We start from the raw sequence: 72,089 nt of genomic DNA, 5'->3' as shown, positions 1-72,089 counted from the left end.
TGTACTCACAGGCCCCAGGTGTGGCCAAGGGGTAGTTCTTTGTTGTTGGATTAGGATGAACAAAATTGAGTGTATGGACTGAGGATACATAAAGCCAATGAAAAGGGTTTATAGGGACCCACAAGCTAGAGTCCTCTCAATCATCAACATTCCCCAGTATAGAACTCTGAGGAGCCAAGAGTCTGAAATCTGAACCTGGCCTTCCAGATTCCTATAGAGTCATATCTGTCAAGATAGAATGCTAAAGGGGCACCTGGGTGGCTCAGTTGTTTAAGTGTCCAACTCTTGATTTTGGTTCAGATCATGATCTCAGGATTGTAAGATTGAGCCCCATAGCAGGCTCCGCACTGGGCATTGAACCTGCTTAAGATTCTCTTTCTCTTTCTCCCTCTGTCCCTTCCTTCTACTTTCTCTCTCTCTCTCTCTCAAAAAAAAAAAAAAAAAAAAAAGGAAAAAGAAAGAAAGTGCTAGAACACATTTAGTGTTTGTTAGCTTGATACATAACTTTTAATATTTAGACATATAAATATATAGTTCACCATTTGTACCTTTGCCCTGGGCCTTATAACTGTTAGGGTCAGGCATGGCTAAATGGAAGGTCTAAGGTGTAGGGGATGGTACTGCTACTTCCAGAAGCTAGAGTATCTCAGACTCAACTCCTATCCACATAAACCCTTTCTGCAATTGCAATTAAAATTTGCTAAAATTAGATTATGTTGCCACCAGGGGAACTGTAAGAATGCCCTAATTAAATCATGATCTAAACTTCCAGGCTTCTCCCAGATATGATTAACAAAGATCAAGAATTTAGAATGCCTTTCCCATTTAATTAGGAATCTTATGAAGTAGGAGTCTTCATTTAAGCAACTAAGCATAACTGTCAATCCCTGCATTTAAAAAGATGCATAATTTAAGTTCTAAAATTCAGACGTCCAGCATTTGTGAAAACTTAAGTCTATGTTTATACGCATCCAGAGGTGGGTCAATCACAGAGAACCCTTTGTCCACATGTATGTCTAAAACACAGTTTACTTTCAAGCAGGCTTTCAGCTCTAAGTTATTGGAATGGGTCCCACTAGAATTGCAAATTTAAATATAGGGGGAAAAGCTTTTGCCTAGGACCTGCCTGACATGTATGAGCTCATTAATTCAATTCCTACCAAAATTAAAATAATTCTGGATTGTGGGACTTTTCAAACATACACAAACATAGACTGTGCAACAAAAGCCATGTATTCCTCACCCAGTTCAATGATTATCAACATTCTCTTCAATTTTTTGTTTGGTGGTAATCTACAATAGCTTCAAATCGGATCCTTTTCTTGACTGAAGGCAATGGGTTTCTTGTTGGTTTGGACTCGTTTTTATTTTACTTCTTTATTTTTCTTTACTTATCTTACTACCTGCATGAGATTCATCCTTCTTTGTGTCATCCAGAACAATGGGATGCGCAGATAAATAAATGCATTCATCCCATTTAGGGGTTTTCACGGCATACATGTTTGGCCACTTTTCTCCCTTGATTATTGCACAAATGTTTCCATTGTTAACCAGAAAGGAAAATGGATCTGAGAAGAAATTGGAAAGATGACATCAATTTAACACTGCCTTTTGGGGTTAGCACAAAATGACAGGACAGCAGGAAGCAGTTAAAAAGCTTCCCCTGACAAGAGAAACAAAATGATTCTGAGAGCTGCTCCCAATCAGGCATGGTATTGACAAGAGACCCGCTCTGATAATGACCTATGAAAGACTGCATTCTGGATGCATGCTGTAATTTGTTTTTCTAACCAGGACATCTTAGTGGGAGTTTGGGAAGACCACACAGCCCATGTGTAAATGGCAGTCACATGGCAAAGCCCGACCACTGGCATATTTTATTTATTTAGACTGTGAGAAGCCACTTGTCTTTTCTTGTCCACGGTCGGGGATCAGGTGTCTGGTGACATTCACCTCTTTGTTCCCACCCGTCTTCATTACCGTGACAACATGGCCCCTCTGGGCTCTTCCACCTGCTTTGTCCCTACCTATTCTCCCACATCTTAAGAAGTGGTCCTTTAGCTGTGAGAGGTGAATGCAGTTCTGGAAAAGAAAAGCTCCCTTGTCTCTTAAAATCTTCACTGATGAATATACAGATGGTGGGCAGGAAATGGGATGGATTGTTCAAATTTCAAAGCTACAGCTGGAGTCAGTGAGCAGCAGAGGAATGAGACCATTGAGGCGAGAAAGGTTGGAAAGGAAGGAGGAATGCATGCAGGCCAAGAGGACCTCTGCCTCCCTGTGTGGGGCATACTTCACCCAGCCTGAGAACTGGGCATAGAAGAGCAGTAAGGAAACTTCAACACCATCCTCTGGACTCCAGATATGTCTGAAGCTGCCATGAGCCAGACTTAGACTTGGTTCTTCCTGGTTAAGGACAGAGCTTGTGTATCTCTTCATCTGTGGCAAGGCCCAAGGGCAATATTTGATGGAAAGGAGTCAGGGATGGCCTGGTTTCTGGTCTCCTCAACTCTGAATGGCTGGTGGGTGTGGCCTGCACTCTGGGCTCTATCTGGAGGTCCAGAAGCTGAGAAGCCTCTAAGAAAGTCATTCATGGGGTTCTCACAGAAGGCTTGGCAAACCTACAAAGGCCTCTTACAGACTATGGTTGGCAAACTAGGGAGATCTAACAGAGCCACATCCCCTTCCTCTGGCCACCAGTCACTCCTGGACATCACTCCCTCACTCCACCCAAAGGACTCCTTTCACTCTTCATCCAAAGACTTTGCATCTCAGAGGAAATGGGGAGGCACCAGTTGTACCTTCTCATACCTTCACCCCCCACTCTGGGTCCTGCACTATCCTGTTTCTAGTCACATTTACGCTCATTTCTGAAGCTTTCTTGGAGGCCAAGATGACTTGCATATATGGAGGATCTGGTGTTACCAATCCAATAACTGTTCACCTAAAAAGGTAGGTAAGTATTTCTTTGCAGTTAACAGGGAAGAGCTTAATTCATTGCCCACTTGCCTTCTGAACTCTGAATAAATAAAACATGAAATAAGTGCAATAATACCCATGGTTAACATCCACAAAACACCCCCAAACAGAGTGTTCTTATACATCAAGTCAGTCTGTGCACTGCAATCTCCCTAGAAATGGATTTAGTGGGCAGCCTTGGTGGCTTAGCGGTTTAGCGCCGCCTTCAGCCCAGGGTGTGATCCTGGAGTCCCAGGATCGAGTCCGGCATCGGGCTCCCAGCGTGGAGCCTGCTTCTCTCTCTGCCTGTGTCTCTGCCTCTCTCTCTCTTTACGTCTCTCATAAATAAACAAAATTTTAAAAAACAAAGAAACAAATGGATGTAGTTCACTCTGCTTGATTGTACTCTCTTGGGCAATACTTGCCCTAAATGCAGTCGAGGAGGGAGGAAAGGGAGATGAGAAGACTTTACATGAAGGGGTTTGTCCCAAGAGGTGTTCAAATTCAGCCACAGTTCTGTGATTGGGGTGGATGACAGAGTCAATCTCTGGGAAGCCACCAGGTGACATGACTCCCATTCACACTGAATATTGCCTCTAGCCCCATTTATGCCTATAGGCATGGAATTTTTATAGGGGGTAACAACACTCTTAATGGGTGAATATGAAAATATTTAAAGTCTATTACAGTTGTTCTATTTTGGCAATTCTTCATTTAAGGTAAAAATATTGGGAGTCTAAACAAACGGAATAGCATGAGCTGCTTCTCTCTTGCTTTCTGATAAACCTTTTTGGCAAGTAAATGTGAAATTTGGGGAAGGAGTGGACCAATTTAGTAAATCTTTCAGCAATCAAGATTCTGACTGGTTACTAGTGGTAACCAAGTATGCTGTCTCAGTATGGAATGCGGGATCTGGGACACTCCAATCATTAAAGTTTTCTGTACTATGAAACAAAAATAGACAAAAGTGGCCAAGGCTTTCCTTCAGGAGCCCTAGTGAGGTAACCGTTCTTTAGAGAAGAAAGGAATGGAAGCAAGTTCAGGGGCATTGGTCATATTACCCCAAAGATCAGTAACAGTAAACAGCTGACTTATAAATGTGCATGCGAGGTGACAAAGCATTGTTGGAAAGGTCATGTGAACCACCTGTTCCATTGATGATATGGTCACAATGTGCAGAACAAATTAAGCAAGCCCTCGGTAAACAGACCTTAGTACATAAGTGATATGCCCAACCGTCCAGCTGGTGGACTTGCCCTAAACTGTGCTACTTGCTGAACTTCCACAGATCAAGCACTGTGGTTAAGTCTCAGGTCAGGAATTCTCAAAGAGATGAGAAATGGGATAGATGCTCCAGGTAGAAAAGCTGTTTGAGTCTTCCTGCTTACCTGAGACCTCATCCTTCACCCTGCTCCAGCCAAACATCTCTCTCCAGTCCCTCCTGGCCACAAGGGATGGCTGAGCTGTTATATCAACCTACAACTTCTTCTTTCCCTTCTGACCCTCTGAGGGCTAACACAGACTCACCGCATTTTTCCTTACCTGGAAGAAGCCCATGGACCATCTAAAATTTCCTGTTGCTGTTAATGATAATGAAGAAACACAAAAGGGAAATACTCCTTCCTATCCACCTCCACCATCTTTTCTTGCTTTGCTAGGGCCTGGCTTTCTGAGTTAAACTGTATTGCAACGCTAGCGGGGAAGTATATGAGAATACAAGTGATTTAAGTGACAGTATTACAACGAATGGAGTGTTTACTACTCCAAATGAAGGCTCCAATTTGAGGAGTTAAACTTAGGGGGTGAGATATGATCTGATGGGAAGATGTAGTTGTGTTTGGAGGATTGGGGCCAAGAAGCAACTGGTTAGTAGAACCAACCAACTACGACATGGTGAGGACATTTGCCAAGTGGATATTTGGGAAGTTTATGCTATGAGTATGAGAAAGTGTCCTCTTCATCTCCCCTATAAAACCTTCATGTACACTAATGCTTTTGAGGCTTATAGATTCTCTGTGGGTAACTTCAAGTGGCATTGACTCTGGGTCCAGGTTAGAAAGGGGCACAAGGTCTACATGTGGGCACTTCCTACACTGATGGCATAAATGGCCTAATACGATACTCTTCTTTTTATCCATAGCCTTTGCTATGTGACTTTGCAGCTCTTCTCAGTAAAGATGTTGAATCTAATTCACCACCCCTTGCTTCTGGGTGGCCTTAGGACTGCTTCTGGCCAATAGAATACAGAAGTGATGGTGCAGAAATTCTGAGCCCAAGCCTCAAGAGACCAGGCATGGTTCTTCCTGTTGCAGTGATTTTTTTGTGCTTGGCCACTGCCATGAAATCATGGCCAGACTAGCATGCTGGTGGATGAGAGACAATCAGAGTAAAGTCAAAGGCAGCCAACACCCATATGTGAGAGAACCCAATCAAGTATGCAGAGCTGCCAAGACAACCCACAGCTGTTCTTACGCACCAGAGTATAAATGTATTGCTGTGTGTTCCTGAGGTTTTGTGTTTGTTATGGATTACTTGAGCAAATGGAAAGCTGCCACAAATGTATGTTACGTATGCCGTTGTGGGGGTTGGGTCAAAGGTAAGAAGAACAGAACAGAGAGTGGGGGCTATAGAAGAGGCTGGGCAGGGGGCTCAGTCAGGACCAGTGGCCAAGCGTATTAGCCGGGGAGAGGAGACCCTGCTGGCTGAATGCACAGGCCAGCACATATCTGGAGGTGGAATGGTCACAGAGATGGGGCTCAGAAGTGGGATCCCAAACATGGGCAGGCACCAAGATCAGTTAATAATGATGTTCAGAACTTTGGCAGGTGACATGATCAACTGGATTAGAGTTGAGACCAGGACACTGCTGAAAAAAACTGAATCTCTGGGCTCTTGAGGTACAGATGGAGGGTTGGGGGGTATAGGAAGACTGACCAGAGCAAGGATAACAAGCAGAGGTCAAGGTCAAGAAATTAGGGAGTCAGAAGGCATGCCTTCCGTCCGATTCCCCTGGTTTATTTCATCCACTAATGCTGACCTGTGGTTTTGCTTGGGGCCATTCCAAGCTTCATGGGTTCAGGGCATAAGCACAAGGCTGATTTTTGAGAGTTTAGATTCCAGGATCCCTGGCAATGAGCAAGGTGCTGAAACAAGATGTCCATGTGGGTGGTGGAAAGGTTCCAGGAGGCTTGTCTATACCAGGAATTCCCCACCTTTCATGTGCATCAGGGTCCCCACACTCCTGTCCTGAGCTTCAGACAAAAGTGACTGGCCTCTGAATAAGAAACTCTGTGGATAGTGAGGCTCCTAAAGGCTTATTTTGCAAAACAGAGCATCCAGCCCTAAGCAAGGGATCGGGGAATTAGCTGAGGTCAGGGCCCTGGCCAAATGAGGCCCTAGCACTGGCTCAGGAGGTGAGTCTGCGGATGGGAGGACATCTGCAAGGAAGGCAATGGAAGGGGGATAAAATGCTAGCTAAGAGCAGAGCTCATAAACTCATAGTTGTCAGCACTTCTGGCACACCTGTGTTACCTGAATAAAGACAATTAGCCATTCGATTGCCCCCCTGTGATGTTCACATCGCTCATAATAAAGGTCAAACCTGCTTTCGACATACAACAGATAATTTCAATGCTAAAACTGATTTTAATCCCCCCCCCAAATCTGGAGAAGGGGTGATATCCAAAATTGTCTAAGATTCTAGGCCAAGAATAAAGAGTTTATTTTTGACTCTAGAAGAACCAGCAATTAGACTCCTCTTGGAAAGTGTCTTCAAAGGGTCTCACACGTTTGTTGCTCACAGTCAAGAGTAGTTTTATGAGGAATCCTACCAGAGGTGGCTAGAATCCATCCACATCATTTGTCTCTCACAAGACAAAATTGAAATACTTCTAAGAAAAATTGGTTAAAATAGAAGTCCTCAATACAGCTCTTCATGGCTCTATAAACTCCTTAGCTATTGACCAGTGCCTGAGAACAGCCACAAAATGATGCTTTTTAATTGTCTGCATGCCATCGAAAGATGAATGGATAAAGAAGATGTGGTTTATGTATACAATGGAATATTACTCAGCCATTAGAAACAACAAATACCCACCATTTGCTTCAACGTGGATGGAACTGGAGGGTATTATGCTGAGTGAAGTAAGTCAATCGGAGAAGGACAAACAGTGTATGTTCTCACTCATTTGGGGAATATGAATAATAGTGAAGGGGAATATAAGGGAAGGGAGAAGAAATGTGTGGGAGATATCAGAAAGGGACACAGAAAATAAAGACTTCTAACTCTGGGAAATGAACTAGGGGTGGTGGAAGGGGAGGAGGGCGGGGGGTGGGGGTGAATGGGTGACGGGCACGGAGGGGGACACTTGACGGGATGAGCATTGGGTGTTATTCTGTATGTTGGTAAATTGAACACCAATAAAAATTAATTTATAAAAAAAAATAATTGTCTGCATGGACAACTGGTTAAGCATGTGTAAACTATAAGCAAGCTCGTTCTCATAAGGGCATAGAGAAGGAAAACGTGTATGTCTAGTTTGTGGCCTTTTCCATGTTGTCTTCCTTAACTTACATGGCATTTCCTGTTTGCCAGGTACTGTTGTATTTTAGAAATCTTCAGTTCTTTCATCATCATCATAACCCTCTGAAAAAGACACTGTTATTATTGCCATCTTTCTTGAGCAAACTGAGGTTCAGAGAGGTTAAGTGACTTACCTGGAGTCACATGTAGCTAGAGCCCTGTTATTAACCAGTACACCATGTTGACTGTTTATTCCCTTCTTCCTAAAAGAATTCTAGAATCAAGGATGGGTATCTATAAACCAATTATCTACAGAGGGTGGTAGAGTGAAAAAAAACAAAACAAAGCAAATTTTTCTTACCTTTAGGATAAGTGTAATAAAGCAAGGCATTCATTCCTTCTCCACCAAGTCCTCTTTTAACTGGATGTTACAACCACTGCATGCTGGGGAATCACCCTTCCATGTTTCTAGAATCTTCATCATTCTTTCCCTTCCATAGCCCCCCTTTGGTCTTCATTTGCCTTACTCACAGCCCCGCCCTAAGTACTTCTGTTTTCTGTCTGACCCAGTTTATAACTTCTCAGAGCTCAAGAAAGAGGTTTCTAAAACACAAAACTGTTCTCTGGTCTATTTCAAATCTCTTTAATGTCACTGCTTTGTTCTGTGATAAAAGCCAGATAATTTAGCCTAGCAGATGATGGATGTGCTTCATGTTCAGGTCCAGTTCATTAGCTGGCTCCATACTTGGCACACAGTAGGTGGCCTCATTCCTCCACATGTCCCGTTGCTTGAGCCACGTTCAGCTGTTTGCCTGTCTGCTGTTTCTCATCTAGAATTCCCTTCACTCTTCCCTGCTCCCTCCAACCTTCACTAGATAATTCTAATGCATCCTTCAAAACCCAGCTCAATCATCACTTCCTCCCCTGATCTGGTTGCCCTTTGCAGTGCTCCTGGAGTAGTCACACATTTCTCTCCTGTTCTGTACAGGCCCCTGAAAATGTGAACTGTAGACAGCAGCAGCAGCATATAGAAGCCCGTGGGATGTGCAGTTTCTCCTGCCCCACTTAAGACCTACTAAGTCAGAATTTCTGGGCATGGACCCTGGCAATTCATTATTCTTCTGCATGCTGAGGGCAGAGCAGCACTGCCCTGGACATTTTGAGAGCACATACCATGTCTTATTGGATCCCTGACTTCCCTCGGTTTCTCATACTGACTGGGATAAAGCAAAGGATCAATGAATGATCAGTGAGTGAATGAACACTGGGTTAATCCTTTAATTCATTAAACCTTTTTTTTTTAAGATTTTATTTATTTATTCATGAGAATACACAGAGGGGTGGGGGAGAGAGAGAGAGAGAGAGAGAGAGAGAGAGAGAGAGAGGCAGAGACACAGGCAGAGGGAGAAGCAGGCTCCATGCAGGGAGCCCCACATGGGACTCAATCCCTGGTCTCCAGGATCACGCCCCGGGCTGTAGGCGGCGCTAAACCGCTGAGCCACCGGGGCTGCTCCATTAAACCTTTTTTATCTAGGAAACAGGGAGTAGTCCAATGCCTCCAAATATTCTTAGAATTGGAATACGTCTTTAATTTTGAATTGGTTAAGGCTCAGGTGCACTGTTTGTTCTGGCACTATTATAAGGGGCACTGAAATAATTTCAAGTTTAGAGCTGATTAAGCACAGAAATCGAGTATCCCTCAAAAGTACATTTTTATGCTTCTACTGTACAGCAGAAGGTGCTACCCTCTGCTTCAAGCCCTGAAAGACTATTTGCAGCTTTCCTTAAATTGTCTTCTTTGACTATTTTTTGAATATAGTAGTTTAGGAAGGAAAATGCAAATTGTACAGCTATGGTAAAGACTGCTACATATCAAAATATCTCATGGCTTCTTTGGTTTCTCACAAGTCTCTGTGCTAGCTATCTGCTGCTTGTAAAGCTTTCTTGCAGCACTTCATGCTAAAATAGGAAGGTACTAGTAGGACTTTTTTGACTTTTTTCAGGTATAATTCCACTCCTCTAAAACAAACTGATGTAAGACATAGTCTGTTAAATACAAACTGCTCACCAAAGCCATAAACAAAAATGTGCCTTAATTTGTTTGTGTGTGCCTTAATTTTTAAATGATTTTCTGTACTGTTGTTCCATGAAGGGAAAAAGGACACCATTCTTGAGGTCTAACACACAGCTTTCATAGCAGTTAGACTGGTTACTACCAAAACACTAAGAGAAATCAGTTGTGGTAAACTTGTATTAAGTGCTGGTAGTTGAATAGTTAACTTTAATCACATCCAGTACACAGAACTGTTTAAAGTACAGATTTGACAAAGTAGAGAGCAGGTGTTTTAACTCTTTATCTTGAGGTTAAGGACTTTATAGATGGTAGAGTACAAAATAGCATCTGCTAGTAAAACTGCTCTCCAATGGACATTTAAGTGAACAGGCAAACAGAAATCAAGGGTCATAAGGGTAGTTAGGGTCGGCACAGTCAACTGCCCTGCCACTCTTTTTCAAAAAAGGCTTAAAAGAGGCAGCAGAGGGGAGATGCCCAAGCTAGAAATGTACCCAAAGGTTCTTCAGCGACTCATCTATGCTGCAGTGTCTTATGCTTGGTGTGTGACAGGGTCAACCACCACCTTCAACTCTTCCTCACAAATACTTCCATCCCGCCAACAGGACAGTACCTTAACTGAGAAGCTCTTTTCACCAGCACTTACAGTGGTTATAGAAACTAGTGAGGAAATTCTATTTTTGAAAAATTTCCTATTTTAGTTTTGTTAGACGATATATTTTAAGAAGTGGAGAATAACATGAGTTAACATGAGTTGAGCAAAGGGAGCAGTTGGTCACTAAACATAAAAAGCTCATTAAAAAAGATGCTGAAATGTATTAATTAGAAATCAAAAGTGTATTCAACTTCCACTGACACATCTCAAAGGCACCCAGAGTCCGACTCTAACGAACACTTAGGAGAACCAAACTTCTTTTGGCCTCTACGTTTTATGACTTAGTTCCTCAGGAATACTTTCCTCCTTTCAATTTTTTGCCAAGTTTAAGTTCATTGCTTTTGTAGACAAGCCACAGAGTCTACAAGGAAGAAAGTATAATTTCAGTGACATGTTGCTCCTGGATGCCAACAAAGGGGGAGGATCATTTCCAATTGTTTTGGCATACTGAAAACAACCATATGTGGATTAAGTTTAAACAGCAACAGAGAAAACAGCTGACCTTCCTGGATTAAAGACCTTTGCAATTCAGGTTGTATCTGTAATTAAGCTGAGTAGAATGAGTATTTTCAGTTTCTTTATTCTCTGGAATAATTCCAAAAATCCTTTGAGCAGGTATGCTGCTGTAGAAGCTGAACCCTGAGTAGATGAAGGATTAAACAAATATAAAGGGTTTCACGATAAACTCTAGTATAAAAGCAACAGAAAGCTGCAGAGAAAAAAATATATGTATGTGTATTATATAATTATGTATGAGTGTGTACACGTGTGTATATATATTACTTATATGGGCAAATAAAATGGAAAACTAGTTGAGCACATAAAAATTATATTCAAAATTCTCATATGACATTTATTTTTTTTCATTCAGACACTCCAGCTATTATAACACAGCAGGAACAAGCAGCACTGGTTACATCTAAAGCTAGATGTGATTCAGTATCCAACCCCTTTATACAGTCAGATCCACAGACATGTGAGCAACTATAGCATCAGACTGCCAGCAAAGCACGAGTTTCATATAGGGAATATAAATGCATCCATTCACTTCCTCTCATTAACTTCACAGTCAGGCTTTGAACAATGCGATTGATTAACATACTCATTGTTCTCTTATGCTTTTACCTCAAATTTTTACATCTTTAGGGATCAAAGATATCTGAATACTTAGCAAACAAATGTTCCTGCAAAACCATCTCTGTAAAACGTAGTGGCACCAAAAGTGCCAGAATGGTTTTTTTACTGTTTCAAGGGACCTACAAAAATGCTAAGGAAAACAAATCTATGAACCAATTTTATTTTTATTTGCATTTAACATGATTATACACATTCATGTGTCTAACAAGATCTGCACTGTTACATTAAAAATACAGTACAATAACATTCAACATGAGGTACTTCATATTTATATATTTTTCCTTCATAAATAATGCTGTAAGCTACTAAATTCAAGCACTCTGCACAAATGGCTAGTGTCTTGAATTAGCCGAGCTTATTTAAACACCTTAAAAACAAAAAAGACAGTTCAGTGCAATAATTATGTAGAAATTAGACCATTTACTTAAATACTATATTAAGATATGCTTAAAGAATGTTACATTAGAACTGCTAGCCTAGTTCCCCTTTATCCCCAGTATGAACAACGACAAAGACTGCCAGATACATTGGGAAAAGCATCTACAGAGTATTCTGTTTAATAAAGATGTGTTTTTACACTAGAGTTGCCTGTCTTGTCAGAACAATGGTTTTCTAGTTTTAAAAGCTACAAAATTCGAGATTACCAAAGAAAATGAAGCAAGCACATTAGCTTTCATTCCATGTTGTTGAAAATGCAACAGGGAGAATAGGATTCAAAATACAAAATTTCTTATTCTAAATACAATTTTCAAATTTAACTCATGGCTCTCAACACCAGCCAATTAGGTGATGAATCTGTCTTTTGTTTTTTAGGTAATAATAATTAACATAAAATCAGGCTCTTATACCCCCAGTGTACAAGATCTCCCTCGGCTTTTCCCCAGCAGTTCCCTAGCCACCTGGAGGGCATCTTGCTAACAGGAGTGCTGACAGTGAACGTTACTAAATGAACAGTCTTTAATCTAAGGTTATCACACCCACCTCAACAATCTGATCTGATGACATTAGTGTTAAATCAGGTTTCTTCTTCTCTGGCTTAAAAATGAGTGCCTTCTAATCAGGTATATAGTCTACCAATTTGCATGGTAGCTATGAGTTACCGAAATGTTTAATCATAATTTAAAAGCAAAATCCTTTACAGAACTATTTTTAAATTGAAAACACACCTTTATTTCATAAATACTTTGCCAAAACTACTATCTGTCATCTTCCTAATAAAAAATAGTTGTTAGATAATTTTGGAAAGTTGTCCTGGGAGTACTCATCTAAAATCACCAGTAACAGCTTTTGATCATCTATACTAACAGGCATAGGTAATGGCAAACATGATTAAAACATTTCCCATAATCCAGTGTTCTCCTCCACCAGGGAAGCTGGCCAGAAGCAACAAGCCCACGAGTGGGGGGGGGGGGCCGGGAAGTGGCCCAGAAGCACACTGAATAAGATAAGGGTAGTCACTTACTGGGGCCTTGCTAGGGCCAGCATGGGGACCATTTCTGTCTGACCTCTTACTGGCCAGGCAGGGAGGAGACAATGCCTGAGTCGGCAAACACACTTGCATGCACATGGACATGCATGGACGCCCACAGCGTGCACACACCCACCCACCCACCCCAGGACTAACCCCTGGCTCCAGACAAGCCAGCTTGGGACTCGCAGAGCAGGAGAAGGAGGCGGCCAGGGACCACACTCTGGGTGGTGGGGGAAGCCATCTCAGGATCACACTGAGCAGAAAAGCTGCCCAGAAAGACATGGATACTTCAACTGGCAGTGAACACATTGGACACTACCAGGGTCACAGGCACTAAACCATCACAAGCCATCACTGAAGGAGAATTTTTGGATGAGCTTTTCCCTCCTTTGTTTACATTAGCCATGTAAAAATAAGAGGGCCGGATGTGATGCTGATGCAGTGAGTATCAGGTACAATCAAATGTATCGCTCCAGACTTATTTTAAAAAACCCTGCAGGCATATATTGGCACTTTAAGATAGCCAAAGACCAAATTCTAGCAGTCTAGGAACAGGACATAATTATAACTAAGAAGATAGTATGTGGTCAAAGTAGATCAGGTAAAGTGTATTTTGGATTAAAAAGAAAAAAGAAAAATCAAAGAATAAAAGTATCTTATTACATTAACATGTAGTGCTACAAAACTAATTGTTACTCTACAAATCTGAAGAATTGTTTGGTCCTCTTTTCATGGGAAAAAGGGCATAAGAATTCTATAAAGTATGACTTATAAAAACAAGCAAATAGTGGGGATCAGAAGCAAAGTGGGGAGAAGACTGGCTTTTTCAAATGGTGTGTTCTATCATGCCATCAAATAGACTATTTGTAGAATGGGACTTCTTTAGGTTTCCTTTCTAAGCTGTTTTATTTTAAATTAATAGGCTTGTGATTTTCCCCAATGATAATAAAAATGTGTAATTTAGTTCCAAAAGAAGTGTCTGTACTGCAATAGTTTGCCTTCTAAACTAAAAAGATAAAAACCTGCTTGTAGTAGAAGTCCTGGCCTAAGCAAACACCCAATTTCCTATTTTACATTGATACTTTGCAGTGTTTAACATTTAACAATCTTATGAATTTTGGATTTAAGAAAAAATAATGCCCAGAGTAAAATACTTAAAATGAAACAAGAGCTAAACAAAACTATCGCCTACTTTCTACATTATTATTTATTACGAAGCAAAGCTTCTTTCAAAATTGTACACTGAGGTTTACATGTAATTTGGGGAGAGGGGGGAAGTTCTCTTTAAAAATAACTCATTATTATTTTAGAATATTTATTTCTATTGTCAAAATAAAGCCCCAGAAATTCTGAGAGACACAAAACTGGGAGGTCAATGGAGCAGTTGGAAAAGAGCACAAATTCTCCTCGGGTGTATAGATGCAACTCTAAAAACCACAAAGCCTTAATAAGAACTTGGCTCTTTTAAGCATATAGTTAAAAGCTGAATGCTGCATTTTTGCCTATACATAATTAAAAGTTTGAAAGAAATTAAGAAACTGCCTACAGCTTCATTCATTACGAATTACCTGCGCTGATCTGCAGATGAGCTAAGTATAAGCAAGTAGGAACCAGATGCGCACCTCAGAGCTCACACTGCTTTGGGAGGTGTTTTCAAGCATAGAATATGAGTTCAGGGATCTGCCCTCCTTGCACCCCAGTGCCATTGGTACTATCTGAGGAGCACTGAAACTGGACAGTCACCTTGCCACACTGAACTTCCGTCATGCCTTCTTGTCCAAAGTAGCTGAGTTCATTTCCATCCAGTATCACGCTGGCTGTGTAGAAGGTGTCTGGTTCAATCTGCACTGGGTACTCAAACCACACGGGGAAAGTATTGCTGGAGCCATCTGAGAAGTACTTGCTCAAGTTCTGCCCCAGAACAACGCCCTGCCGCTTGAGTTCAATCTTGGCGCTATACTCTGCAGAACCACAGCTGGAGCCATACAGCCCAAAGCCAGCAATGAACACTCTCTTATCAACTGCGAACTGGATGCTGTCACAGCGGCCCCGGTAACGCCACTGGTTGCTACGATAGGCACATGATTGGAAACGGTGACAGCGCTGGGGGACGAGGCCCTTGCGGGCTTTACTTACAAACTGCAACTCGGGCTTTTTGGCTGCAGTGTACCAGAGGAAAATGTCATTGGTCTCATTGAGAGTTAAAACTCCTGACTGGGCAGCACCATTTGCAAAATCATCCAGGGCCATTGTGGGTATGCGGATTAAGTAAAGTGCCTTTCCAAGGACCTTGCGTTTATTTTCAATGCTCAAAGCTAGATCTTGTCGCTGGCATTCCACTTCAGCCCAGTTGAGAGCTGCCTCAAAAACCACAATTTCTTTGGCATTCAGAGTTTCCCTGCGGAGGATACTTTCTAGAGTCTGGAAGTCGATATCGCAGAATCCCTCAGACTTGAGAGCTAACTCAGCCTGGGCATCGATCACCTCCCAGCAACGCTGGGTCAGGTCTGGCTCCTCAAACAGGCAGCTCTGGGAGAGGAGTACACAGGCGTTCTTGGCGCTCAGGCTGGTCTCCAGGAAATTAACGCAGGCTCGGGCGAGGTGAGGGACAATGTACTTTTTGGCAGCATAAAGAGTGGCCAGCACTGTGTCAGCAGCCAAGTCAATTTCATCACAATAGATATATCTGAAAGAGAGCACACAGCATGTAAATGGAATTTTCACAAAATCAATGTGTCCAGCAAGATGCAACTACTTTCAAGTTAGTTCCAAGAAAATCATCTTATGTGACAGTTATTATAAAAATGATTGGGATTAAGGGAACATCTGAAATATGTTCATTAATTATTAATATTTCAACTCAGCAGTAAATTTGTACAACTAAAGACATTAACTTTCTGTTACCATTCTAGCCTCTATTTTATAACCTACATTCAATGTCTTCTCAAAAAAAAAAAAAAAAAGATACTAGAGCTGTTTGAAAAAAAAAAAAAAAAACTATACACCAAAGTTAGTATTAGCAAAAAATAGCAAAATTTCTGTTAAATACACCATCTTATATTTAATCAAAAAATAATCTCCAGGGATCCCTGGGTGGCGCAGCGGTTTGGCGCCTGCCTTTGGCCCAGGGCGCGATCCTGGAGACCCGGGATCGAATCCCACGTCGGGCTCCCGGTGCGTGGAGCCTGTTTCTCCCTCTGCCTGTGTTCTCTGCCTCTCTCTCTCTCTCATTCTATGTGACTATCATAAATAAATAAAAATTAAAAAAAAAAATAATAATCTCCAGAGCACTTGGTGGCTCAGTTGGTTAAGTGTCTGCCTTCGGCTTAAGTCATGATCCAGAGGTCCTGCCTGGGATTGAGCCCTGTGTCCTGGAGCCTATGTCCTGCTGGGCTCCCTGCTCTGTGGAGAGTCTGCTTCTTCCCACTGCCACCCCCCTCCTTCCTCATGCTCTCTCTCTCTTTCCAACAAATACATAAAATCTTTTTTTTAAAAGAATGATCTTATGTTTTAGAATAGTGCGCTCTCTCTCTCCATATATATACACAGACATACATAATTTTATTTTTAAATTTTCTGTACATTCAGAAAGAAACAAATGCCTTTAGTACTATAATGTTGGCAATGATTACATCTTAATTCTTTTAACTAGGCAGGACTTGAATTTTTCCTTAACACAAAATAAAACCTGAAATTAAGCAAGATATTTTTCAAGTAGTTTTAAAGTCCAACAGATTATCAAATATGAATTTCAACAATCCAACATAGGCTTTTTATCTGGCTTTTTTTTTTTCCTTCAAACTCTAAACTCTTTCTTCTCCACACATTTCTTCTACCTTCAGAATTAAAGACTATTATTTCTGGATATATTTAATTAAAAGACAAAAAAAGCAAGAAAGCCCAAATATGCACTTATTTTTATGATTCTGTAAGATATCCCTATGTCAGGATGAGAGAACATTTCTTGTGATTTGGGGGAATGGTGGCAGCCTCCCAAAATGGTATGTAAAGACAAAAATCATCTGCTTCTTTTAGACTGGTATGATTGAGTATGAGAGTCAGTGAGAACTACATACGGGTGAAAAATACATATTGTTAATACTTAATTTTTATATTTTTCTAGCTAATGCTAAGATGTTTAGCTACTTGCTGTGAAGTTTTCCTTTAATTTCTACATTTTAAATCAGTAAAACATATATGACAAAAGATTAGCAATGGCTTCTGCACAAGTAAAAAATCCCACAGTGATGACAATAAGAAAAACATCCACAATCACAAATGAAACTTCCATTTTTGCTCCCTAGAAGCTCTTCTCTTCTGATATGCTAAGCCATAATATACCTGGCAAGACTAACTCACAACATACCGGCAGCTCAGTGATGTTCTGACCTGAGAACCAGGATGTTGGGGAAGAATCTGAACAAGGTCAGCACGTTGTGCCTCTTACCCCGGATTGTCAAGTGAGCAGTCTTCCCCCTTTTCTTGACAACTCCCTTTCTAGGAATACTGGCTACTCAGCCATACAATGCATGGTCTGGAAAACCTGGCCCCCACTGTCCATGGCAACAGTGCAGCACTAACTATGGCCCAACAGCAAACGGCACCTTACTTCATTTCTGATTCTTACCACAGTATGTATCATTTTAAAAAGCTGTATTGAGATATATTCTAGGTAATGTATTTGTAAGAAAAAATGCCTACAGAATGACTTGAGTGAAATGTAACTTTATAATTCTTACTTGTGTTTCTTAATTATGTATCTATTCTGGCTGAAACAACAGGACACTCTACTGGACTGCAGTGCAGTCAAAATGCTGAACTAGTGTTGGCGTTCTCCTCAGCAAGAGACAATGTCAAATATACAAAGCTGACTTGACTGGAAAAAAAAAACAAAACCCTCAGGTAAAACTGGTTTCTGTACATGTACCTCTAGAAGATTATAAAGGTCACTAAGTGTTGGTTGTTTAAAAGTGGTGGATTAGTTTACCTTTTGGTACTTTACATGCTCACTTATCTTTCATTTCCCTATTTCCCATTGTGAAGTTTCAGTCAGAAGCAATCTGATTTCAAAACTACAACATAGATAAAGAATTGAATACTTTTAAGTTCTACAATTGACTATAGTACTTATTTCTCAGTAGAAATAGACAATAAATATCTTGCAACATTTTAACCATTTGTGGGATTATCGTCCAAGTTGTTGACACAGAAAAATTTAACAAACACATTTATTCCAGGGAACCAAAATGCCCACAGAAGCAGATAACCTTGAACTCTTGATATACTTGGTGTGCTAGAGTAAGGATTTAACAAAAATCATGAAACCTTACTTATCACACTAACACCAGTGCACATCAAAGAAGCTGATCATATTTTTAAGTATATATCTTACATGTTTATATTTTTATATTACCAATTAAAATTTTCTTGTAAAAATACATATAAAACTATAGAAAACTATTCATCTCTCTCAAAAATGTTTCTTCTACTATCAAATATTTCTTTATCTTTGAGAAATGGTATCCGGTTGTATGTAAGAGTACCTGTATGTATGGTATGTATGTACATACAAAGATCAGATATTTTAACACAGTAAGTTTTAAATATTTTTTTTTTCTTAAGATTTTTTATTTATCTATTCATGAGAGGCAGAGGGAGAAGCAGGCTCCATGCAGGGAGCCCAATGTGGGACTCGATCCTAGGACTCCAGGATCATGCCCTGGGCCAAAGGCAGACTCTCAACCTCTGAGCCGCCCAGGCATCCCTAACACAGTAAGTTTTATATCTGCTGACAAGAAACAATAATTCCTAGAAAATTCAGGAATCTCTTAACTAATGGTACTTAAATGGAGTATAGAATTTCTGGAATTGTGAAACAAAATATAATTTATATCTTTAAAGACTTCTTCATACACAATGCTGTCAGAGAGAACACACTGTAATAGACAATCCTCCATGACAAAGTGATTTTTAATTTTAAGTCGTTAAAAAAATCAAATCACTATCCGTGCCACTTGCTCTCAAATCCCATGCCAAGGTGTCATTGCAAATGCCACCATTCCACATGCTTTTGTCCCAAAATATGCACAGTAGTTTTCTCCAAAAACATTTACAAGGTAAGCAGCACCCTCTTTCTTCAGCATTCTCCCTTTCAGTTACACAGAACTTATATTTAACTGTGAAGCCGGCAGAGTACAAACACATCATAAACAAACTCTTTCTAAGCAAATGAACGATGCTTACTTCAGCATAGCGAGAAAAGCAGCAGGTTCGACATCTGGTATACGGATTTCATCTTTGTCCTCAGCAAGTTCTCCATAAAACATTGCATGGAACACAGAGCTCCCAACAGCTAAAACATACTGTGGAGAAAGGGAAATCTTATTTCATGCATTAAACTGAAAGCATTTTCAGTAAATCAGTCCAGAAAAACAACTCCAAGCAATCAGGTTTAGTGGACATGAAGCAACTACACCTGCTCTTTCTTCAAAGCCAAGGTCTAATGTGTATCCTGCTGTGAAAGCAGAAGATAGATGTTCATGCAAGCCAGTCTTTATGCTGCTAATTACCTCAAAGCTTTCAGGGATTAATGTGTAAGTTCCCTCATTACAAAATAAATAAAATAAAAGCTTATCTAACCAAATTTCTAGGGGAAGAGTAAACATGACTTTCCTAACCTGTCACAACAACTTCCCATGACTGGAGAGTTCAGAGGGCATATTTTTGTGTGGGATGTAAAGCACGGTAGAAAGAAACAAAGAAAAAAAATTAAGCGTGGCTAAGACCTTTTGGAGAGGCTATGCCTTCTCTGTGATGGGCGAAACACGCACTGCCTGCCATCGGCAAGCTGCCCACCCCAACCAAGTTTCAGGCTTATGGAGAGGAGAGGGTCCCTCTTTGTAAATCTCAGGACTAAACCGGTAATGCAGCTGTTGCTTACTTTGTGTCCTGGCAACCGCTGAGTCCCACCTGGTGGCCCAACCACAAAATGTACATCTGCCATCAAATCATTATTGAACATCACTGCATTTCTATAAACAGAGGCAATTTATTAATTCACAGCAGCCAGCATTTTTAATACCCCCTCCCAACATGCAAATCCCACAAGACTCGCAAGCTTAGCAAAGTTTAGTAACTTCAGGGCAGAACTACCAAATACAGATTCCACTAAACAACTGTTTGTGATCATTGCAAACACATGGGAAGTAACTAAAGTTAAAAAAAAAAAAAAAAAGCAAAAAGTTATCCAAACTTTTCATAAGACTAAGGACAAATAATAGGTTTCTATCTTCAAACCTTCCATGGTCCGTAGACACAAGCCTGTCACTTAAATGTTACAGCTTGCAGAAACATTTTTATCTAAGAGGAAAACAGCTGTACTGTTTTGGAAAAGATACAAGGCAGTTTTCCATTACCAATAAAGCTTCTGGGAAAAGAGGAAACACAGATTTATGTTAAAATACATTACAGGTTGTGCAAAAGCAGAAACTTCAACACAGGAAAACTTTTAAAGTAAATATGTTGGTCTGGCACTTACCTTTCTCGAATGGTAGGATAAAGACCCTGCCAGTTTGGGGCCGGAATAAGGTTGTTATTACTGAGATTCTGCTGGTGGTACTGCTGGACAGTGGTGCTGCTGGAGTTGGCTGGTTTTTTACGAGGGAATATATCAGCAGCCATCTTCTTCTTCTTTTTAGTCTTCAAGGTAATTATTTCATAACAAACTGGGGGCAACTTGCTGCTGCTGCCGCTGTTGCTGCTGCTGGTATTTGTCTTCGAGCTTTTCTTGGACCTATTCTTTACCGTCTCTGGAAGCATCAAGAAGAAGGTGAGACATTTCATGTTCTTTTCCTTGTCATCTACCATGAGTACAGTATGTCTTTCTTTATAGCTAGATATCCCAAATTGGTGCAAACATCAAAGAAAAGAGGCTAGCATGAGCCAAGATGTTAACAGAAACCAACAAGCTGCTATTTTGCTTCTTCTCTCAGCCGGACAAGGTGACCTTTTCACTATGTTCAATAGAAACTGGCTTTAAGTTTTATCCAGTACTGGGTCTGCTAAATACATCTCCATCATGATTCCTATTGCTCTTATGTGCTCATAAAAATAACCCAGTTTCCTAGATCACCTGAAAATGCTACGCTGAGCACAGATGACAGGCAGAGAGAGACGTAGCACTTGTTTTCTGAATTAGGTTAGCAAGATGTGCTGGAGCCGTGCGAGTCTGTTCAGCCGGCTGAAGTTGTATGGTGAATGGATCGGAGGAGAGTAGGTATTACAGCCCTGCAGATGGAGTCAGACAGCCAGTGCTGGGAGCCAATAGCTGAAGTCACCAATCATGATTGGACCAAGCAAAACAGTGACACCTATTGTAACGTGCATAGCTCTGGTATTAAAGGAACAGTAGTTGCATTCTGTTGTCTCCTGTATTATTGTATATTTAGGTAAGAAAAACAACCTATGAAATACATCTGCAAACAGGAAAGGAATAGTTTGTGCCCACAGATTTCTCTGCAGTAGATGTACATTTTTATTTCCCCAGTTAAACAAGCAGGATCAATTAACAAAGGGTAGGGACTGGTAACTACTCTGTGTTTCTAGTAAAATCTTTATCCCAGCAGCATTTAGTTTCAGATACTTCAAACAAAATCCTCCATTCTTCCAGCTAAAAGGGATTATTAATAGCAAAACCATACTCAACAACACATTTATGACAGCTTAATGGAAAGGAATGTTGTTTTTCTTTTTCCAGTCTCTTTGAACGCAAGTTATAGTCTAGTGTAAAATAAGAGAGATGAGGTCATGTGTTCATTTTACCTCCTAACATTTTCTAGTTCCTATGTTGATCTTTGACAGGAGTCCCAGATCAGAAAATACTTTTAAATTTGACTAAGATTATACCACTAGGTTTAGCTGTACTGAAACAGACAAATTTTAGATATGAAAATAAGATTCAAATGAAACAAATCTGTAACCTTTAATCAGTATTTAAAGGTTATAATTCACTAAAAATACATCAGATGGGCCCTGCGCAGGATCTCAAAATCCGGCCTCAATGTTATGGCTTTATTTAACTTGTAATAATTTTAAAGAATATAATCCACAACTTCTAACACAAACCCAGTAAAAAGGCTATTCAAAATGATAAATGTTCTGATGCTGCCTAATTAAAATGCAAACAGGTTCTCTCTGCTTTGAATCAGAAGAATATAAACTACTACGTATGTGGTTTTCATGGATGTGAATCCCACAACAAACTCTAGCTTTGTTGAGCAAGAAAAAACAAACCCTGCTACAGGTTCCACATATATTTATTTCTAGAGAGGGACTAATGAGGAAATTTAATCCCACCCCATCTATCTGGATTACTCTCATCTGTTCCAGGTGCAGCAGCCATTTGCTAACCCCCACTCCTGGCTCAATCTTCTCGGCCACGGCCCTGCTTGTTGCACAGCATTCATCTGAATAATGAGTCCCTGACACAGTAAGGGCTGAACGAATGCACTATGATGGTCATTGTAACTAATAATCTACTCAGAGAACAAACCGAAACCAAACTTTTAATCCCTGAGGCCCTAAATCATGAGACTGAACCAAGGAATATCCTCTTTTTTTTTTTTTTTTAGGAATATCCTCTTTATTGTCATCATTATTACTCTTAAAACTGCAAAGCCAGTACAAGATAGACTGTGTATAGAAGAGAACCAATGGTCTTTACCACGAGGCTATTCATCCCCATTTTAGATGGACCCTGAGTGCTCTTACTTATAATTACTGTGTCCCCAATCACAGGGCTACCCACCCCCCTACACACACACACACCCTCTCAAGTCACACATCACAGAGAGAGATCTAGAGACTAGTTTTTAAAAGCATGTGGTGAAAGGTATGAAGAAACAAATCTGTTCCCATTTGACCTAACTACCCAGGATATGGTTAAAACCAAAAGATTTTTCTTCTGTTTAACTGCTACTGAGCTTCCTGACACCAACTCCTTGGAAAGCCCCCACTGATAGGGAGGTCCTTCTAACCAGGATTAGACCTGGCTTTCAGGTGAAGATAGTGACCAATTAGAATGGAAAGAATAAGCTGCTTTGAGACAGACATACTAATAATTGTCAACTGGACAGACAAAATAGAACAAGCATAAAAAGCAGATACAAGATAAAAGTAGATATAAGCTCCTTAGAAGGCTTTGTGGTTTTTATTCATTTCATATGCAGTTCAACACCTTTTACCAAGAAAGGCTTGAACACTGCTCTTACACCACTAAAATAAAAAGTGTGCGCAACAGCTTAAGAAAATCATATAATATTTTAGAAAATGTTCTTTCTGATATTAAAGGTTTTAGGTATTTGGAAAATTAAGTTTTGTGGAAAAGCTTGAATATACTAATTACATGAAGCACTGCTCAATCTGAATCCCCTAGAATAATACTGCAAAGAGGGTCATTGTCACTCAAGAAATGTGGGACTGAGGAGTATGGCTGTTTTAAAGAAATGTTAATACAAAAAAAATGTTCTGAAATACAAAAATTAAATGGCATTTTAACTTTTATAATCAAATTGAAAAGCATGAAAATGTTAGTAAAATCATGACATAGAAAGCTTCTTAAGAGCTTCGTTTTCCTACCACAGTTTAAAAAGTAACACCAAGTCCTTGCTCATCAAAGTGTGGTCCATGGAGCAGCCTCAACAGCAGCAGCGGAACCTCCTGGGAGCCTGCCGGAAATCCAGAATCTCATCCAGATTCTGGATCAGAAATGCATTTTAACAGGACCCTCTAGGTAATCTGTAGGACATTCAAGTTTGAGAAAACCTCATATGAGATTAAAATAAGGAAGATTACGGGGTCTCCCAATGATCCAGTATCAACATCTGGAGCCATGTTTCGCATTCAATTATCAAGTGAATGTTAAAAAAATTTAAAATGATTTAACTTGGTTTGATCATAAAACTTAATCTTCATATCTTATTATAAAATTAGGGCCTTCTGATTAGGCCCTAAATGTCAAAATTCTAGGATTCACGTGTGTGGACAGCCAACTAAGAGGCCTCAAAATATTTTTCGACTCTCTGGAAAAGAAGCTCATGCTCAGATTATTTTATAGGACAACAGAGATCACGTTTGTGGGAAAAAATAAAAGATTAAGGAATGCCAAGTTGAAATAAATTAAGCATTTAATATTTTCAAATAATCTACTCAGATTTCTTTCAAAAAATATATATTCTGGTACAGCAAAACTAGCAATCACATAATGTGGTTCAGTCCCCATTCGGCCACAAAAAATTGAAGTGTGTGTGTGTTGGAGGGGAGGGGAGTCTGATAAATCATTTAGCTTTTAAGGGCCTCAAGTTCTCAGCAATAATATGAAGAGGTTCTCTAGATGACTGTTTCTCCATCTTTACCTTCAATCCTCAGTCAGAAATGCATTATATATTTGGACTCAGTATTAGCACATATTCACGCACAAATGGAAAGATAGTTTACAGAAAACGCTTAGCTTATTAGGATAGTATAGATATTTTCGATCTGATTTTTCTCTTTTATTTTTAATGTTGATCTTAATTCATTTTATTGCTTTCATAACACAGTTTAAGTGATACTGGTCTAGATGATTTCTAATAGCTTTCAGAATTTAACATTCCAGGGCTCTCTTTTATCAAGAACTTGGACTAAGGGGAAGAAAGCAATAGCTGCATCAACAAATGGAATGAACAACTGGGAGTGTACATTTATTTTCCTGGAAAAAGGAGCCACAGTTATCATCCATCATTCAGAGCAATCCATGACCCAGACCGAACACAATAAAATGTTATAAAAATTTTTAATTGATTTGATTATACAAAATATTTATATGTCACTTTCCTCTCTGCTTTCATATCTATAGTCCACTTCTTTAAACACAAATTATGGCTTCTTTTCCCCCTGAGAAATTAAATTTGGAGTTAAAACTCCAATCTATTGAATCTGCAACCCAAAAACATCACCCATTAAGCTGAAGGGTGGATAAAGGATACCAGCTCCAAATGTACTTTCATATCTTGCCTCCAAAATTTCAACTAGCATTGTATCATTTATTCTTTACGATTTTATTTATTTATTCATGAGAGAGACAGAGAGACAGAGGCAGAGGGAGAAGCAGGCTCTACGAGGGGAGCCCTATATGGGACTCCAGGACCACACCCTGAGTCAAAGGCAGATGCTCAACCGTTGAGCCACCCAGGTGTCCCAGTATCATTTATTCTTATGCCTCCTGAATTTTTTTTTTTTGCCTCCTGAATTTTAAAGTTGTTATAAGACATGGTTAATCTGTCCTAATGAAGTAAATTGGTCAAGAAGCCCATCAATCTTTTATGGAAGTATATACATGTATCTCTCACTTTTTGAAAGTCCACATTTTGTACTTTGCTTTTACGAAGACCTACATTAATATCTATTTTGACTAGCTAAAGGAAATCCAAAGAATTTTTGCTTTTATGAAAAAAGGTAAAAAGCAAAAATAGCATTCAGCATGTTTTGCAGTGAGCCATTACAGAGGCAGCACACATCCTGAGAAAAGTGGCCCCATCAAAATTCTTCCCTGGGAACTACACTCAGCATCAAGCCATCAGAGCTTTGAACTCTGTGAACATCTGTGCTTTATCTTGATTTATTCTGTGCATCTATTAGCAAGATGTGTTCTATTCTATCAGAAAAGCCAGAGAGAAGTCATTTTTTGGTTCCGGGGACACTCAAAACTTTTTCCAAACGAATTAATGGTACTTGCTTCTTTATGCCTTTTTGGCTTACAAAGGGTTTCACAGGTATGCTGTACTTTCAGATAGAGGCAAAACCTGTACTTAAAATACAACATACTGATCATGCACTGTGTTAGGTGGCTGGCATATGATAGTGAGCAAGATTAGGAACCAACTTTAAGAGATTAGCCAGTCATTGTGGGTTTTGGATGATTTTTACAATTGTCAGGAAGTTCAATCATCTTTATTTCCTTTCATTCAATTCCCAATAATAAGATTATCAACAGAATTTAGGCTCACATAGATCATCTTCTTCACCACTGGAAGGTCCGCTTGACATCCCTCTTTATTTGGTAGAATCTTATATATTCAGTTTGGGGACGTGAATGAGGTTTGGAACTTGAAAGGGGCTCTAGAAATCATTTAATGTAACTCTCTCCATAGGTAAGATGACTAGGTATCCAGAAGGGATTTGTGAAGGGTTAAGCAGTGGTGCAATGTCTGGACTAGAATGCAGATTTCCAGACTGGTCGCCTAATTTTGTTCCACTCATTCTAATTTCCATCCACAGTTAATTACCCCTCATTTTTACCTTCATATTTCTCATCTACTTAAAATTAAAATATGCAAAATTTACAGATATGAAAAACATGAACATATATTCTGCACCCTGTAGGAAGAGTTCTAGGATACTTTCTGGGGAGAAATGGAAAGGAACTGTAACAGGAAGGAACATAAAAAATGCCTAAGGGCCATGAGTAATCTGCTCAAAAACATAAGAGGCTCTCCGGTAAAATGAAAAGTTGGAAAAACCAGGCACTTACGGTTTACACCAACAAATCCTATGTCGACAACTAATAACGGGGGCAACTCTTGTTTAACTGCTCTAACTCTGAACTCCTTGTCTGGACTTGTATTTGGGTTCCCACAAAATATCTAAACAGCTACAGAGTGAGGTTAACTGGGGTTTAAACAAGGTAGGGTAGACTGTGGAAATCAGTATCACTTCCAAGAATTACTGACAGACCATCACAGAGGAGAGTAATTTTAACTTAACCTGATAAGCCGTGATGGAATAGTGTTTTGTTTTTGCTTACTTTTCAATACTGAGCTAAAGTTATGCTTGCAATTTAGGAGGTTAAAAAAAAAAAGGCAACAAAATGTTGGCAGTCCCTAAAGATAGCAACAGCTGCTGGAAAACGGACTATATGCTTTCTAAATATAAAAATAAATATGGAATCAAGCATTGGCAGCATGATATAGTGAAAAAAGCAAGAGCCAACAAGAAGTAACCTTAAGGTTATTTAGTATCCATTAGACTCGTTTTTTTTCATCTGCCAAATACCCATTCAACCCTCAGGTTTCCTGTGAAGGCAAGATTACCTGTTTGTGAAAGCATTTTGATAAATGTTGAAAACATTTTGCAAAAGGCAAGCTTTCACTATTAGTAACAATTGTGCCTAAAGCAGGAAACATTTGTGATACAATCTTCTGGGACAACCAAAACCCAAAGATTAATCTGGTTCCCTGCCTTTATAATCTTCCAGGCTTCACAACTACTGACATTTCATCCCATCTGCAATCTTGCTCAAGCCTCGCTCACCGGCCAAGAAGGTCCTAAGTTGCTGAGGATCTTACTGGGATTTTGGTGAGGTTCAACTATTAACATCTGTGTTGTACACTGTGATCAAGTCCCCACCCGATGCACAAATCTGCTGCCCCTGGAACCCATACTCTAGGCTAGTTGTCCACTGGACTTCAAACCTGTGAGACCACCTGTTGGCAGGTCTCTGCTGTACCCACCTTATGAGAGAGCCCAAAACTACAAGTAGTCCATCTATGGAACACATAATAATGTCTACACAAGCAACTCAACTTGGCCCCTCTCAACAATGAACTAGTTTTAACTGTAGCACCAAGGGTGCTAACTAAGACTGATGGCATACCCCAGTGCTGGCTGGAAGAATGAAGCTCATGGACAGATTCACTAAGTCATTTCCTTTTCACCACAAAGCTCCTGTTAATCTTAAATTACACCAACTTGGAAAATATGCAGAAAGGTAGAATGTGTCTATTCTTTGAAAGCAGGAACAATAATTCTTTTAAAAATTCCATATGGTATTTAATATGATATTTCATGCTTATAACTGTGTCTATATGCACACTTGGGATACCAAACAACTTCATCTAAATCCCAAGTTTTCTTCCTTCCTTTTCTTTCTTATTTAATTCATAAAGATTTTATTGATTTATTCATGAGAGAGAGAGGGGGGGGGCAGAGGGAGAAACAGGCTCCATGCAGGGAACCTGACATAGGACTTGATCCTGGGTCTCCAGGATCACACCCTGGGCTGGAGGCAGCGCTAAACCATTGGGCCACCAGGGTTGCCCTCTCTATCATATTTAAATGAAGTGATCTTGAGAAGGAACAGTATATAAAATTTATCATGAGATACTTGAAAGATAGCTATTTAAAAGGATTACTACTATGAATTCTTTTATAGAGTTTAATATACTTTGGTAAACGATAATCAATTGCTAATTTTTATATACCCTAGATGTTCTCCTAGTAAATTTCCACATGTATAAAGTGCTGACTACATAATCTTTTTTTTTTTTTTAATTTTTATTTATTTATGATAGTCACAGAGAGAGAGAGAGGCGCAGAGACATAGGCAGAGGGAGAAGCAGGCTCCATGCACCGGGAGCCCGATGTGGGAGTCGATCCTGGGTCTCCAGGATCGCGCCCTGGGCCAAAGGCAGGCGCCAAACCACTGCGCCACCCAGGGATCCCATGACTATATAATCTTATTTTAATTTTTTATAATTCTAGATTTCTAGGATTAAAGAAATTTTATGTTTGGCAGAATTACTGATTAATATAATCTCCTTTACATTTTAATATTATCGTTACTCAACATTACTTGAGTAATCAACTCAGCTAATATTTAATATTTCTGAAATTGGGTTTATCTTATAATTGATGGGAATCTCATGAGTACAACTACTAGGCCTTTTCTTCCCTTTCTTCTTGGTATATAGAATAATAGCATATCTTACAACTGATGGCAATTTGTAGTCAGTGAATAAGGTAAATAATTCAACAGAAAGAAAAGGTGCTCTTCTTTAGGTTGGTTAATTATTCTCCTAACCGGGCAAGATGGCAGCTCAGAATTCTGGCTCAACTACATTAGAATAATTAAGCTTTCATCAAATAGTCATTTTTGAAACAGTATATAATCATAATTCTCAATTGAGACTGCTACTATGATAACCAATGATATGGTAGAAAGTCTACATGGAAATTCCAAAATGAGAATTTCTATTAGTAAGAGTTCCAGCATTAATACAATGCATTTCTAACATTTTCTCATGGTGTACAACTATACATTTCTATAAACTTGATTAACAGAAGCCTATTCATTCTCTGGGTAATATCTGCTGAAGATACTTTATCTGTCAATCAAAGATTAACTTACAACAACACTATATATAGATTAAACCTAGAGCTAAATGACTGCTTAGGAGTTATTATTTTCAGGGCACCTGGGTGGCTCAGTCGGTTAAGCGGCTACCTTTGGCTCAGGTCATAATCCCAGGGTCCTGGGATGGGTGATGGAGCCCTGCATCCAGAAAGAAACATTAGTATTGTAATACAATGATCCTATTAACATCTATGACTTTGATCTGGGTACTTAAAAACAATTTATCCAAACAGAAGTAAAATCAGGCTTCAGGAAGTCTCTTCTGAGCAGGCCAGAAGGGAGACTGTACTGATCCAACAGGGGACATTAATCCTACTGGAAATGCTAGAATGGAACAACTTTGCTGTAGCCTTCTTTAGGTTGGCTGTTGGCTTCAGTTGACAGGAAGAAAATTGTGTGCTAATGAAAGAAAAACATTTTTTCATAGATTTTTTTTTTTTTTTTTTTTACTTTAGGCAGGTGCTATTTTTCCCCCTGATGTTAGGAATAACAAAAAACATTTCCACAATCAGATTAAAATAAAAGCCAAAGCCCTTCTTCATTAAGAGTTAACTAAAGAATGCTTTCCTCTATTTGGGAAAGCCACTGTTTTCCAATAAGCACATGGAATGGGACAATGCTCAAACCACCAGATATTGTGTATTGATACTGGTTATTAGTGGGGTAAAGGTCACAGACCAATTTCCCCAATATCCACAACTCTTAGTAAAAAGTATCTACAGGATTAACATTTTTATCACTGTAAAGTGAACAAGATAAGGTTTTGTAAAGGCAAGGCTGGGGGAAGGTAAGAGGAAGCTTTTATTTCTTATTTTAACAAAATCACATAGAAAAAAATCAGTTACCGATTTTAGGAATTGATTGTCATAATCCACAAGGGTTTCCACTAATGAAATGTCTTCCTTCACTTTTACTATGTATGTGACTACAATAAAAGATAGTTATTTTAAGCAAATGGTGCAAGATCTAAAAGTAAGAAATCTCCACTGAGAAAAACTGTGCTTTGGGAAAATACAAATACATGTGAAGTTATACAAGACATCTTCACACCCAATTTCCAACCTATCTCTTCTGGGGTAGAGACCACCGAACGAAAATGAAAAAGGCACCTAACTTTTCTAAACCAAGTCACAAAAATGTTTTCTAACAAGAAATTCAAGTAGAATTAGAAGCCTGTAACAGAGGATTATTATAGAAAGCAACTTCTGGCAAAAACTCAAAGTAAAATCTGTTCTAAAAGCAAATTTAAGAAATGGGTTCTATGCTACTTTTAATTAGCTTTAAAGTATACAATTCCCCATGACTGTTGTGAAGGACACAATATAAAGGCACATTGTCCTATAAAGGTTGGCAAAATCTTAACTATATCAACACCAAGTAACATTCAGAGACTGCTTCCATTTGCTGCAGAAAATAATTATTTGGCACTGATAAAGTACTCCCTTGTTGTTTCCATCCCTCATGCTGTTGTAATCGGAATAAAAGTTGAGAAGGTTCTGTACTTAGTTTCACTGCATGTGCCAGAACTAAGAAAATAAGATATTTTAAATGAAAATTCAATTCTAATATACATTCAGCAAGCATTTCTTTTTTTAATTAAGAGCTACCATATAAGTAGGTCAGTACTTGAACTGCCCAGAGGTATAGAATAAAATAATTTAATTGCTCATAAAATAACACTCAAGTGAGTTTCATTTAGAGTCAAAAGTATTCATAAAAAAATGTTTTTAAATTCGGGTTTCCCTAATTTCTACATCACAAAACAACAGGCAGACAGTATTTACATGTGTACCTTAACTATAATGAGCAGATTGAAGATTAATGAACATTCAAATCCAAATATATCCTCAACAAGTGGCAATTCAACTGTTACTTTGTTTTTTTAACACAACAACCATGTCACCACAGTTCAGAGCTAATGTGGACCCAAACAAAATCTTCGGTAATGATCATGACTGGAACTAGACAAAAGAAAAGCAGACAGTCTCTGAAAATGGTGATCAAAATTAATAGGTGTTACATCTCTGCATAAGCATTTTACTAGCCAGCTATAGGGATGCCATGACCCAGTAAGAGTGCAGTATAGGAGACTTAGTTGATGTCAGAATTTAAGGTAATACGCTCTCATAAAATTTAAAATATAGCATCAAAAAGGAAACAAAAAGGAGTATTAGGTGGTGTATAGCCAAGTTTTAACCAACTATTCTGTGCTGTTCTTCCTGAAGAGGTACCATGTGAAACAAGAATGGGTCTCCCCTGCTCCACTAGTACATCAGGACTGCAGACCAAGCATCTACACAGGAAGAAAAGAAACTCTGTCTCGCCTTTCTCAGAGAAAATCACATGTTTTACAACACATTCTGAATCACCACAACATGGCTGTAAGCTCTATCTTATCTTCCTCATGGGCTCACCTAGCAAACAAGACTGTTCCCACACTGCAAATGAGCCTGATGCCTCTTGCAATCTTCACTGCTCTTTCTTCCCTACAAATCTACCTACCAGATGACTATTCATGCTTCACAATGCAGTCCAAAGACAACTCAGTAAGGAAGATTTCCTGGTGCTTAGAGGCTCTCGCTCTCCATGCAGCCTTTTCTCACATTCCATCCTGCCTTATGTAGTCTGATTAGACTGAATTCTCTGAGGGCTACATCTCCCAATAAGAGTTAATAGCACCACAAGCACCACACTCACATCTGGCTTTCAATCATTGTGTAACAGGAAGGATTGAGTCCAGCATGTCCAAGCCCATTTAGAACCCTAGAGTGCATTTGTAGAGTGCAACTCTTCCGGGGTTTAAAATGGTCCGAAACTGAGGTCTATGATGTTTCTAGCTATCTTCTGAGTGCAGGTTTATGTGAGGTACAGTGGTAAAGAATCTAGATATCTGTGTCCCGAGGCTCTCCTGAACATGTCCAAGCACAAACGGAGTTTAGTAATACTGCATTCATCTTGCAGCTAGGCCAAATGACAATGCTAAGGCTCTACTTAAAGCAAGTCCCCACATGTGTTTCAAAGCAAGGCTTTGCTTCACCAGAAGTCTAAAACTCACTGTAGTACAGATATTCACATATTTAAAGTGTGGGTTAACCACAAGCAAGACCCAGTTACTAAGACAAAGCTGCCTTTATCAACTAGTCTCAATTCGTGGTCTGGCATATTTATTTATAGCACCAGTAGAGAATTTTAATAATTTAATGAACTGGAAAGGATAATAAATTCTCAGAAATTCACATGAAAGGAAGAAAGCAGTCATATGAATAATCTAAAAAAATAGATAATTAAAGAGACTTTTACTTTGAAATGTGTTTCATTTGTACTTAACACTGAATGGATAAATTTCCACTACATTTAGACACACCCAATCCTCAAACAAAGTAATAAAACAGGCTTGTGTGTACAGGGCTCCTATGTGAATAGTCTGGAAACTCACGCCTACATGGCAAACAAACCACAGTGCCAGGGATGGGCAATGTCCCATTAAAATTACTGCAGAAAATGAGCACAAGTAGAAAAGTGCACTTTTTACACATGTGCATTTCCATGTCATGATTTATTAAGAAACAAAAGTGTTTGATTTTTTCCCAAAAATAAAGAATTCTCAACTTCTATCAATATATTCTCTTATAAGACTGAAGGAAGAATAAATGGAGACAGTAATATCAATAGTGGAATAAATAGCTGAGTATCTTCTCCACAGCTGCCAAGTCTCTTGCATGTTAGTAAAGGAAAATTTTTATCACCAGTAATGATTTTAAAAATCATTAGTAGGGATGATTTATTAACAAACTGTTAAAATGCAATGGTTTGAATTGTGGGCAAAATATAAAAAATAACTTTGATTTCCAAATAACTTAAAATGGCTATCAAAAATATATTTTTTGAGCAGGTGGGATAAGGTAAATATATTATTTTGTGCCTGTTGTTTAAAGAATGAATGATTTTATGGTATTATTTTAAGCAGTTTTGAAATGCACTGATTAAGAAAGTATCTGAAATAGGTAGAAGTGACTGAAGCCCTCTGAAACCTCTTAGTAACATCTGGTAGTGGTGATGCATAACCAAGAGCCCTCATGAGAGGAGCCATCTGCTCCAAATAGAAAAGGGAAGGTTTTCTTTGAAAGCTCCAAAAGAACTGGTACCATTGCCTGGCTGTGTGACTCTTCACTATTGATGTTGCTGGTTCCTAAGCCACCTGAAGTGACGATCACTCCCATGGTTCCTGAACAGCCAAAGGGAACAAGCACTGAAGGACCCATCAAATCACCTATCTTTCCCCATTCCTCCCACCCCACACCTGGGGAATAGGAGAATTTAGGAACTGTGGTAAAACAGCTTCCACAAATGCAAATTAGCTCCTGTGCCTTCCTTGGCCATAATCAAGGTACTGTTTCATGGGGGAATCTCTGGGAGATGCAGCAGTAAAAACTGTTGATTTAATTAAACCTTGACGCTTGAGCACACATCTCTTAATATTTTGTGTGATGAAATGCACAAAGCAGTTCTAGTGAATTGCAGATAGAATGGTTGCCTTGAGAAAAAAATACTCATGCAATTGTTTTAGAGGTGAACAACCCTTTTTTTCTCATGGAATATCAACTGTACTTGAGAAAATTTGCCAAATATGCTTTTTCACTTAAATATCTAGCAGACATCTTCTCAAAAACGAATGAAGTGTCACTTCAAATAAAGTCAAGCAAAAATTAAAATTTTGGAAATTTTGATTACATCACTAAGTTTGATAGTTTCCCAACATTTAAAGACTGTTCTTGATGAGATTGGTGACATTAAATGAATAATATTTTAATATTGTATAATTAAACATAACATTTGAAAAATTTTCATAACTCACTGAACCAATGTTTTCTAATAACAATGCACTCACATTACAAAATCGTGCACAGGAAAAAAAAATGGTCCATTTTAAGCAAGACAGACCAATGGATTTCAGTATGACAAGAGTACAAGTTCACTGATGGTTTCACATGGCAATTAAACTTTAAAAAACTACCAAAGTTGACAAGGTATTAAAGAATATTCTCAATAATCTGAAAAGGCTATTAAAATATCCTTCCTACCTACCTGGGAGAAGAGATTTTCATCATATGATTCGACCCAAAACATTTATTTATTTTTAAACATGTAAGTAAATAAAGTTTTTATTTGCTTTCATTTCTACTCTTTAATAAATAACAATAGATATAACCTCTATAAACAAAAGTTCTCGGGGTTTCTCAAAATAAGAGTTTAAGAATCCTGAGAACAAAAACTATAGGAACCACTGACACTCGACTAGCATAAGGAATTTGGATTTTACTGTAAACATGATTGGTGGCCAGCCCTTAAGAGTGTTTTAATAAAAGTTCTTTTAGGTGTTTATACCTATCAGTCTTTTGATTTTACTCTTCTAGAAATCAACAACTCTGAGAGTAAAATTCTCAACTATTCACCCCCCAAAATTTTTTTGCACATTAGGTAGACAAAATAGGGAATACAAGAAAAACATGACAATTTCTGCCACAAAAATTAACAGCAAAGAACTAATATTGTCTGTTCTATGACCCTGTTTGGCACCTTATCTTTGCCCCAACCTCACAAAATTCACACGACATGAGAGCAAGATTTATCAGTTCATACCTTCTTGGAAGACTTTAAAAGTTTAAATGGATTTTTAGTTAAAAAAAAAAAATGCCCTTAGAAACTTCACATAAGTTTTAACAGTAAGAAAGACATTGATAGGACATCTTCCTGATGGTATGCTTTTCCAGGTTTCCTTAGGAGAATCAGAAGTAGCAGCCTCTGCTGTCCCCCCAAGGTAAGCATTGCTGCCAACGTGAAGAGAATTTACTGTTCATTTTCTTTCATTTATTTTTTTTTTAATTTTTATTTATTTATGATAGTCACACAGAGAGAGAGAGGCAGAGACACAGGCAGAGGGAGAAGCAGGTTCCATGCGCCGGGAGCCCGACGTGGGATTTGATCCCGGATCTCCAGGATCACGCCCTGGGCCAAAGGCAGGCGCCAAACCGCTGCGCCACCCAGGGATCCCCATTTTCTTTCATTTAAAGACAGACACATTTGTCTGGTTAAATGTGTCTGGTTAAAACTTGCTTCTCTCACACTAATTTAATATCTACCTTTGTATTATTTATATATAGTACAGTGTTTGGTTTTATATAATGCCAATAATCTTTGTAACATACTAAGTAGTAAAAGATGCTTTGTTGGAAATAAAGTTCAAGTTAGGACTTTGCTGAAGTCCAAGGGAAATATTTCATCTACCAGCAGTAATTTTTCATTTAAAAATAGCCTTTACTGGTGTGTCTGGCTGGCTGAGTTGGTGGAACATGGAACTTGATGTTAGGGTTGTGAGTTTGAGCCTCACTTTGGGTGTAGAGATTACTTAAAAATAAAATCTTAAAAAAAAAAAAAAAAACAGAAACCTTTTACTAAAGACTTGGTGTTCAAACACTTTCTTAGCTTCACTCATAAAAGGATTTCAGAGGTTGTGTATGTTGGTAGAATTGTAATCCTCATAATTACTTTATACCCAATAATTATGTTATTATACAAAGACAGTAATATCAAAATACAAGTTGTCACAAACTTGAGCATCTGGTTTTCCTATAACTCAAGTCAGACACCATTATATACTGACATCCCGAACCGGCACCCAACCTCGTATAGAGTATATCACTGCCTGGTGATGATTCTGAGTACCTGCCAGCAGCTGTATGCTAACAAGAATTCTGGATCAAATTCTGCATTTTGAGGAGTCTTTCATGGCACTGACAAGAGAAAGTAGATAAAATAACCCAGAATTGCAGGTAAGCATGGGCTGATCCCATAGGTCCCACAAAGATACTGTTGAATAGTAGTATTAAGTTAGCTAGAAAATCCACTAATTCAACTTAACAAAATTCTACATTTCTTGACAGATATGCTGAGACGCCCTAGGGGAGAGGTGTGTGTGTGGGGGGGGGGGGGCGCAGGCAGAGAGCAGGGACCAGTGACTGCCCACAGTCTCTCCAACAGAAGTGTGCCAGCTTCCAGCACTTACCCACCCTGTCTCCTAAGGCCCCAAGAAACGGAGAAAGAAGAAACCATGGCAAAGGAGGGAGTGCTCAGGGATGCACCCCTGCCAGAAAGGGTGTCCTACGTGGAGGGGAGGGGAGGCGGGGGTTGGGGGGGGGCTACACAAGAGGAAGCAACAGCTAACAACAGCCTGAACTTACATCTTGAGCAGGAGGTGCTTCTGGGTAGCTTCTCACCATTTTAATGAGGACAATAAGATTATTTAGGGAAGAGAAGCCTGCTATAATGCTAATTAAAAATTATACCATTTTCCAGACTTTCTAGGAATGTAGATCATTCCCCAAAAAGCCCTCCAATAATACATCTAAGTGTAGTTTGATTATTACAACTAGTCTTTTTACTACATTTTCCATGAACAGAGATGTGAAAATAGGTGGGAGCCTTGGTAATCCCTTGTCTATCCAGAGACCTAAAGTATAATGACTGAAGACCAAAATTAGTTCCTCACCAGAGTAGGTATGTTTGCTGGTGCTGGGTAGGCAATATCACCACTTCCAAAAAAACTGGATGGATATAAAAAGATGGGAATTAAAAAAAAAAAAAAAACTTTACAAATAAACCAATTACTATGTATGTCCCAAACCAAATGTAGAACCATAAAAATAAGGTATATTTTCCAGGTGGGCTATCAATTAATAGCTTAAACTAAGGGTTACTTTGTGATTCAGCAACAGCAAGTCAGGTCAAGGCTTTCCATTCAGACTTGTCCAAAAAAACTGTTTGGGGTTAAATAAAATAAATTATTACCAATGATATTTGAAAAGAATGAATCTTCACAATAACAAAACCCAGATGTAATGCTAATCTGAATTTCAAAGGCAGAGCAAACTTATCAGGCAGGTGCATTCAAAACAGTGGTCCTTCAGAAATTTCTCACGTCTATGGTAATCATGGCTAAACCATTTACATCCTCTAACTGAATATAGGGATTGCTCTTGTTCATATACTACTATAGAAAAATTCAGTAGGTAAAAAATAAGGAACTAGATGTGCCTAGAGGAAAAGAAAACAAACTGAAGAAAAGTTTCACAAATTTTGTGTTTAGGTAACAGCTATTGGATTTATGCATTTCTAGAAATACATACACTTTGGTTTATTGTCTATTCTTTAGTTGCTTATATGATCTCTAAAAAATCATCTTTTTTCTTGCACATGAAATCACTTATTTGCATGGCAACTACAATGAGACAAACCATACAGATCTCTATCAAAAGAGAAGGATGTCTGATACTTTTGAAATACTCTCCAATTTTAATGACATAAAAGGACACTCTAGAAACACCGTAAGCAAAACTCTAAAATGACTGCTCTAAGGACTGCTGTAAGAATTACTGTAAGGGTGACTGCAACTGACTGCAGTCTGGGTAGCTGAAGGTAAAGGACTGAGAATGCTTTGATTTTGTGGATTTAGTACCATGTTTAATCGATGTGCTTCTCTGTGGCTCTCAGTGATTTCAAAATCACTTTGTAAAGGAACTATTTCAACCTCAGAGGAAAAAAGTTTAAAGGGGATATAAGAGATGGAGAGAGGCCTTGAAAAGCAAGAAAGCACAAGAAGAAAACAAATGGTTACATTCCATTTTAAGAGACTGGTTAAAAAAAAACAAATATAGTAACAGTGTATCACTGATATTTACCAGGGAGCTCAGACACGTGTTTTGAAAAGTTACCAAAGTGAGGCTACTATTCCCCCTTGGTTTAAAGCTGAAATCCAAAAAGCAGGTCTAGAATGTAATTCACACCATTCAAATGTGAATCAAGGCAGTTGGCTAGGTTTTTCTGACAGTTAAGCGACTTGTCCCTACACATTGGCACAACTGAGCACTTCACAGCCTCCGCCTTAATCCTCATAACCAGTCTATGAGTTATTATATCCACTCTAAATCATACATGTTCTGGAACTTCTCCCTTGTGGTAGAATGCTCTATCATTAATGTTGGACCCACTGATGTCAAAGACTATGCTACTTTATAAGAAATACATTGAAAAAGAAAAAAAAAAAGAGAAGGCTGACTGCATTCATTCATTCAAAAAATATTTACTGGACACTTTCTACGTACCAGGCACAAATATACGTGGGACACGTTAATGAAGAGACATAAAATATATTTGCCCACACAGAACTTACAGCCTAGCAGGGGTGGGGAAAAAGACAAGTAATCATCAATCAATCAGTCAGCATTTTAGAAGATAACAGATATCTGTCACATAAAAAGAAAATGCAGAGCACTGCAAAAGGGATACAAGACATACCTTGCAGTTAAAAACAGGGCAGACCTCAATGACCAGGTGATATTTTAGTGAAGACTGGAAGGAGGTAAGGAAATTGGCCATGACTACATCTGCGGAGAAGATTCTACAGGCAGAGGGAAAACCCAACACAAAGACTTGAAAGTGGGAATGTGCCTAATTTATTTCAGGATCAACAAGAAGGTAAAGATGACTGCAATGGAGAGCAGGAGAGGAATGGAAGTGGGAAACAGGGCAGACTTAGTGGTAGCCAGATTGTATTGGGCTTCATGAATCATTATGAGGAACTGGACTTTTATTTCTAAGATAGAAAGCCATAGGATGGTTTTAATGTAACCTGACTTGTTTTATTTTATTTTTTATTTATTTATTTTTTTCTGACTTCTGTTTTAAAAAGATCTGGTTGTTATGCTGACAATATATTAAAAGGAAGCTAGGGAAGGAGACCAGAGGGGCGACTGTAATAACGCAGTCAAGAGGTACTGGAAACTAGGGACAGGATGTGAGTAGTAACAGAGGTGGGGAAAGGGTTAAGCTCCTGAATTTATATGGACAACAGGATTCTGGATACATTTTGAAGCTACAGGAACAGGATTTGCTGACAGCTTTGATGTGGAGAGAAAAGAGTAAGGAATAATTCCACGAGTTTTAGCTTGAATACCCTGAGAGAAATGGAACTTCCACCCACCAAAATGGGGCAGGATTCAGGAAGAGCAGGTTTATAGAAAAATATAAAAATAAATCACTTTTAATCCTGTTAAATTTGAGTTATCTTTTACGTATTCAAGTTTTAAGAAGTCAAAAAAGTAGTTGATATGTACTTCAGAAGTTTCAGGGCACTCACTACTCCAGCTGGAAATACACATCTGGGAGTCTTACAGAGCTACACGGTATTTTATTAAAGCCTTATAACTGTTTGAGACAAGAGTCCTACAGGAACTGAGCCCTGAAGCATTCCAAATTAATAGGTTGGTGAGAAAAAAAACAGTGCAAATTTTAAAAAATGACTGAAAAAGTGAATCAGTGATGCAGAAGTACAGGAGGAAAAGCAGCATATGGTGTTCTCACAACCAAGTGACTTATGTCAAAAAAGAGGGAATGACGACCAATTATATCAATGTTGCCAATACGTAAAGATGGGAAATGACTGCAGATTTAGCAACTTGAAGTATCTTCTTTTTCTAAAAAAAAGGTCCTAGTGACTGTATCCCACCTCACCCCAGAAGATAATTATGGATTGAATATGATGTTGTATTTCAATGTGCATGTGAACTGAATGTTTTCCTAAAGAATTATCCAAAAGAAAGGATTTATTCCAATTTAACATTTGGGATTTGAATCAGCTGATCTGGGATCCCTCGGTGGCGCAGCGGTTTAGCGCCTGCCTTTGGCCCAGGGCGTGATCCTGGAGACCCAGGATCGAATCCCACATCGGGCTCCTGGTGCATGGAGCCAGCTTCTCCCTCTGCCTATGTCTCTGCCTCTCTCTCTCTCTCTCTCTGTGACTATCATAAATAAATAAAAATTAAAAAAAAATTGAATCAGCTGATCTGTTAAGAAATACAGTTAAGAAAGTGATAAACTATAAATGCTAACAGTAATTTGTTAAATATTTAATTCCCATCCCTTAACAAAACAGCCTCAAGGTAAATTGGAAATTAAAAATACAGATTTTGTCCTGATTAGGAATTATGATAAACCAAAAACCCATATCACACCACTGTTTTTCCTATTAGAATAAAGAACACAAGTTTGCACATTATGACCATTACTATTTGATAACGTTCTAGAAACATTTTGTAATGTTCTAGAACGTTAACATTAGTGCAGCATGCCGTTAAACCAAAATAAAAGGTATATTAGAAAAAAGTAGAAACAAGTGTTATTGGCAACTGATTTAATATAACCGGGAAACCCAAGAGAACAAACTGCGCTTGGAGTAAAAGCTCTTAGAGTAAAAGCCAGCTATTAAATAAATACACAAAAATCAACAACTATCTTATACTAGCAGTAACCAGTTTGAAGAACCCATCACAACAGCAACAGCAACAACAAAATACCAAAGAAGAACCCTAACAAGAAATATTAGGGCTTATACAAAAAACAAAATGTAAAACAAACAAAGCCTCTTCCAGGAGAGTTAGAAATCTGGATAACCTGTATTGTCCCTTAAAGGACACTTACTCCATGTAAATGACAGTCCTTGCCAAAGAACAAGAATGCACATAACTGTAGTGGAAAACTGTAACGGAAAACTGTAACAAAAGCAGGAAAGTGGAAAGCAGCTACGTAGCCCACCTAAAAGAGTGAAATGCTCCAGGTTACTCACAAACTGAGGGAGTAAAAGGAGATGAAAGGGTGGCAGGTTAAAATAAGGTTAGTAAAGGCTGTTTAGGAAGTCCTATCCCTGGATGCTCTTCCAACTGGCCATCAGGGCCAGAGCTCAGCAGGACTGGAGACTAATTGATAAGAGAGCAGATAAAACAATTAAGTCTTCAGGCTGTGAGAGCACAGGAACCTTCCCCAAAGTGGCTCTATAGAAAGAGGATGCTGAGACTCCTGCCAGATGCCTCAGGGAACCCTGGCAGCTAGATCCTTTCGACAGCTCAGGATGCAGAAGTCCACACTCTCTGACCAGCCCAAGAGGAAAGACCCTACAAAAGGCTCCAATGAACGACTGGGAAGAAACAGTAAACAGTGAAAAAAGGCTGGGGGGAGAGGGAGACTCAGGAGATTGGGGGTGGTAGGGGAGAAAGGGGCAAGGGGCCATTTATTTTACAGTAAGCCTTTTAGTACTCTTAAACTATGTACATGTATTAGTTTAAAGATAGTAAGATAAAAAAAAAAGAGAGAGTAAGATAATGTTTATCTGAAAGGACAGATGAATGTAATTCTGATTTTCCAAAGAAAATTGTGACTTGCTCTACCAGATATTTCTACCTAATCTAAATCTACAATTTAAAAGAGTTGGCGTTAAGTTTAGAGATCAACACATAGATTAGACCTAAAAGAGAAGCAAACCCAAAACTAGTCAAGATCTTAACATGTAATAAAAGAAAAGATCAAAAACAATGAGGAAAAGATGGACACTTTAACTAATGGTGTTGGTAGAATTGACTAGCTGGTGAAGAAGAGATGGTCTAAGACAATTCACATCAAAACATTAGTACATACTTAATTGTAAAAATCTATTTTCAAAATTTGTTACATTAAGGTAAATGTAACATAATGAGGTAAATGTAACATAAAACTTTTAAACATAAATGTTTACAAAGAAAAATCATAAAGGAAAAAATAAAGCTTGACTACATAAAAGTAAAACTATTTTGCTGTTTGGAAAACACCATTAAGTAAAAGTAACAAGCTGTGGGGGGGGGGTGAAACACTGCAAATATGATAAAGGTATTAATACTCTTTATATAGAACTATTCAAAATCATTAAAAAAAAATCATCAATTAAGAATAAAGGGAGCAAAGTACCCAAACAAACTCCTTTCAGGAGTTAAAACAAGAAGCAAATCACGAATTCCACTAGTTACCAAAGACTTTAAGTTAAAATAAGATCACATTTTTATAGAAAATTAGGAAGGATTAAACACTGGAATGCTGACACAGTGAGGAAATCATTAGGTGCATAAGGGAATCAATGTGTCTTGGCATAAGCAGTTTGGCAACGTGCCTCAGGAACCATAAAAGAGTTCAACTCTGCCCCAGGAATTCTGCTATAAACCTAGCCTAAGCAAGTCTAAGACACCAAGACTTTCAGGCATAGGCATTTATTCTAGCACTGCCTGTGAGTCCGCTCTTACTTGAGCCTACCTCCTTTGCCGGACTCTGTTGAAGGCTGTCTTCATTCGGTTCATTACATCTTTCCAAAACTCTATTGTTGCAGACACCATTATTATTATTATTACCCTGATTCCACGGATAAAGCAAACACAATCAAAGAACTAGTAGAATTTGGAACCAGCATTTAGTGCCAAATTTTCAACCACTAAAAATGAAAATATATCAAACAACAGAAAACTACTCAAACCTTGGTATATCAATCATTAAAAAATCTTACATTCAGTGGCGCCTGGGTGGCTCAGCTGGTTAAACATCTGCCTTTAGTTCAGGTCAGGATCTCTGGGTCCTGGGATCAAGACCCACATTAGGCTCTCTGCTCAGCAGGGAGTCAGTCAGCTTCTCCCTCTCTAGCAACCTCTATGCCTCTCCCCTCCCCCTTAAAATAAAAAGCAAAATTTAAAAAAAAAATCTTACAAAGATTTAAAAGTGTAGAAAACGTCTATGGTATATTAAATGAAAGCACAGTATTTAAAACTACAAATGAAACTAAAATTGCCAATTTTGTTTAAAAATATTCAGATAAATAAAAAGGGACAAGGGGAAGCACACCATCTCATGAATAGTTTATTTCTGATGATGTGATTGTGATTTCTTTGATCATTCCCTAAATATCTACAACAAGGGAGGATATTTTATTTTAAAATGTTTAGAAACCATAGAAACAACAGATCCTTTCAAATGTATGTTTGAAGGCTTCGTTTTGAAACATGATGGAAAAAAGATTAGGTGAGAGGTTACTATCTTAGCAGCAGAGCACTGCTGTTGAACTACAGCATCCATCAACTGAGAGGGATTTCCATCATTTTCTCAGAGTAAAATGGGAAAAAAAAATCCTTTCAGAATTTGCTTGATAGTCCAGCTACTGCATACTTAATTAGCACCCAAGATAGGTGATAGCTGCAAGAGAAAAACCTCTTCAACTCCCAATGCATGCTTAGAATCCCTGGTCTACTAAAAACATTTTGGAATTGATGGACTGAATTCTGATTATTATTTACACAATAAAGTTTGAAAAGTTTCGAAAAGGAAAAAAGCCTAAGACACGGAAACAATATACTTCTGTACTTTGTTCAGAACTGTTTTAACAGTTCCTTGCAAGGCAAACTGGATTTAGATGGCTATAGAATTCCTGTTCTGAGCATAACCATGAACATTTAAAAAAATTATCTTTGTGTGCCAGGAAAGGGAAAGAGTGGGTGAATCTGTAGACAAACTATGCCTTAAAGTAGAACACTACAAGCGTTTAACTTTTTGTAAAGAATCAAATCAAGGCAAAGCACCTTCAAGGAATAAAACAATTTTAAGGGATCCCTGGGTGGCTCAGCGGTTCAGGGCCTGCCTTTGACCCAGGGTGTGATCCTGGAGACCCGGGATCAGGTCCCAGGTCGGGCTCCCGGTGCATGGAGCCTGCTTCTCCCTCTGCCTGTGTCTCTGCCTCTCTCTCTCTCTCTATCAAATAAATAAATAAAATCTTAAAAAAAAAAATGTAAAGACTGATAATGACTTTGGCGGGGGGGGGGGGGTGCCCACAAACTGCCACAAGATTATTGCATGGCTGTAAGATTCTATTTCACTTAGAAAATTTCTGAAATATAAGAGCTCTTAGGACTTTGAAGAATATATACAATTCTTAAGTTTGTGTGCCCCCCCCCAAAGGAAAACGGTTTCAAAAAATATCGTTTCCACCACAGTTTGAAACTTTGTTAAACAAGTTCTCGGTGCAACGACTGGAAGAATGAATAGTCCTCATAGCTGCTGGCAGCATCACCCCATACAACAGCATTAATAATTCTGTAATTACTTAGAAAGAAAAACTGGAACTAGTATGAGATCACCCTTACCTGAGCTGAGGCCAAGAACTGAAAAGGGTGATTCAAATTCTTCAGAAGAGTCCCACTCCGAATCCCAAAGGTAGGAGGACCCGCCCACTTCCCCTGGAGTAATCGTTGCCATGGGAACCCGCAGTAACCCTTCCGAGCCAGTACAGCCTGGGGGAGGGGAGTCCTCCCAGAGGTTGGGGGATGGTTAAAAGAAGGGGATGGGGAGAGGGAAAAGAAAAGGGGGTTGGGGGGTGAGGCTAAAAGACCACGAAAACTGCTCCGCTGGGACAGGGGTTAGAGGAGGGCTGAGTAACCCCAAAGGAAACCCAAAAACATGAGTGAGAACAATAACCTAGACGCTAGAGTCCCATTATAGTCAAGTCTAAATTCGAACCATTAGCCGCCTCCCTCCCTCCCTCCCTCCCTCCCTCCCTCCCTCCGGGGTGGGAAACAGACTACCCTTTGTCAGTTCCCGTCTATGGGAAATGAAGCTTGACTTTTATCTCCATCAGAAACTGAATGCTACTTGGTAAAATCGAAATCTTGACTTCCTTACATTAAATCACAGGTCCCCAAACTCTGCTGCAAACTGGAAACACCCAGGGATCTGTACAGTGTGTCTAACTGGTCTGGGGTGCTAGTGCAGCTTAGGCTTTTAAGACTCTCCGGTCTGGTTCTCTTCCGCAGCCGATTTTGGGAACTACTGCAGTCCGCGATTTGGTGAGGTGCTAGAGTATTTTCTAAAAAAAAAGAAAAAAGAAAAAAGAAAAGAAAAGAAAAAAAAAGAGAAAGGAAATAAAGCACAGTTGTCTTCCTTTGTCTTTTTAAGGCTAATGACAGAATTAGCTGGCTCTCTCCAAGCACACACAGGACAATAGGCTTCGCGACAAATAGGAATCCCGGGCGTGCTCTCACAATACTTTCTTGGAGATAAGAAGACCAGGCAGCAGGACCCTTTTCTTCCCGAGATGGCGAACATCCTTCCCGCCCTAACACCAAACTTACACTCCTACTTCAAGAGCGAAGGGCCCCCGAATGGTGCCTGGGCTTGGAAGGCCGAGCTCCAGGACCAGGGGAAAGCCAAGCCCAGCAAGCCCATCCTCACTCGACCGGGCGGGAGGGGCGGCTGTGGGTCCCCGGAGCCCGAACCCGGGCCCCGCTGGCAGCGCCCCAGTAAAGTTACTCAGGCAAGTTCGCTGCCGTCTGCACGCGCCTTCCCGGCCCCGGGGCGCGGCCCCCGCCACCTGCGCGGCGCCCGGGCCCCCGGCCGCGCCCCCTCCCGGACCTCGCGCCTCCGCGGCCGCGCACTGGGCGGGCGGCCGGCTGCACCCGCCTCGCCCCGCCCCGGCGCCCCTCGGCCGCAGCGGCCCTGCCCCCCGCCCCGGCGCCCCGGCGCCCGGACCCCGTCGGGAAGCCCGCCCCAGGCGGAGCATCCCGGCGGCCCCGCAGCCCCGTCCCGGCCCCGCCGCGCTCGGCACCCTCGGCCCGCGGTCCGGAGCGCGCCCCTGGCCGGCGGGCCGGTGCTGCGCACGCGCGGAGGCGCCCGCCAGCTCCCCCGCGGCGCCCTCACTCACCGTCCGCGCTCTTCGTCACCTCCGGCGTCGCCGCAGCCTGCGCCGCCCGCCGCCCGCCGCCCGCCGCCCGGGTCCGGCGCCCACTCCGCAGGCCCCGGCCCGGGCACTCGGGGATGCAGCGCCCGGCGGGCTCGGCGGGCACCCGCACGCAGGGCACGCTCCGCGGGGCCGCGCCAAGCAGGCCGCGCGCCCGGGGCCGGAGGGGGCGGGGCCAGGCGGGCCGCGCGCGCGCGGGCCGGAGGGGGCGGGGCCAGGCGGGCCGCGCGCCCCGAAGGCCGCCTAGGATTCGGGCATGCGCAGTGCCCGTCCCTTCCTAGAGTCCGGCTGCGGGCTGGCCCCTGACCCTAGACCCGGGAGCGCGAGTGAGGTGGGGGCGAGGCCTAGGGTTCCCCGTCCCTGAGAGGCAGCTTCAGCCTTGTTCCACAGACCGCAGGTTTTCTTTCCCTCGTGTCTCGCTCCTTCAATCACTGTGTCCGACATTTATTGAGCACCTACTTTAGCAGAGCCTTTGTTCAGGATCCAGGGCGTTCTCCAGTAATGGGAAACCATTGGCTTGAGAGTCCTCTCCTGCGCGGGCTGCATCCTTCTCCTGGAACAGATAAGGGGAGTGAGTGCCCTGCGGTCGTAAGCGGTCTGGGGAAGGAGAGTTGCTGCGGGGCTGGGTTGATGCCGAGAACCTCACTGAGAACCCTGGAAGAGTAAGAACTGGCGTCAGAAGTTCACCTGGAGAGGAAGGTCAACAGGAAGGAATAAGCTGCAAAAACCAAAAAGTATGCACGCACCAACTCTACGGGGACAAGTTTAGCTTGAGTGTATATTGTTCATAGTGAAGGGCAAAAACGATGGCTGGAAGGGTAGTTGAAGCTCATCTGGAAGTTATTTTTAATGCTCAACCTCAAAATTTTACCTTTTTTCAGTTCTTGATTAAAAAGCGTTACAGACGGGGGTGGGGGGTGGGGTTGGGCTGGGCAGTGTTGGTAGGCTCTTGATTAAATGCAGAATTTAGAAATACAAAGACTAGAGGCGTACAATATTTGTTTTCTGGCTGGAAGTGGTAGAGTCTTAAACTCCAGTGTTGGCATCAGGAATGGAAAGCATGGAAAAGTTTTCAAGGATTGTGAAGGATAGGAGAATTCTTTAGCTTTTGTCACTGCGTTTTTGAGTGTGCAGAGCTGTTTATAGTAACAGATTCCAACTTCATTGGATCAGATCATCATCTATGGTAAGCATTTATTAGTGGATGAACTAGACCTCTAAAATACAAAGCTACGGGGGATCCCTGGGTGGCTCAGCGGTTTAGCGCTTGCCTTCGGCTCAGGGCGTGATCCTGGAGTCCCGGGATCGAGTCCCGCATCCGGCTCCCGGTGCATGGAGCCTGCTTTTCCCTCTGCCTCTCTCTCTCTCCCTCTCTATGTCTATCATGAACAAATAAATAAGATCTCTTTAAAAAAATAAATAAATAAAATAAAATACAGAGCTAAATGTCTCTTTTAAGAGCCCTGATAGAATTTACTTACTTCTACTCAATTGAGAAACTTAAATTTGAGACATTATATGTGTGTCTATATGTGTATGTATATATGTAAAGACAAATGGCCTTTGGAAAACAAACAAAAAAAAAAAAACCCAAATGTTGTATAACAGACTGTCTGATACTGTGCAAATTACTAATTTCTCTGAGTCTTACTGTGCTCATCTGTAATATGGATTCATGATAGTTAATTTTAATGTGTCAATTGGGCTATGCCAAAGCCCTCAGGACATTTCATCAAACATATTCTAGATATTTCCATGAAGGTATCTTTTCAAGGTAAGATTAACATTTAAATCTGTGGACTTTGAGTGAAGCAGATTGCCTTCCATAATGTGGGTGGGCCTCATATAATCAGTTGAAGGCCCTAAGAGAAAAAGACTGATTTCCCCTGAGTAAGAAGTAATTCATTCTGCCTTTGGACTTGAGGTACAATTCTTTGGATCTCCAGTGTGCCGGCCCACCCTCCAGATTTTGGACTCTCCAGCTTCCAAAATCATGTGAGTCAATTCTTTAAAATGAATCTCTAAGTTTCTCTTTTGATAGGTAGGTAGGTAGATTGACAGATGTTGGTTCTTTTTTTCTGGAGGACACTGATTGATATACCTTGCAAGTTGATGAAGGTCACATAAGTTGATTACCTTCTGAATTTGAAAAACAGATTCTAATTTGTAAGTTGTGAGGTTATGAAAAATTAAAAGTAGGTAAACAGGCAGCGTACTTTAGGGTGTGAATGAATGGCAACTACTATTACTTGTGGATGAATAGCAGAGGCAAAACCAAAAGAGGAGAAAAGGTAAAATACTGGTACTTTAAAAATATTTTCTCAGTTCAGTGGGTAATCATATTAGATTTAATAAAAAAATTTAAGTGGTAACAGAAAATTTTGGTCTTCCTAACTTGGACATACTATAAAAGCGATACATATGAATATTTTAATTATTTGCAAATAAATTCCAAATGAGCTATTAAGTAAAATAGGCTTTAGCTCTACTTTTCTTTTATGTTATTTAAGAGAGAGAGCCTGGGCTTGTGCATGCACGGAAGTGGGTAGGGGAAGTAGTAGAGAAGTCTTAAGCAGACTCCATGCTCAGTTTAGAACCCAACTGGGGCTCCATTTCATGACCCTGAGATCATGACTGAGCTGAAATCAAGAGTCAGATGCTTCATTGACTGTGCCACGCAGGTACCCTTTAGCTGTGTTTTAAAACACCAAACTTGCAAAGCAGGGATACGAATTCACATTTGTATATTTTATTCCAATTTAAGCATCAATGCAATTCACTTTACTTGCTACCTGAAAGGGGAAATGTAAGAAGAAGTTACTTTTGAGATAATTCCCAGTCTCAGTAAGTGCATGATACAGCACTCTATATTTATTGAATTCCTTCTGGGGCAGGTCCATAGCTTTTGGGAACATGCAAAAAATGGACAAAATGTTCCATTAAATCTACAAATATTCCACTTACTATGTACTAGGCAAGATTCTTGCCCTCAGGGAATTTATCAAAGAGCCTAAAAAAAAAAAAAAAAGAATAATGATACTTGTAATTTAAGGTATGGTGTGACAAGCTCCTTTGGAGGGATATGGATGTTCAGGAACTTGATGGGGGAATACTCACTCTCCTCAAACTGCCTCCACTGTGGCATCCAGCTTTGCACAGTTTGGTGTGAGACAAAGGGTTAGAGCAGCAAGCATCTTTTAAAACTGTTTGGAGCAAAGTTGATAAACATCAAATAAAAGAACATTCCACTGACTCACTTGCTTCAGAGTTTATAGGATAAAGTCAGAGATGGCTGGGTAGGAAAGACCTTTACCACTCATTCAGATGTAAAAGCTCCTTTTCTCTTTGTTTTCTCTTTATTGTCAAGGCTGTTGTTTTGTTTAAAGGAGAATTTAACTTTAGAGTTAAAAAAAAGACCCAAAACAACAGAGATAAATTTTCCCTGACCTAATGGAGATTTATGAGGAAAATACTTAAAAACTAAAATGAAAATAACAAAAGGTAAGGGTTTGGGTTCATAAAAAGACAAGGAATGATTGAGTTGGAAACCATTACACAGGAGGACAAAGATGACCATCATGTTTGTCCTGTAACCAGTGCTGTCATAATGTTACCTCCTTTTTCCTTTTGGCTGAGAACGAAATATTCCACCATGTGTGAGAGTAAACCAACTCCAGGATTTACAAAAGCAAGTGATTTGGGGAAAATACCAAGCATTTTAGCAACCATTAAGTACTCAGGATATTTTATTTTGAGAATTTGTGAATATATTCATTTCAGGAGCTTTGCCATGGTGAATGTGAAGTAAATTAATCTGGGATTAAAGAAAACCCTATACTAGAAAAGGAAGAGTTTTAATAAAAATTGGGAGGAATGGCCTCCAGCCATGAATGTTAATTATCATCTGATGAATAATAATGATGATAATAGGAGATGTGAAATAAGTTAAAATACATCCTGGGCCAGAATTTTTTTTTTTTTTTTTTTAATTACAGACCCTGGAATGTTGCCTTGAAAATTTAACCAGTGTGTAGCATTAAATGTTTTAAAATTAGACTTAAAACACAATGAGCTCTGCACTATTCATATGTAGCACTCTCCATGATTTTTTTAGTAATGCTATTCAAATGAATTCAGTTTGCTCAGTAACGTAAGTAGAATGTTGATCACCCAGTAGAGAGAATGGCAGTATAAATGTTTCTTCCTATAAGCATATTTGATCATGAAAAATCAAAATTTAATAACATGGCACAATATTGGTTATTCTTTACAGGATTTACCTTTATTTTTGAATATTAAACTTTCTATCAGGATGGCATTTAAAATATTGGGTATAATCATAAAAACTAAATGCATATAAATTATTTTGCATTAAGCAATGATAAAACTGGTGCAACAAATCCAGTGTTGGGTTACAGAGGGTTTTTCCTTTGAAAATGGAACTCATGGGGAGCCCTGGTGGCTCAGAGGTTTAGCACCGTCTTCAGCCCAGGGTGTGACCCTGGAGACCCGGGATCGAGTCCCACGGCGGGCTCCCTGCATGGAGCCTGCTTCTCCCTCTGCCTGTGTCTCTGCCCCTCTCTCTGTCTCTCTCTCTGTCTCTCTCTGTCTCTCTCTCTCTCTGTGTGTGTGTCTCTCATGAATAAATAAAATCTTTAAAAAAAAAAAAAAGAAAATGGAACTCCTACAGAGCATTATATCCAGTTTTATAGAATGTAAACACATACTTCATTAAGCAAGGTTTTGTAAAGTCATACGAATATGAAAATAATTATTTCTGTACCTTATGTTCTATTTTACTGGGACAGCCTTGGTCTCAGTACTAGGTGAGATTTCTTGGATAGTGGCACTTCTGTGTTTGTGTTCTGCATATTTTACTTTGTGTTTATTTAGCAAAGGTCCTGGTAGAGAAATCACCTCTGACAGTGGGGTCATAAAACCTTTCTATAATGCCTACATTTATTTGATATGTTTAACTCTTGTGTCCAATATCCTATTGCAAGTATAAAACTAATCCACATTCATGACAAATGTTTCCCATGTTGTTTTCTATTCCAGTGATTACTGACCATCTGTACCTAATATACTGGCTATATCTAGTATTTCTCAGTGACAACACACTCTAAGACTTAGTGGCTTTAAAACAACAACCTTTGTTTTTTCCGTCAAGTCTGTGGGTCTGCTATGCTGTTCTATGTCTGGGCCAGGCTTGGCTAATCTTGTTTGAGCTCTCTCAAGCATCCACATTTAGCTGGTGGGTGGCCAGAGGCTGGTTGGTCTAGGATGGTCTCAACTAGATCAACTCAGTTCTGCTCTTTGGGGTCTCATATTTTATGTAGTGCAGATTTGTTCTCAGAGCAGTGGTGGCCCTTCAGAGATGGTGTAAAAATACACAAACATATTTTCAAGCCTCTGATCAGATCAAGTTGACACTTTTACTGGCCAAAGGAAGCCACATGGGCAAACCCAGAGTCAGTGCAGAAGGGCACTACCAGAGTGTGGATACAGATCTTACTGCATTCAGTCTGCCATGTCTAGTGTTTTATTTAATTAGTCCTATCATGTTTTATTCTGTTCATTTCCACTTGTTCTTACACTATAATGGTTTTTTTAATCTATCTTGGCTGCAGTGTTGAATATTTCTACCTGTTGTAAATGAAATCTTTCTTTCTCTAAGTTTAATTAGTATCTGTCCTTTTGAACCTTTCCTTGTGGTTTAGCCATTTTTACACTCTTAAAGCCTTTTTAAAAATTTGAATTGTATGGATAAACAATGAAAATAAATATGATCTTTGATCAACTAAATGATCAATAAACAGATGCAGTGTGCTTAAAAAACTTCATCCATTATCTTGGGTTTAAAAAAGGTTTTAAATGCTATATATTTTGTCAAAATTCTAAATCTGATTTCAGAAAGATTAAACAAGTAAATGTTCATGTGCATATAATATTGATAAATATTTCCTGCTGCTTCAATGTCCACTTAACATTATAATTCACACGTGCATTGTTCACTACATTTCTTTACAATAGATAGCTCAGTTTATCATGTAAAACCATTCGCCAGTTCATCGTATAAAACCATTTCTGGTTAAATTTTGAGGAAGATACACTGATGAGTTATATATGGAGAGATTTATAAACCCACACATGAAATAAAAGCCATTGTATTTTATCAATTGGGTATATGACTAAGCTATGTTTTAAGAAATAGAACAAGGGACGCCTGGGTGGCTCAGCGGTTGAGCGCCTGCCTTTGGCTCGAGGTGTGATCCTGGATTCCCGGGTTCAAGTCCCACATCAGGCTCCCTGCATGAAGCCTGCTTCTCTGTCTGCCTGTGTCTCTGCCTCTCTCTCTCTCTCATGAATAAATAAGTAAAATATTTAAAAAAAAAAAAAAGAAAAGAAATAGAACAAGTACATTTCCATCTGTGGGGTTACATTTGGTGGAGATTCAGAGTCTTATGGAAATCTTTCTTTTTCCCTATAAACAGGCGTTATAAATCGTTTGTTACTAGATTATAACCTTATAAGAGTAAATTACAGTTCATAGAGCTTTGAATTACCATGCAACATTTTGTGCTTACATGAGTAAATGGCAAAAAATAGACTAAGGAAACACCACATACTTATGCTGTTTGCCCTTTTTAAAAGGGTTATTACTGTGTAACTCCCCATAAAGCTGGAGAACATATTCTTTCTGATTAAGTAACTTGGACTAGGGGAGCCTTACAGATTCTAATTCTCCCAAGGTTAGCTTTGTGGATTTGGAATATTCTGGAATCTAATGTGACAGGTAAAGCTGTATCTCACCAGACCCACTTGCTCTGATTTTCCTTAGAACCAAACCTCCAAACAAGATTCAAGTGCAAGTAGTTTATTTGGAGGTGATCCAAGGAAGCACTGGTGGCGAAGTGGGAAAGTAAAACAATGAAGGGGAGGCAGCCAAGTTACAGGCTGGAGTTTAGTCATGCAGGGAAAACTCGGGGAGCCAACACAGAGCACATGCCTCAGGGATATTCCAGTCAAGGGTCCAGGGAACTGGGTTCATTATCCACTAATTCCCATTCATCAAGGGACAAGAGAGCTGGAATCATTACCCATCCATCTAGTCTTTCAGAGATTGAGGACTGCTACCAGGGAAACTATTCCCTGAACTTTGATTTAGCCCTTGCTCATAAACTGAAGATGTTTCTGTAGCTAGAAAAAAAGTCAAAGAATATCAGTTGCTGGCAATTATAAGCCAGGCATCTTGCACCAGTAAGTGTAAGGAAATAAGAGCAGGGCAGAACCAGTTTGCACCAGGTACAAAGGGACACAAAGTGCCATCATGCAGTCCCTTCCCAGGCAGACCTGAATATTATCTTCATTTCCTTCAGTGATTGCCTCTTTTTCCATGTTTTCTTATTCTCTGTGATGCTCTCAGAATTCAATACTCTCAATAAAGTTGTGTTCTAAAAATACACATACTAGGAGCGCCTGGGTGGTTCAGTCCCAGTTGAGCATCTGACTCTTGGTTTCAGCTCAGGTCTCAGAATTATCAGATGGAGCCCTGTCCCTGCCTCCACACTCAGCAAGGAGTCTGTGGGAGATTCTCTCTCCCACCCTCTCAAATAAGTAAATCAATAATTTTTTTAAAAAAGAGCTATGAATCAGACAGTGACCCACTATGGTGCACAGGACAGACAACATGAGTTTGCCAAACCACCAGGCTGTTTGCACACCCTTGATGCCAGGCACCATATATCTGAGACTTCTTCTAGAAAGTTTGGAAGAGGGGATCCCTGGGTGGCTCAGCAGTTTAGCGCCTGCCTTTGGCCCAGGGTGTGATCCTGGAGTCCCGGGATCAAGTCCCACGTCGGGCTCCCTGCATGGAGCCTGCTTGTCTCTGTCTCTGTCTCTGTCTCTCTCTCTCTCTCTCTCTCTGTCTATCATGAATAAATAAAAAGTCTTTAAAAAAATAGAAAGTTTGGAGAACTTGTATAAAGGTGTTGGCATCTTGGAGAAACCTGAAGACTAAACTGTTAGCAGATATCTATCTGGAGAACACTGGAGGAATATTTACCCCCCACTTCCCTCCTTGGAGATATTTGGCAGGGGCTGGAGACATCTTTGGTTGTTACCACTTAGAGGGGAGGGGACTGTTGGCATCAGGCGGTTAGAGGTGAGGGATGCTGCTAAACATCTTACAATGTACAGAACAGCATCCTTCCACCGCGCAAGGAATTAGCCATACTAAAAGTTCAGTGGTGACACTGTTCAGACACTCTGGTCTAGAGAGACAGCTTCAATGAGAAAGGAAGAAGCTATAGGTCATGCCTTCCAATGTCCTCTTTTAATCTTTACTCCCAGGTTTTACTCTGACAAAGTTTCCATTGATTTCGAAAGGTATTGCTAAGCATGTTGGGAGGCATTGAAGGGAAGCTCATTTTGTTTCATGAAATTTTACTAAATTGAATAAGGGAGTAGCAATCTGACCTTTTAAAATGTTTTCAGATGCTGAGTGCAGGATTGAAATGCTAAATCCAGAGAACCAACTATTAGTGATTAGTAGTGCTATGGCAAAAAGGGCAGTTTTCTTTTGACAAACCAAGTGATGAAGGACGGAAAGATACTGACACTCAGTGATTAATTTCTGGAAATGTAGTTGAACGAATCAAATTATGTATCATTTGATGCCATTAAATTTGAGTTCCCACATTATATGTGGACCTTTTGCTTTTCAAACATCCTCAGTGTGTGAAACTGAACGTGCCATTTACAAGCTATCATGTAATTTTCTGTTTTCTGAAACAAAAGCAACAATCTGGGTACATTAAAGACCATTATATAATTGAGAAACCTGCTTTTTAAAACTTGATCCAAAACACTTAAAATTACTATCATTTGTCAAAGGGAATTATTTTTTAACAGTGAAAAATCACTTGAAAATTAAAATTAAAATCCCCTTTTGCTTTGTTCCAACAAGAATACCATCCATGTGTACACATTTTTACAGTTTACACAGTTTCTTTTCATGCCCGCTAACTCACTTGATTTTCAAATCAACCTTATGAACAGAACAGATGCCATTTTCCCCATTTGTAAATGAGGACGCTACAACTCAGAGATGGTAATTTACTGACTGAGCTAGGAAGACAGAGTATCCACTATTTATTAAAAAAAGACCCCCCCCCAAAAAATAAAAAAGGCCCAAATTTTAATCATTAATTTGACTTGATGTTTAATATTGAGATTTAAAATTTTTATTAAAGCAGTACACATAAAAAAGCATACAAATCACTAGTATGAAACTCAGTGAATTTTCCCAACTTAAAAACGTCTGTGTAACCATCACTCAAACCCTCATCACAAAAGCCTATTTCATGCATCTTATAGACACTACTACCCATTTCCCCCACAATAACACTATCCTTTGTTCTGACAGCATTCATTTATTTTGCCCGTTTTGAACTTTATAGACCTAGAATCATGGGCATGTATCTTTTAGGTCTTCTTTTTCTCAATATTAAGTGTGTGAGCTCCATCCAGTTTATTAAGTGTGGTTATAGGTTGTTAATTCTCATCATTGTATCATATCCTGTGTGTGAATATTTCAAAGTTTAGTCATCCATATGATCATTGATGAGCATTTGGTCATTTCTATTGTTTTCCTATTATAAATAGTGATGCTATGAACTTCCTTATACTTGTCTTTTGATGAACATAGATAAATGTTTTTGTTGGACACTTATATGTAGAATTGCTGGGTCAGAGGATTTGCATACACTCAACTCTAGTACACATCACCCAACAGTGGTTGTACAAATTATACTCCCCCCAGCGTAGTTTGAGAATTCTTGTCATTTTTTATTCTTGCCAAAATTCACATAATTTGTCTTTTTCATCAAATTCATTCTTTTAGGTGCAGTATCACATCATGGAGATACTAAATTTTAATTTTAATTTTAATAGTTGAAACCTGAACCTCTTGGTATCACTAGCCTGTAGGTTTAAACATTGATTTTAACCCTGAAATTTGCTTTGTTGTCACTTGTCCCCAACTACATAAATACAAGGCATTAATATCCACTTCAGAGCCACACAATTATTTTCAATTGTCCATTCAGCCCACAGGGACTGTCTTCTGGATTTTTGTTTCTGACCATTTATTAGTGTTTGGTACCCATGAGGTGTGTGGCAAGTGGTTTCATCAGTCCCATGGATGCCAAGCCCCTTAAGAGGGATTAAAATCCCAGGAGGGATTTTGCCCAGTACTTTAGATGCTACCAAAATCCAGGGCAACTGAAGAGCTATGTTCCATTCTGTTTTCCCTCCGCAAGAGGGAGGGACTATTATAGTTCCACTATAAAAGTCTTTGTTATCTGAGCTTCATAGCATTATCTCTGCCTCTGCTTCCAGCCCCTTGCATTGATCCAACTGGCCAAATCCCATCCAAATTCCACATTCCAACCAATGTCTCATGTCCTGCCTCTCTCTCTCTCTCTCTCTCTCTCTCTCTCTCTCTTTCTGGGGTCATTATACTTGATAGCCAGAGAGAGCTTGGAAAAAACATCCCCCACTGACCTCCACCCATCCCTTCATCCTTCCTATTTCTGACCCAGAAATTTACATATATAGTTTCCATCTAATGAGTGCCCTCATGTAACAACAGTTCACCAGTCACAACTGGTCTTCAGATAACAATTTAGCTTAGGTTGGGATAATGTGCAAAAAAAGTATTTTCTCTTGGGGCACCTGGGTGGTGCACTCGGTTAAGAATCCTATTCTTGCTTTCAGCTCAGGTCATGATCTCAAGATTGTGAGATTGAGCCTTGCAATAGACTTTGCTTTCAGTGTGGAATCTGCTTGAGATTCTATCTCCCTCTCTCTCTCTCTGCCCCTCCCACTTATGTTCTTTCTCCCTAAAATAAATCAATAAATCTTAAATTATTTTTTCTCATTAAAAATTTTTTTCTCCTAAGAAGGAAACTTTGGAAGTCAGAAAATCACAAGCCATTCATGACATAAGTATCTGTACACTCTGATAAGTTACAGAACTCCTCAGAGTGAATGACACGTAGTAAATGAAGAGAAATCTGTACTCTTTAGTTAGATATGTGCAACCTTCAATACCCAGGTCCCTAATGTCTTATAGTATTACCAATGTCTGTAAAGAGTGAGAATATTTTGTTCTTTATCTTATCTAGTTTTATTTTTTTTTATTTTTATTTATTTATGATAGTCACATAGAATGAGAGAGAGAAAGGCAGAGACACAGGCAGAGGGAGAAGCAGGCTCCATGCACCGGGAGCCCGACGTGGGACTCGATCCCGGGTCTCCAGGATCGCGCCCTGGGCCAAAGGCAGGCGCCAAACCGCTGTGCCACCCAGGGATCCCTTATCTAGTTTTAATTTTAATTTTATTAACTGGGTTAATTATCACAATAATGCTTTCTACAACACCACTTCCAAATTCAGTGGCTTAAAACAGTAAGCACGTAGTTAGTTAATGAGTCTGAGGACTGCAGTTTAGTCTGGGCTGAGCTGGGCAGTTTAGCCTTGGCTGGGTTCACTCATGTCCCTAAGTTGTTAGCTGAATATATAGCCATGTTTTGGATGACTGATATGACTGTTCTCTGCTCTAGGTGTTTTCCTCCTTCCTCTGGGACCAACAGGCTAGCCTGGGCAGGTGCTTTCCCTGGAGATGACAGACAGAAAGAGCAAGAAAGCCAAATTGTGCATGGACTTTTCAAACCTTGGCCAGTATTATGTTTGCTGACATCCCATTGACCAAAGCAAATCATGTAGTAAGAGCTAGCGTCTGTGTGCAAGATACTGCAGAGTTTGGTAGCCAAACACTTGGGTACAGGAAAGAATGAGGGAGTAAGCTATGTTTGCAGTCTGTCACACAAAGTATATGTAGACAAATCACTTAATCTTTCTTTTTTAAAAAAAAAAATGTGTTTATTTATTCATGAGAGACACACAGAGAGAGAGGCAGAGACATAGGCAGAGGGAGAAGAAAGCTCCCTGTGGGGAGTCTGAGATGTGGGACATGATCCCAGCTCCCTGGCATCACGACCTGAGCCAAAGGCAGCTGCTCAGCCACTGAGCCACCCAGGTGCCCTCATTTAATCTTTCTAAGCCTCAGTTCTGTTGTCAATAAATTGGAGATGATCATAACCTACAAACCTCCCCTCAGATATTTCTAATTTAAAATATGACAAATAGCTTACAAACACTTATATGCTTCAAAAACTATTCAGTGATGTATACATGAGAGATGCCATAATTATTGTGTACATTTTTCTCTTATTATATTTACATAGTGGCTTTAGTAATTGGCATAAGTTGACCCTAAGCAGAATTCCGAGGTGGGTTAACGTGGCTTTCAGTGCCTCTAGCCCTGACAAAAGAAGTGGCCTCATTTTTATTAAGCCTTCTGGGGGCTTCCATTACAAAAGTCTGACCATTTTTAGGAAGCACCCAATGAGTGGATGAATATATGAATGAACAAAAGATGTTTTCAAGGAAATGACTAGTCTTGAGAAAGCTTTGTCCTTTTTTACATTCAGTTGAAATGAGTTGAGTGCCTTCCCTGTGCACACCTCCCTTGTCAGTAACAAGTGTCAGGGATGCAAAGAAAAATGGAAACAGCTACCCCCCTTGGAGGAGTTCACAGTCTTGGGGTGAGAAACACTTCCAAACGAGTTTTATACCAATGTGAGGAATACTCTATTGGAGGTACATGCCAGATGAAATGAGGTCTTTTAGAGAAATGAGGGTCAGTTTCAGAGAAGGCTCTTTGGAGCTGAGAGGAATGAGTGGGAGTTACCTCAGACAGAAGGTATGCATTCCAGGCCAAGGAAACAGCCTATGTAAAGAAAGTCTGAAAGAGATAACATGTTTGGACATTTATAACAGGATCATAGGTGGAATGGGGAATGAAGTTAGACAGGTAGGCAGGTGTTAGAGCATCCCTGAAGGGCCTTTTATGTTATCCCAAGCATTCTCATTTTGTAGGGAAAGGAGGGCACTTGAAGAATTTAAAGGAGAGTGGTAGGTTCAGAATTTAGTATTAGAAAGATCACAGTGGTGGGGAGGACAATAGGGGTGATATTGCAAGAGTCCAAGTAAGAGATGACCTAGTCCTGATCCTGGGCCACAGAGGGAGGGTTGAAGAGAGAAGGAAGGATATGATAGAAAGTCACGAATGTTAATGGGAAATTGTGATGGACTTGATGGATGAAAAGGATTTACCCACCCACAGTAGGAGCATGAAGAGTATTCAGTCAGACTCTGTGTGAATGAATAAGTCAATGATTGGCACTTACTGAGCACTTACTTTGGGTGGGTGCAGGAACTGGTTGGTCACTGTGGTGCATCTAAAAAGATGAGGAAGATACAGACCTCTGACAATTAGTGAACAGGTAGCTGTAGTAAGTCACAGAATTAAAAACAACAACAACAACAACAAAACTTCTATCAAGGAACATTTCAAGATAGGGATGAATGACACTGATTAGTCAGCTTTTCTTTTAAGGAGCTGGTAGGTATCATTCTAAGCTTGAATTGTTCATGTCTCTATTCTTTGCCTTAATAGACTCTATTCCTTTAATGGAAAACCAGCTAAGTACCTTTCATTCTCTCTTTCTAATGTTTGAAAATGAGTAATACTCAAAAGTTGAGTTCTTCTAGAATCTTTACCAAAAGCAGCTGAGCTAGCACAGCCCTATCTTTGCTAGGTGACGGTTGTTTTGAAAGACATGTAAGTAAGTAAATTTACTTACCAGCCCTGGACCACCACCGAGCAGACGCCAAAGCCCTTACCAGCTCTGTGACAGACCCCAGGGTATGTGCTGGGGAGGCCGGGACGCTGGGTATCTGTATGTCAATCAGTGCAATTGTTTTCTTCCCCTGGGTTGGGGGTCAGGAGGCGAGCGGCCTGGTGGTGAGTCTCCAGGGCTGTGGAGCAGACTGGAGGGGCCCAGCCCAGCCGGGAGGCAGCAGCCCCTCACCCCCGGGGGAAGTTGCCAGCAAGAACTGATGTGTGACTTCCTGGACGTTAATGCCATTAAAACCAACATTGTTGCCCGGAAAAAAAAAAAAAAAAAGTAAGATAAGTAAGTAAATTTACTTACTTATCTAAGACATATATTTTGAGAATTTTATTGTTAGCCAAGTCAATTCTGAAGCAAACCATTTACAGTTAGAGTAGAATATAACCCTTCTCAGAGGACATTGAAATTTGCCCACAAAATACTGAGAGTGACTTCAGACAGATTATACACTTTTCTTAGAGTAAAGTGGACTGGAATTAGTGGGGATGGTAAATGAAAGGACTAGGTTTCTCAGCTACAAAGCAGATCACACTGGCACCAAGTCAGATAAGTACTTCCATTAGGACTGTGGAAAATTCAGTGGAAATCTATGTAACCCCTAAATGGTGCATTAACTCACAGTATTTCAGCATTAGGTTATCTATTTGGACAGGTAGTCCAAAAGAACTTAACAGAACAATATTAAAGAAAAAAATCATTCCCTGAAATAAAATGTCTGAAAAGAGTGATAAAATTATTTGCTGCCCCTTTCAAGTATAATGGATATGCTAATCAGAATCCATAATAAGTTTTCATTTCTTTGTTCTAGTAATATAAATTTATAAGGAATTCAAGATTGATTTACTTTTTTGAGCAAAAGGTAGGCAGGCAATACAAATAAAGAAGGTGAGCTAGAGACTATGAAATTTGCCCCTTTGTAAAGGAAAGCCCCTTTCTATAGTTGCCATGTGGGAATGAGAGGTCTCATGCTATCAGGCCTTCTGAGGATTCAGAAAAAAAATTGGAAATTTGAACACTTCCAGTATTAAAGTTTTGTCAATTATTTAAAAACTACCATGCTCATACCAAGCCTCATAGATAGCAAGGACATCATTTCACAACAGAATAAACTATGAACTTATTGCTTAATTTTGCAGTTGTTATTATATTAACATTTATAATTTAATGTTTTGATATTGAAATAAGTTTGAGGGGCACCTGGCTGGCTCAGTCTATGGAGCACATGACTCTTGATCTCAGGGTTCTGTGTTCAAGGCCCACATTGGGTGTGGAGATTACTTTAGAATATATTTTTTTTAAAGACGGAAGTTTAATTTCTTGCTTTATTTTAACTTGTGCTTATTTTTTCCACATGCGTATTCATTCTCAGTGTTATGTTTATATTTCTGATATACAACCCATCGTTTAACCAATATTTGTTAATCCCTGCTCTGTTTTCTGGGAATTTCAATGTTAGAAGCATCTCTTACATGCAAAGATGTCCATACAAAGACCACTACAACATCTAATCATCTCTAGCCAAAAGCCAATAATAAGAGCAATAAACAGACTATAAAACTTATATTCTATCTGTGCAGCCTGTTTTCTGGTCTTTGAAGACAGAAGTAACATTGTTATACAACAGTTAGTCTTTGGAGAACTACAGAAAAAGCCTATTTGAATATGGCTATCTCTAAATTCTCTGACAAAAAAATTTATACTTCCTAATGTAAAATAGAAATTTGCCATAATCTCTTATTTTGCTTCAGTACAGATTTAATTCATTTCAATAATCCAGTTAAAAAAAAAGAAGCATAGGATTATTTTACTTACTGGAGCAAAGATTAGGAAGATTAAAAATAGCTACTTTTGATTTGGAGTCTGACTATGGGTTCTCTGTCGCTCTAACAGGAAGGATTTTTTTCTTCACAGATTTTATTTATTTATTCATGAGTGACACAGAGAGAGAGGTAGAGACACAGCCAGAGGGAGAAGCAGGCTCCATGCAAGGAGCCCGATGTGGGACTCTAGGGAACGCTATCTGAGCCAAAGGCAGACGCTCAACCACTGAGCCACCAGGTGCCCCAAGGAAGGGTAAATTGATGTAACTTTCAGAAACTCAGTTCAGTAATATGTTACCAAATTAAAAAATGTAAACACCTACCCTTACTTTGTTTTAGAAATTCTACCCTCAGGAAGCACATTGTTGACTCTTCCTAATTGTAAAGCAAAGGCAACAATTTATGTTTTTCTTTTAAAGATTTTATTTATTTATTTGAGAGAGAGAAAGAGCATGAGCAGGGGTGGGGGAAGCATGAGCCAAGGGCAGGGGAAGCAGGGAGGGCAGACGGAGAGGGAGAAGCAGACTCCCCAGTGAGCAGGAAGCCAGACATGGGGCTCAATGTGGGGCTCCATCCCAGGACTCTGGGATCATGATCTGAGCTGAAGGCAGATGCTTAATGGACTGAATCACCCAGGCACCCCAACAATTTATGTTTTTTTTTAATAGGAAATAATTGTATGAATGTTGAAACGGCCACTCAGTGGAATATTTTACATTCACTAAATGTGAAATGGTGTATATTTTTATGTGTTGACATGGAAATAATATATGTGAAGCAAAAATTAGGATCCAAAATGTTTCCATTATGGTACCATTTTTAAAAATATTTTATTTATTTATTCATGAGAGACACACAGAGAAAGAAGCAGAGACATGGGCAGAGGGAGAAGCAGGCTCCATGCAGGGAGCCTAAAGTGGGACTGGATCCTGGGATAACACCCTGAGCCGAAGGCAAACGCTCAACCGCTGAGCCACCCAGGTGTCCCTATGGTACCATTTTTGTTAAAAGTACATGTATAATATAAAATTGAGATAGAGAAGAACAGAGAAAGAATGAATAAATGAGGGAGATACAGGCAGTCCTTGCCTTGCATGGTGGTGTGGAACTGTACAACCAACAGTGCAAGCTGTTACTCTCTGTTACATGTGTCTACAAAACTTAAAAAATAGTAAAGTTTAATTCACCAATATAAAACATTAGAAGCAAAAAAAAATAAAAAATAAAAAATAAAACATTAGAAGCATTCGATTTTATTTTATTTTTTTATTTCTTAATAAAAAAATTATCAAGAGTAGCTTAAATAGTGCTTGCCTTCTTATTATTATATAACTTATGGAGCAAACAAACATTGCCATGCCTTGGTGAATTATCATATTCCTGTTCTAAATTTTTAAAGAATTTTTTATTTATTTGAGAGAGAGAAAGAGATCACACATGCATGAACGGGGGTGGGGAGAGGAACAGAGGAAGAAGGAGAAGGAGACGCAGGCTCCTCCACAGGAACCTGATGCGAGGCTCCATCCCAAATCCTCAAGATCATGACCTGAGCAGAAGGCAGTTGCTTAACTGACTGAGCCACCCATTACCCCTGTCATACTCCTTTTTTAGTTTGGGTCATCTTCTAGCACTTTCTCCTTTACACTGTTCAGTGCTGAAATATCTCTGAGAGGTTTTTTAATGGAAAGATTTTTGCTGACATCACTTCCTCTGGCACATCTTCCATCTTTTCATCACAACTACACTCCTTATTTATGTCTGTACGTTTGTGTTCACTAAGTTCCTCTCCAATAGCAGCAGTGTCAAATGTGCTGAATATCAGCTATTTCTTTTATAACTCTATTTATATTTTGTTTGAATTTAACCTTTGATGTGAACACTTTTTGGGATTTTTTTGGCTGAACTTTATGTTGGCCAATTTCCTCTTTCAATTACTGATTTTTCTAAAATGTCACATTGATTTATTCCTAGGAAAAAAGGAGGTAACATAGCTACAAGTTTTGCTGTCTGTGTCAATAGACTAACAATATGCAATGGACAATCACTGACAGACTTCCAAAGAATGCTGTTGGTTACCAATCTTGATTGATGTGTATCTGGTATTTGTGAAGTGCCTAGTGGACCAAACAATTAGAAACAAAGCTTGTACTTTATACAATTACTCACAGTTAGTATGGCTTTAGAGACTGAAATTTGAACCATTTTGTTGGCCATTGAGTTATAATTGAACCACGGTAACAGAGTTTTACCTATTATCACCTGCAAATCAAGGACTGCATTAAAAAAAACATGAAAAAGGGGCACCTTGGTGGCTCAGTCGGTTAAGTGTCTGCCTTCAACTCCAGTCTTAATCCTGGGGTCCTGCGATGGAGCCTGTATTGAGCTCCCTGCTCTAGGGGGAGCCTGCTTCTCCCTATCCCACTGCTTGTTGCTTCCCTGCTTGTACTCTCTCTGTGTCAAATAAATAAAATCTTAAGAAAAAAAAGCATGGAAGAGCATGCAACAAAATGTTAAGAATGAGTAGTGGTCTCTGGATCTTCTATCTGCAGATTTTTTTTTCTTATTCAAAAAAGTCCTATGTGTATTCTAAATTTTCCTGCAATTAATAGATATTATTTGTAAAACACAAAAGTAAACATCATTGAGAAAAAATGTAATTTTTTTACTCCTATAGAATCCAATTATGTTTTGATGTTAATCAAAATTAATTTGATTCAGATAACTTGAGGATAGTTCAGTTAATAAAAAGTTTTAAAATTATTCTTTTAAATTTCTTCCCTCTGAAATTGGTTTTCATTTGAATGAATAAATTTGATTAATTTAGAGGCACCTGGGTGGTTCAGCGGCTGACTGTCTGCCTTCAGCTCAGGGCATGATACTGGTCCGGGGATCGAGTCCCACATCGGGCTCCCTGCGAGGAGCCTGACTATGTCTCTGCCTCTCTCTGTGTATCTCATGAATAAATAAATAAAATCTTTTTTAAAAATTTGACTAATTTGAGAAAATACTCTATTACAATATTTAGTATTTCTTTCCAAGGATATTGATATATCTCTCCATTTATACTTGTCTGTTTTTTACCATTTAGCATGTTTTATAGTGTTTTTCATAAAGGTCCTTCATATATTGTGTCTATTTGTACTTAGATGTATTTTTCCAAATGTACTGTGAATGGAAGTTTTTTTTTTCACTAGATTTTTGAAATAGCATAGCTATTGATTTTGTATTTTTAATCATTTATGTTGTCATCATATTGAACTCTTGTCAATAAAATTTAGAAGTATGATAGACATATATTTGTTATGTCAGTCAACAATCATGATCTGCTATATGATGGGTGAACTTCCAGTGTTGCATTTATAAGGTTTATATTTCAATTATGTGCAGAATCCTGTTGTTCTTTTTCACTTAAGTATTCTTCTCTCCTACATCATTAACTTTTCTCTCCTTACTGGATAATTCCCTTAATCATTCAAACATCCTGTAATTTCATCTGTTAAAAATAAAGTAAAATAAACCCTTTGACATCATATGTTCCCCCCATTTGCCATCTGATTTCTTGTATCCTCTTTAAAGTAAAATTAATGGAAGGAATAGTCTCTACTTGCTGACTCTCTCCTTGTGCAGAAAAGAATTAATGTAGCAGGTCTGCTTTTAAAAGGCCTGCTTAAAGGGAACTTGAATTTTGGGAGAGTTCTAGCATCTAGTAATTACAAGAATGGCTGACTCAGGAATCATAAAGATAAAATGTAATATATCAGACATATTTTAAGTTAACAAGAAAAAATTTAGATATTCCTTTACAATTTAAAAATCTGTGTTGTGATATGATCAAATTTAATTTACTATATATATGTATATAAAAGTGGCTGACTGTGTCTAAACTGTTTGCATAAACAATGTGGCTTATGCTCAACAGCTGCTTTTACTCTGAGGGTCAGGAATTTTGGTACATGTCAGGCAGAGTCTGCTTACATGACCAGCTTCCAGTAAAAACTTTGAATTTTGTGTCTCTCATGAACTTCTCTGGTTAGCACAGCTTAACTCATGTTGTCACAACTTGGAGTATTAAGCATGGTCTTTGTAACTCCACTGGGAGAGGACCCTTGGAAGCTTGTGCCTGGTTTCTCCCAGACATCACCCCTTGCACCTTTTCCCTTTGCTGATCGATTCTGTTTTGTATCTTCACTGTGGTAACTCAAAGATGTGCATACAACTCTATGCTGAGTTCTGTGAGTTCTCCCAGCAAATTGTCAAACCCGGGGAGATCTTGAATACTCTCTGTCACTATCTTCACTCCTATTTTCTTTTGAACCCTCTCCATTAAGATTTTCCTTCCAGTGTCTCTGTGGGATCCACTGGTTGTACAGTCCAGAGGTCATTTCTACCTCTCAGCAGCTTTTGGATCAAGCCATTGTTTTCTTCCTTTTGAAACTTTCTTTCCTTGGTTTCTAGGACTGGCCACAGGCTTGGTTCTCCTCCCACTTCATTGGCTTGTCCTTTTCATTCTCCTTTGCTAGCTAGATATTGTTCTGCTTCCTACATTTTAGAATAAAGGGGACTTTGAAAATACCAGTGTTGTTAGCATGACGGAAAGGGGAGTATCTAACTCTGATGATTCAAGGGACAAAGCAGAAGTTAGAGGCAGTGTAAAGAAAGAGTAGACAATTTTTCCACAAAATTTTACTATAAAAGGGAATAAAACTGAAGTGCTACCTGAAGGGAGAGAAGGGGGCTAAGAACGAGGTTTTAAAGTGGGAGAAACAATGCATTTGAATGCTGAAAAGAATGATTCAATAGAAGGGGGAAAAGGATACATGGTATAAAATGAAAATAATGAGCACCCTGTGAACAAGCAGAGTGTTTACCTTGAACAGGAGCAGGAGAAAGGTCATCCATAATTAATACAAACGCAGGATATGTGGGCTCCTTTACTTCTATATTTGTTGATAAGATAGGAACTCAAAAGAGTGCTTCAGGGTCCTTCAACTTTGTTACTCAAAGAAGTGAGTTTATGTGTTGGAGATTAAGGAGCAAGGAGCTATAATGGAAGAAGAATAAGCTCTAGAACTTGATGATGGATAAAACATGGGGAGTGAGGGTTGCATAGATTCCCATTGACTTTCCTTGCTCTTTATAGAGATTTTTTTTCCAAACTTATATATATATATATATATATATATATATATATATATATATTCTTTTTAAGATTTTTTTTTATTTATTAGAGAAAGGGGGGAGAGAGAGGGAGAGAGAGAGAGAGGCAGAGACACAGGCAGAGGGAGAAACAGGCTCCATGCAGGGAGTCTGACATGGGACTCGATCCAGGGTCTCCAGGATCATGCCCTGGGCTGAAGGCGGCGCTAAACCACTGAGTCACCCAGGCTGCCCTTTTTTCCAAACTTGATGTCAGTGGGATCTGCTTTGTTTCCAATCAATCTGCTAATGTTAATTTATTAATCTCACTAATATCAGTTTAATTTTCTTTAGGATTGCTGGTGTGCCATCTGCCTGGCAGTATACGAAATGTTTTGGGGGCAATTTCAGTGCACTCTGAGAAGCATTAGGCACTTCTACTTTTACTGTATATAATTTGATTTATAACTAACTTGGCTAAGGCAACATTCTCAAAGACTTTAGAGTTTGAGGGGATTTGGAGATATCGGAGTAGGCACAATAGGGAGGAAGTTGCTTACATATTCATGTCTGGGGGTCAGAGAGATGACCTGAGCTGGTGAGGTGCCTATAAGTCTTTTGCTGGTAGCTAGTCATTAAAATTCTGAATGTATGGCTTAAGTCTAAGGTAGAACAAGCCAGAGCCTTATGGACTACCATATTTATTGTGAATTATGTAGCTGTAATTATATCCTTTCATTTTTTAACCCCCAAGACTTGAAAACAGAGGTTTCTGATTTCCAACTGGTTAAGGTACATTTTAGTTATTTTTCCTTATTAAAGTTTTGGTTTTATTTACTCTATGAAAGAATGCGGATGGTATAATTCCTTTTTTTCAAATTTAAATTCAGTTTGCCAGCATACAATATAACACCCAGTGCTCATCATATCTCAGTGGTATAATTTCCACAATATAGAATTAAGGTCGTATTTATTTTCTTACATGGGATTAAGTATTTCTAAAGATTATATTTATTTATTTGATAGGGGGAGGGGCAGATAGAGAGGGAGAGGGAAACTTCAGCAGTTTCCATGCTGAATGCAGAGCCTGATGTGAGGCTTGATCTCATGATCTGAGATCAGGACCCAAACCCAAACCAAGAGTTGGATGCTTAACCAACTGCACCACCCACATGCCCCTTTACATGTGATTAAATTTTATAATCATTTCACAGACAGACATTTGAAAATAATGTATATGGTTTATAGGGTAGAAAATTTGATAACCATTCCTTTGTATGGCAAGCACTTAATGAATTTCTAATATGTATAAGAGATCACATTAGGTATAGGGAATGTAGGGAGAACATAGGATAGTCAGGATCTCTGACCTGATGGAATTTATGTTTTAGAGCACAAGTTGGGAGGGGAGTATGTATTAAATAGAAATATTTGTACGTTGCCATAAATGCTATGAATGAAGCAAGAAGTTGAGATAGAGATAGCAGGTGGCACTTAGATCAGACAGGATGGTCAGGAAAGACCACCCAGAGGAACTAATACTCAGGCAGAATCCTAACAGGTTATAAGCTGCTGGCCAAGTAAAGGTTTGGAGGAGGAGCATTCTCTGGAGAGAGAATGGGAGAGAAACAAGGGAGCAAGGGGTTCTTGCAAAAGACTGATTATAATGAGAAGTCGTGGAGATTGGTTTGGATAAGGAAGGGAGGAATAAATAGACTGTGAGAAAGTTAAGAGAATTAGTATTTTGGAGGTCTCAAAAGAACTAAAGAATTGCAGCAGTGAGGGTTTGTGAATAACTAAGAGAGATGCAACAAAGGTAGTAGACCTGCCTGGTAGGATGCTTAAACTCAAGATTTTAGAAATAGTGTGGTTTTTGATGATGACTGTTTCTAAGATGTGGCCAGGGCAGCAGGTGACTAGATTGGATTGGGAAGAAGGCATTGTTGATAAAGGGGTAAGGATCTAGGGGTCTGGAGTGTTAGGAAGTTCATTGATGTGGACATTGCTGTAGTATTTTGTGCAGAGAAGATAGCTAGTGGCCAAAATAAATGTATGCATTATTCAGGTTCTGTATATTTTAATTAAATTTAGTCTAATCTATTGAATTCTCAGAGATATATTCTGTTCTCCAAATGTGATTGTGATTTTGTGCTCTGCACATTTGATTCTCATTATCTGTGGTAGTTATATTCTAAAAGTCAGCTTGAAGACTAAATTTCAAGCAAATACTGAGACATTGCTCCTTGGTGAAATATTAGGTTACTTTAAGCCTCTGGTCACATTTTCATCAACCAATCAACGTATAATCTTGTTTTATATGTGTTTCTGTTTAAAGACACTTTATTTAATACATATCATGAATTCATGAACATTGAATTCATGGACAACAGACAATAACTCATGCCTAAATGAAACTTAGCTAACACACATATTTTGTCCATAAGGAACATTCAGCCTTCTGGTACTTAGGAACTCTAGTGGCACGTCAGCACTCTGCTTAGGGGTTATTTTATATAGTGAAATCACCAACAGAAAGCAAAAAAAAGTATTAAAAACATGCCCCTAAATAGACCATGAGAAGGATACTTGTTTATAGTACAAGAGCTGAAATAGGAAGGCAGAACTTTGCTTGTTTGACCTCCACTGATAACTGCACATGGGGTAACTCAGATTTTTTGCCACTTGGTGCATATCTGTAAATAACTGCAAACTTGCCATGCATACTGATTTTAGGGTTAGAAATAAAATTTAACAAGCAAGCAGACTCACAAATATGGATTCTGTGAATAATAGGAAACAATTGTGTATTGTGAGATTATTAATTGGCTCATGAGTATATTATACTTAGTGAAGTTTTTATAATTTTGGAAAATATAAATAACCCCTTTGTCCAAATTAAAACTTCCAAATTTTTATTTTGGCTACTGAATTAGCTGAATTTTGTTTTATTTATTCAAACAATCTGAAAATCATTTCCTTATGATAAACAAATTTAACAATAGTTATTATTTTAGTTAATTTTATTAGTGCTGCTAAGTAAGAGACAGATAGGCAAGGCTAGTTAGGGAGAGACAGGTAGGGGGTGATGTGACTAGGCTGAGACAATGGGTTACATAACCAGGCTCACAGAAATACCAGATGTGGGAAATAGACATGATATTTACAAAAACACCTTGTTTTCTTTTTTCTCATGATAGTTACAAGTCCATCTTGTTTGTTCTAAATATAGACATAGGGTTCATAAATCCACCATAATATTGACAAGAAATTTATGATTTCCCTGGTCAGTTTCCTATACAAGACCATTATACGTGTAAATTGCCCTGGGTAACATTGACATTTTCACAATATTAATTCTGCCAATCCATGAGCATGGAATATTTTTCCATCTCTTTGTGTCTTCCTCAATTTCTTTCAGAAGTGTTCTATAGTTTTTAGGGTATATTTTGAGAACCATTTGAATGGTAAATGGTTCTCCACCCTTTTATTTTCAGGTTGTAGGTGTCCTTCTGTCTAAAATGAGTCTCTTGTAGACAGCAAATAGATGATGGGTCCTGCTTTTTTATCCAGTCTGAAACCCTGCGCCTTTTGATGGGGTCATTCAGCCCATTCACGTTCAGAGTTACTATTGACAGATATGAGTTTAGTGTCATCATGATATCTATTTAGTCCTTGTTTTTGTGGATTGTTCCACTGAACTTCTTCTTAAAGGGGAATTTTAAGAGTCCCCCTTAAAATTTCTTGCAGAGCTGGTTTGGAGGTCACATATTCTTTCAGTTCCTGCCTGTCTTGGAAGCTCTTTATCTCTCCTTCCATTTTGAATGAGAGCCTTGCTGGATAAAGTATTCTTGGTTGCATGTTCTTCTCATTTAGGACCCTGAATATATCCTGCCAGCCCTTTCTGGCCTGCCAGGTCTCTGTGGAGAGGTCTGCTGTTACCCTAATATTCCTCCCCATGAAAGTCAGGGACTTCTTGTCTCTTGCTGCTTTAAGGATCTTCTCTTTATCTTTGGAATTTGCAAGTTTCACTATTAAATATCGAGGTGTTGAACGGTTTTTATTGATTTTAGGGGGGGATCTCTCTATTTCCTGGATCTGAATGCCTGTTTCCCTTCCCAGATTAGGAAAGTTTTCAGCTAGGATTTGTTCAAATACATATTCTGGCCCTCTGTCCCTTTCGGCGCCCTCGGGAACCCCAATTAAACGTAGGTTTTTCTTCCTTAATCTGTCATTTATTTCCCTTAATCTGTCTTATATTCCATGCTCATGGATTGGCAGAATTAATATTGTGAAAATGTGAATGTTACCCAGGGCAATTTACACGTATAATGCAATCCCTATCAAAATACCATGGACTTTCTTCAGAGACTTAGAACAAATTATTTTAAGATTTGTGTGGAATCAGAAAAGACCCTGAACAGCCAGGGGAATTTTAAAAAAGAAAACCATATCTGGGGACATCACAATGCCAGATTTCAGGTTGTACTACAAAGCTGTGGTCATCAAGACAGTGTGGTACTGGCACAAAAACAGACACATAGATCAATGGAACAGAATAGAGAACCCAGAAGTGGACCCTGAACTTTATGGTCAACTAATATACGATAAAGGAGGAAAGACGATCCACTGGAAGAAAGACAGTCTCTTCAATAAATGGTGCTGGGAAAATTGGACATCCATATGCAGAAGAATGAAACTGGACCACTCTCTTGCACCATACACAAAGATAAATTCAAAATAGATGAAAGATCTAATTTTCTTTTTTTTTTTTTAATTTTTATTTATTTATGATAGTCACAGAGGGAGAGAGAGAGAGGCAGAGACACAGGCAGAGGGAGAAGCAGGCTCCATGCACCGGGAGCCCGACGTGGGATTCGATCCCGGGTCTCCAGGATCGCGCCCTGGGCCAAAGGCAGGCGCCAAACCGCTGCGCCACCCAGGGATCCCCTAGATGAAAGATCTAAATGTGAGACAAGATTCCATCAAAATCCCAGAGGAGAACTCAGGCAACACCCTTTTTGAACTTGGCCACAGTAACCGGAGAAGGACAAACAGTGTATGTTCTCATTCATTTGGGGAATATGAATAATAGTGAAAGGGAATATAAGGGAAGGGAGAAGAAATGTGTGAGAAATATCAGAAAGGGAGACAGAACATAAAGACTTCTAACTCTGGGAAATGAACTAGGGGTGGTGGAGGGGGAAGAGGGCGGGGGGTGGGGGTGAATGGGTGACGGGCACTGAGGGGGACACTTGACGGGATGAGCACTGGGTGTTATTCTGTATGTTGGTAAATTGAACACCAATAAAAATTAATTTATAAAAAAAATAAAATAAAAGACCAAAGGAAATGCTCTCAGTGGCAACTCATTCTGGACCTCTATACTCTAGGGTGTTCTCTTTTCTGTTCTAACCTTCCCTTTATAAACTTTCACTTCACTTCACCCTTTTTCAGAGAGATTCATTCTTTGACTCCCTAAGACAAGAACCCTGCAACACTACCTTCTATTTTGACAACTTCTGGATGTTTTTGGATTTCTGTTTTCTTTCTTGTCCTTTGTTAGGTTGATCAAAATTTATTTGTATGTAATTTCTTCCTATGGCCACTGAAAAATTATACATCGTAATTCTTTTCTACTGTCA

General features: G+C 39.3%; 1 protein-coding gene across 9 annotated transcripts; it reads right to left on the bottom strand.

Moving 5' to 3' along the window:
• Nucleotides 1-12,952: 12,952 nt before the first annotated feature.
• BTBD3 (BTB domain containing 3) lies at nt 12,953-45,773 on the bottom strand. Of its 9 annotated transcripts, none has more exons than XM_055346101.1 (6): nt 45,634-45,770; nt 44,616-44,799; nt 20,352-20,622; nt 19,755-19,845; nt 19,058-19,176; nt 12,953-15,500 (listed from the first exon to the last, which is right to left on the bottom strand). In XM_055346101.1, the coding sequence occupies exons 3-6, from the start codon at nt 20,492-20,494 to the stop codon at nt 14,468-14,470; spliced, it is 1,386 nt and encodes a 461-aa protein (XP_055202076.1). In that variant the 5' UTR covers nt 20,495-20,622; nt 44,616-44,799; nt 45,634-45,770; the 3' UTR covers nt 12,953-14,467. The 9 variants fall into 9 exon arrangements, with proteins under 9 accessions (XP_055202076.1, XP_055202083.1, XP_055202066.1 ...); XM_055346108.1 differs by lacking the exon at nt 45,634-45,770 and adding an exon at nt 45,065-45,298 and having other exon boundaries at nt 44,519-44,799; XM_055346091.1 differs by lacking the exon at nt 45,634-45,770 and adding an exon at nt 45,065-45,298.
• Nucleotides 45,774-72,089: the final 26,316 nt, after the last annotated feature.

The sequence above is a fragment of the Nyctereutes procyonoides genome, unplaced genomic scaffold (genome assembly GCF_905146905.1).
Source record: "Nyctereutes procyonoides isolate TBG_1078 unplaced genomic scaffold, NYPRO_anot_genome, whole genome shotgun sequence".
In the NCBI taxonomy this organism is placed as follows: Eukaryota; Metazoa; Chordata; class Mammalia; order Carnivora; family Canidae; genus Nyctereutes; species Nyctereutes procyonoides.
Note: the sequence above shows the minus strand (reverse complement) of the source record. Positions and strands in the feature narration are given on the sequence as shown.

What these genes read in the sequence shown, in the direction of transcription:
- BTBD3 (XM_055346076.1), bottom strand. Translation starts at nt 44,192, where the DNA reads ATGGCAACGATTACTCCAGGGGAAGTGGGCGGGTCCTCCTACCTTTGG. An exon ending in AGCGGTTGCCAGGACACAAA is followed by an intron (nt 19,177 to 19,754) that starts GTAAGCAACAGC and finishes CTTTCTCCACAG; the next exon opens with TATGTTTTAGCTGTTGGGAG. An exon ending in GCTTTTCTCGCTATGCTGAA is followed by an intron (nt 15,501 to 19,057) that starts GTAAGCATCGTT and finishes GCTCTCTTTCAG; the next exon opens with ATATATCTATTGTGATGAAA.